This window comes from Panicum virgatum, chromosome 4N (assembly GCF_016808335.1).
Source record: "Panicum virgatum strain AP13 chromosome 4N, P.virgatum_v5, whole genome shotgun sequence".
In the NCBI taxonomy this organism is placed as follows: domain Eukaryota; kingdom Viridiplantae; phylum Streptophyta; class Magnoliopsida; order Poales; family Poaceae; genus Panicum; species Panicum virgatum.
In genome coordinates, this window is record NC_053148.1 from 43490229 (window position 1) to 43560317 (window position 70089).

General features: G+C 49.5%; 4 protein-coding genes across 6 annotated transcripts; 3 read left to right on the forward strand and 1 right to left on the reverse strand.

Moving 5' to 3' along the window:
- Positions 1 to 5039: 5039 nt before the first annotated feature.
- Positions 5040 to 6838, reverse strand: LOC120671358 (WRKY transcription factor WRKY28-like). 2 transcript variants are annotated; one of them, XM_039951654.1, is made up of 3 exons: positions 6532 to 6838; positions 6046 to 6438; positions 5040 to 5899 (listed from the first exon to the last, which is right to left on the reverse strand). In XM_039951654.1, exons 1-3 carry the CDS (start codon positions 6664 to 6666, stop codon positions 5456 to 5458), a joined length of 972 nt encoding a protein of 323 aa, XP_039807588.1. In that variant the 5' UTR covers positions 6667 to 6838; the 3' UTR covers positions 5040 to 5455. The 2 variants fall into 2 exon arrangements, with proteins under 2 accessions (XP_039807588.1, XP_039807587.1); XM_039951653.1 differs by having other exon boundaries at positions 6046 to 6441; positions 6532 to 6828.
- Positions 6839 to 14012: 7174 nt separating this feature from the next.
- On the forward strand, positions 14013 to 15039 carry LOC120669433 (zinc finger MYM-type protein 1-like). Its single transcript, XM_039949188.1, has 3 exons — positions 14013 to 14785; positions 14873 to 14963; positions 15016 to 15039. Exons 1-3 carry the CDS (start codon positions 14013 to 14015, stop codon positions 15037 to 15039), a joined length of 888 nt encoding a protein of 295 aa, XP_039805122.1.
- Positions 15040 to 39586: 24547 nt separating this feature from the next.
- LOC120671362 lies at positions 39587 to 48863 on the forward strand. Of its 2 annotated transcripts, none has more exons than XM_039951657.1 (4): positions 39587 to 39808; positions 46700 to 46901; positions 46972 to 47775; positions 48532 to 48863. In XM_039951657.1, exons 1-3 carry the CDS (start codon positions 39675 to 39677, stop codon positions 47734 to 47736), a joined length of 1101 nt encoding a protein of 366 aa, XP_039807591.1. In that variant the 5' UTR covers positions 39587 to 39674; the 3' UTR covers positions 47737 to 47775; positions 48532 to 48863. The 2 variants fall into 2 exon arrangements, with proteins under 2 accessions (XP_039807591.1, XP_039807590.1); XM_039951656.1 differs by having other exon boundaries at positions 39588 to 39808; positions 46972 to 47737.
- A 1166-nt stretch (positions 48864 to 50029) lies between these two features.
- On the forward strand, positions 50030 to 56310 carry LOC120669434 (tol-Pal system protein TolA-like). Its single transcript, XM_039949190.1, has 4 exons — positions 50030 to 50082; positions 52535 to 52616; positions 55320 to 55677; positions 56297 to 56310. Exons 1-4 carry the CDS (start codon positions 50030 to 50032, stop codon positions 56308 to 56310), a joined length of 507 nt encoding a protein of 168 aa, XP_039805124.1.
- Positions 56311 to 70089: the final 13779 nt, after the last annotated feature.

The window sequence follows — 70089 nt, forward strand, 5'->3', positions numbered from 1 at the left end:
CCTGAAAGACATCAGATTTCTTGCGTAGGAGATATATCCAGGTATATTTGCTATAGTCATCTATGAATCTGACATAATAGGTATGTCGACCAATAGAAAGAGGGGCAAGTCCCCAAACATCAGAAAAGATTAACTCAAGAGGAGAATTTGATATACTATTGTACTTGGCATACGGAAGTTGATGGCTCTTGGCCAACTGACACGAATCACAAACAGACCCTGGATTTGAATCACTAACACAAGGCAAATTATTTGAACTAAGGACTCTTTCTACGATAGGGATGGCTGGATGGCCTAGCCGACTATGCCACTAGATATAGACGGCTTGTGGACTCCATAGACTTGCTTGCTCATGCCTCCTTCCAAAGAACTTGGCACTAGGGGATAAAGGCCGCCCTTGCATCTACCTCGATGAAGGGTTTTCTTCGTTTCCTGATCCTTGATAAGAAAGAAATTGGGATGAAATTCAAAGAAGGCATCATTATCACGGGCAAGTTTATGAACTGATACAAGATTCTTACTAGCACTAGGGACATGAAGAATATTTTTCAGATGCAAATCTTTAAGAGGGGCATGTAAAGTTGTATGCCCAATATTACTGATTTTCATACCTGCTCCACTTACTGTATGAACTTGGTCACGGCATGTGTATTTGTCATGAACCGAGAGCTTCTCTAGTTCACTAGTCACATGATCCGAAGCTCCACTGTCCGCATACCAGTTCGTATCATAGCCATGTCCTGCAGTAGCAGCTCCTGCTGTCCTGTTGTTTGGCTGATCGTCTTCATCATCATCATAACGGTACCAACAACTAGGAGCTTCATGGCCAACCTTCTTGCAGATTTGTCACTTGATTTTTGTGTTCTTCTTTGGTGGAGCAGTACTGTTGCTGGTGTTCAGACCTGCACGACCTCCACGTCCTCGACCGCGATTGCCACGGCCGCGATTTCCACTGCCACGTCCACGACCAGCGGCATTCACTACGGGAGGCTGGCTGTTTTCCGTGTGCCAAAAACACACGGCAAAGGCCTTTTTGCACACGGCAAAGCCTTTGCCGTGTGTTGCACACGGCAAACGGCACACGGCTATGGAAAAGACAGGATCACCTAAGACAATCAGACTCGTGTCCATTGTCGCATGGACCCAGAAAGTACAGACTGAAAGATTTGTTGGAAACGTGGTTGCTGAACTCAGCACACCACGTGTTGCATGTTAATATAGTAAGGAGCAGCAAGACTCCTTAGATTACAAGAGAGGTAGTTGTATTCGGTTTGGCCATGTAGGATACATCTTGAACGAAGCTAACTCTAACTTTAACCAACCGAAACAAACAACTTCAACTTACATACGACATAATATCTCTTGTTCTAACACAGACTGCAAACTTGTCACTAGTTTGACCCTACGAATTCCCCCAATTGGGATTTGCGGCTACAAAAACTCTAACTGCAGAACAGCCACCGTAATCCACCTTAGTTCTTTTCAGTCTGTCAATAGTTGTGACTTGCATCCAGTATTGCCACTACTAGTTAAACCAGGACTCGGCTTTCGGGACAAAAGACTGGAGGAGGCTTTAGACCTGGGTGGTAGAACCGGGACCAAATGTTCCTGATGCTAAAAAAAATTTGTTGCGCCCCACGGGATTCGATCCCAAGACCTCTTGCCTCAAGCATAGTTTCCTTACCAACTCATCACCTAAGCAGTACATGTGACTTAGTATAGGATAATTGAACTACCACGTGGAGAGGCCTTTAGTCCGGGTTGATAACACCAATCGAGACTTAAAGGGTCCTTTAGTCTGATTTGGTGCCACCAACCAGTACTAAATGGTCACCCTTTTAGTACGGGATGGTGTTACCAACCGGGACTATAAAGGGTTGGGCTCTTTAGTCCCGTTGGTGGCTCTAACCGGGACTAAAACTCCCTGCTGCCCCTAACCGTTGGACCCGCACTACTAAAAAAACCCTGTAGATATGCTTTAATTTTAGGATAGCTACGCTTTATTTCATCCCTAGTGGAGTGTAAATACGTTTTGCAAAACGTATCTGGAGCATCTCCGCATGGACCGTGTCAAGATTTGTAGAGATGATTTTCTAAACGTGTCTACGCATGGACCATGTCGAGATTTGTAGAGACGATTTTCTGAACGTGTCTATAAAATATAATAAAAAGGGGGAATGAGGATTCGAACCAGGAGTATAATGAAAAGGGGGATTGAAGCCAGCTAACTAGTGTGCACCAACCAATTCATTGGTACTATTACTGCTTTTAGTTTTTTTTATAGTCTACTTCTTGATCCAAGGGCCCGCCATGGACTCGATTTCAATGCATCCAACTCCTCGCTCCTGCCACTGTGCGTGGTCCTAATCTTAATTTCACACAGATGCTGCAAATACATTAAGGAATTGAGATAGGATCATGGGAGCAGACCTCCGCGCTCACGAGGGGAGCAGCATGAGTCACAATTCACGAATAAATCTGAGAGAGGAGGAAAATTCTATGCACAGATTTTCTTGGTACTTTGATGCACTGCACCATATATTTATCAAATATATAAATGAAGACACAACCGATGGTGCTTTTTAGTTGGTATGCCGGATTTTTATCTAGGGGTTGTAGGTTTGAAGTACAACCTTTTTTTTCTTTTTTTTAGATTTTTCAAAAATGCCACTCTAATTTCTTTCTAGAGACACATTACAAATTGTATCTAGAAGTGTATTTATAACACATCTACCTAGAATCCGATGTGTGCATCAGCAAAAGTTTTTGATGTGCTTTTTTAATACATGTTAACACTATTTAATAACATGTCTAGATACTAATTTTACAAGTGCTTTATTAAAACGTGTCAATACCGGTTTAAAAACATATCTAGCTTGTAAGTTTTGAAACACTTATTGAAACGTATCAACAATTGTGTCTAATAGCAGAACCACACAAAATTTAGACACACTTTCGATAGCATAGCAATGCAAGCGTAGCTACCATATGATTTTGTTGTAGTGCCGGGATTAAAGCCTTCATTGATCCCGGGTCCAATGGTGGCCGGGACTAATATGCAGAACTAAAGGCTATTTCTGTAGTAGCGTGTTATAATGCTATCCGCTGGGCAGGGCACAAAACACAAGCATAAAACTGATGAAAACGGCCAAACTGTCCATTATTCTTGCCGAAAACGTTAACTATGCTGCTGTGTTCTGATTCCCAATTTCCCATTCCGATCACCATGGCTGCTAGCCTGCTTTTCTGCATTGCGCTACCCCTACGTGGGCGGGATTGCGGTACACTTTAGGCCATGGGAGCGTTTATTAGAGGTAGAGCTGGCTGCACAAGCAGCTGCAGCTAAACAACGCCGCACGTCCAAAGTCCAGCACGTATACAGCACAAGCAGTTGCTGCAGACCGCGAAGGTCCATGTGCCTATGCATGCATGTAACAAGCCCGGCCGGTAATAATTAGTGGTCAAGTTCCGCAGGAGAAAAACAATGCGCGTTCCAGGCCGCCTCTACTAGCCCATCCCCAAGAAAGATATACGCCTGCCTCGCCTCGTTTCGGTACCCCAGATGTCCGCGGATTGCGACTCCCCGGCGGCGAGAGGCGGCTGACGACGATGGACAGCGACGGCGGCGGCTTCAGAAACTTCTCGCCGGCCGGAGACAAAGCGAGACCGTACGCCGGCGACCTCTCCTCGCTGCATCGCCCATTCGCTGGCCGGGGCTTCCCATGCGAATTGTAAATTGCCAGCTATGTTTTTACCGCTCGCGAATCGACATGAGACATGAGAGCTATCGCAGTATCGCTCGCTCTCTCAGTTTAGAGAAGCTGGGAAGGGCGGGCGGGGGCAGCCGCTGTGGACTTTGGTGGCGGGACGCGAGTACGAGCTGCCGAGCTGGCGCGGACGTGTTGACCGTTGACGGGACCCGCCACCACTCACGTGCATGACTAATCGGCATCGCCCGCGTCCAGAGGAGCAGCGGAGTGACTAATCGGCATCGCCCGCGTCCAGAGCAGCAGCGGAGTGACCCGCCGCGGGGCCCGCCTCCTCCGTCCGCAGCAGGCACGCGCGCGCGCGCGCGCGCTCGGCTCCCGATTCGGCTTTCCGCTCGGCTTCCTGGGCGGGCCGTGGGCCCGGGACTGAGGCGCCACGCTACAAGCCCACGGCTACCTGGTCAAGCGCACGCGGACCACGACCGTGGCTGCCTCCCGGGCCCCACCGCGTCGGCGAACCTTTTCCACGGCCTGCTTCTCGCCGTCTTCCGGAGCTCGTCGTCATCTCGGACGTGGCCATTTGGAGGCAAAGGGTATAACCAATTGACCATGTGGCTGACTGCTAGTAGTAGAACACTCTCACGTCGCAGCATGAATGCCTCCAATCACTTAACTGTTTACTTCGCGTATAACTCATCATGTGTGTGCAGAATTTCTTTCCCTTTTTTTCCCAGGATTGATAAGTGGGTGCTTAGGACATGTTTGTTTTAGCTAAGGAATTTCCTAGGATGTTTTCCCAGGACTGAACATCCTAAATTGTGAGAGGTGGACCTTGAGGGTCCAAACGCTTACGGTAAAATATATATGTCATCTTTTTCTCGCACTTGTATATATGTTGGCGCGATAACACGATGGTAAAATATGTAGCCACAATATATAGCAAACGCTGAAGGAGAGAAAAATATGAGTTTGCGACAGTCTAGGGTGATAGATTGTGAAAGCAGTGAAAAAAAAATTCGTTTCGTTTTCAACTTTAATAGCTTATTACAAAAGACCGTTTTGACCGTCTCTAGGGAAAAAAATAGACCCGTACGTACAACGTAAAGCCCTAGTTTTGTCCGATGGCTGTATAGTACTTTATACTTTTGATAAATTCTCTATGTAAAAAAAAGGCTTTTGAGTCAAACAAAGAGCGAGGTAGTACTCTATGCATTTTAGCAAATAATTCAAAAAAACAAGGTAGTACTTCTGCAAAAAAAAAAAGCCCTATCAGATGAAAACGCTATATAACAAGGATCTCTGGGTACCCCGGCTGGATTTTGCTCAAAGGGATTTGCACGGGCTTCAATCCTTGGTCGATTACACAGCAGCATGCAAGTATTCGACATACCACGCCGTACAAGCACGAACATGGTCTCTTCATCAAGAACTTGATCACGAACTGTATAATATTGCTCTTTGCATTAGCAAATTTGCATCAAAATCCGAGCGCCGGGCGACATGCTTAGACAGCTACTCCACGCTTCGTCCCCAGAGCTTAGCTTGAATGGAGCACTAACTTGAATTAGCAACACCGCAATGGTGACCGGCGCACCGCTCATGGATGCATTCCTATGCAATCAACAGCCACTCGAATTTACTTTGGATCGTGAAACTTTTTTTGAGTTATCGCGGCTAATCGTCTGAATCTGAATCATCAATTCGCTATCTACGGACCAATCGTTCGTGGTTCAGGTCCTAATATATAATCAATCCCTGGTCGGCGAGAGCTCGAGGATCCGGCCGGAGAGCGCGCTGGCGAGCGCCGCCTTGAATCCGGGGTCCCTCGTCAGCGTGGCCGCCATGTGCTCCGCCAGGTTCTTCCTCACGACCTCCGATGGTCCCGCCGCCGCGGCCTCGTGCCTCTGTTGCTGCTGCTGCTTCTGCTGCTGCAGAGGCAGTGGCGCCGGCCGGACCGCCTCGCTCGCCGCGGCCGGCTTCGCGCCCTTGCCGTCGTGCTGCGGCGGCTGCCCGTGGTTGTGCTCGCCCTCGTACGTGGCCACCAGGATGGTCTTGTCCTCCGCGCTGCGCTGCACCTTCTTCTTCACCGGGCACGCCGGCGCGAAGGAGCACCGGAAGTAGGCGCGCGGGCACGGGTTGTCCTTGGTCACCTTCTGTCCGTACTTCCGCCATTGGTACCCATCTTTCACCACCTGCAAGTTCAACGCGACCGTGAGTTAATTAATCGATCAGGTGGGATGATGATGATCCCGAGGGAGAAGAAGAAGAAGCTTGTTGGTGCAATTTATTAAAAAAAAAGAAGCTTGTTGGTGACTTGGTGGCCGTGCTCGTCACTTACGAGGCTGAGGTCGGCGGGGTCGGCGTGGACGTATCGGCGGGACACCTTGGGCTTGCACTCCTCCCGGATGCGCCTGCCGGGCTCGTGGAAGACGGCCACGGCGGCCGACGTGCACTCCATCTGGTCGTGGACCGGGATGGCGAACGGCGGCGACGGCTTGCGGTGGTGGCCGCCGCCGGCGGTGTCGAGGCTGTCGCTCCGGATGCGCTTCCTGGGCGGCGAGGCGGCCGAGCCGCCCTCCGACGTGGAGGACTGGCGGTTGTTTCCCGCGGCCACCATGTCGTTGACCTGGCCCTGCAGCTCGGTGTACTTGGCCACCAGCGCCCGCAGCATCTCGCTGAGCCGCTTGTTCTCCTCGCCCACTCGCCGGAGCTCCGCCTCCAGCGCCTCCACCTGCTGCCGTGATCAACCAACCGCCAATTAGCAAACCGTACGTTCTCGCGATTCGAACGAGCTGCTGCGTGCACAGTGCACACACGCGCTTACCTCCCGCTCCTTCTTGACGGCCAAGAAGTTCTCCTCGACGAGGACCTTGGCCGCCGGTGCCACCGGGCGCGCCGTGGGCAGGCCGACGTTGAGGTCCAGGCTCAGGGAAGGCTGCCCGCCGATCCACGGGTCCATGGCCGCCGCCGCAAGAGTCGCTACCCCGTCAATCGTTCAGAACCACTGCTAGTCGTACTCGCGGCGGAGGCGACCGACTACTGGAAGCTGGATGAGAAGCGGCCGGGGGAGGATCTTGTTGACGAGTAGGAGGCGCGCTTGTGCATGAGGGGGCCATGGCTCCGAGGGGCGGCAATATATAGGCAGCGGGAGGGGGAGGCGACATGCGTGCTGGCTGCTGGCCCGGACTGGGTGGAGACGGGAGAGGGACGGCGGGCTGGCTCCGGGGGACGGGAGACGAAGCATCACGGGGCCGGGGGGCCCTGCCGCCCGTCGTCGTCTCGGTCGTGGCAGAATACATCAAAGCCGGAACGGCGATCGCGAATGGCATCTGCGCCCCGCATGCCGGTGACGGTCGAGCCCGGACCAGATTAAATAAATAAATTAATTAATTTGTCCGGCGTCGATGTGATTTATGCGCGCGTGGCGCCAGTTTGTTTACTACCAGTTAATTAACTGTTCCTCCCTGGACTGGAGTGCGGTGGAGCTCGTCGGGTGGGGACGTGGGGTCGGAACTTGGAAAGGCGGGGGAAATGGTCGCCGGGGTAAGGATAAACACCGCAAGATCACAGGTGGGGAGCTTGGAATTTTGGGAATCGACGGAGAGGAAGGGGGCAACGGATTTAGCTTGCGTTCTTGGGGGATTTGTTGACTCCCATTCGTTTCACCCTCGTGGGGGCTCGTCTGTCTCTGTCTGGCTGCGTGTCCCTCCCATTAGCTGGAGATCCACCTCAGATTGATTGATGAGCTCCAGAAAGGTTTTATGTTTCACTTGTTTGGGAGTACTCCACACTGTAACTCTGTTTAGTTGTTGGTACTGAATTGAAAAACGCACCTAACACCTGTCTTTTTTTTGGGTCAGTTGGATCCATGCCACTACAATTTCATAATTTTTGATTTCATGTTGAAATCGATGCCATTGAGTGGCATGATTTTCAACGTGAAACCCAATTTCACGAAGTTGTGGTGGCATGAATCGAATTTTCCCTTTTTTTCAGTTTTCTGAGACGTTCTTGTGAAGCTCGTGTAGCGAAAATGGCCTCTCATGCCATATTCCAATATATTATTTTGGCGATTGATGACACACACAACACTTGGACTAATATGATTATTAAGATGATCATTCTCAGGCTTTTAGGTTCAAATGATGATAAAGAGAAGATAAGCAAAGTTAGCCCCGAAGGGCCGCGCTACCCGGTTAGCGGACGGGGGTCGAGGGGGAGCCGCCCCTCACGGGTCTCAGGGCAGCGCCCAGAAAGCTCTTCGAAAGGTAGCACCGGAAGAACCGATGCATGAGCATCGGTGCATCCGATGGTTGTCGGAAGAACCGACGCCATGGTATTTTGGTGAAGAAGGAAATCGAAGCCAAGTCAGCTTATAGGCACCGGTTAAACCGATGGTTCAAAATGGGGCATCGGTGCATTGGGCGTACTGTGTTCCAGAGACGATGCAAGTCGCGCAAGAACCAAGTCTTCAGCACCGGTTGAACCGGTGAAGCATCGGTGCATGCCATCGGTGTAATGACGTCAGCAGTCAGGAGTTCAACGCCTACTTCGGGTTATGAGTGACTGGATGAACCGACGCTACCCCAGCCAGAGGCATCGGTTCATCCGATGATACGCAGATTTTCTGCTGACCGTTGGAGCAACGGCTACAAGACTTGGTGGCCTATATATATAAGTCTCACCCCGGCCATTTGAAGCTTGCTGGAGTTGCTGAACATCCCACACACACTAAAGAACATCTCCAAGCCATACAAGAGCATCAAGATCATATCCTTAGCTTTTAGCACTAGCTTGTAAAGTGTGAGTGCTAGAATAGCTCTTAGTGAGTGAGATTGCAAGGCCTTGAGCCTTTGTGCTGTGGTTCTCTAGTGAACCAAACAAGAGCTTGGTGCGCCGGCCTCCTTGGAGCTGCGAAGCTCGCCGGCAACGTCATCGACCCTCCGACTTGGTGTAGAGTGGCGACGACATCTTTGTGCGGGGGACGTGGAGACCCACATCCTTTGTGGAGAAGTTTCTTAGTGGAACCCGGGGCCAAGGTGACCGTGATTGTGTTCACGGAAAATACTTGGTGGCCGAGTAGCAATACTCTTAGTGAGTGCTACAACAACGTGAATGTAGGTGTGCCTTTGTGGCTAACCGAACCACGGGATAAACACCCGCGTCAAGAGTTTGCTATCTCCTATCCCGCTTTTTAAGTTTCTGCATTTAATACTTGCAACCTTTATGCCTTTACTTTCATAGAATAGTTTCTTGTTAGGAAAGGCTATAGGGTGTATAACTCTTTTGGATAGGGGTTTCACACTAGAACAACCTAGTTGCACATCTAGATAGCTTGTTTAGTTTAAGTTTTGTGCAAACTAGTTGGAGCCATAGGTCAAGTTTTTTATTAGAACCTAATTCACCCCCTCCCCCTCTTAGGTTAGAGCACCCGATCCTTTCAGCTCGGTCAATTGGTCATGGCGTAGCCGGGTACGCAGGTTCTGTATAAAAAAGAACACGACTCCGGCAGTCCAATGACGCCTGTCCAAATGAGCATTTCCCAACACGGAGTCTCCCCAAACGTAAAACCCAGGAGGGCTTGATCAGATCAGGTGGTCACGACCTAGCAGGAGATTGCTGACGATAGCTGTCCGGTTTCTTGATTTGGGTTGGAAAAAAAAACCTGGCGCCGTGACGCTGGCCTGAATCGCCTGCTCGAAGCGTCCATCGGACCTGGCACCCGGCACGCGCGGGGACAGCCCCAGACTTGCGGTTGACGAGAAGGAAACTCCCGGGACTCGGACCATGGTTACCAAGAACGAGTTGGCTTGATCTCTTCCCGCGGCGGCAGCTACCTCGCCGGCGATCGAGTAGGAGAGAGGGAACCACAGAGACCAGGTCGGATTTGTTGATCTTTTCTGAAGAAAGGGGGCGGATTTCTGGAAGATCGATGCAGATGCAGGCCAGTTTCGTGCACCAGATCCACGCTGTCAACGGCAGGTCTTGAAATTATCCACAGCAAAAGGTTTTAGTATCAGAGTATGGATCCCCATGCTGTTGGGAAGAGGGGACCGGATTGGCTGGATCAATTCCCCTTTTTGACAAGAGCAAGACCGGATCCAAATGGTGTCCCAGGCAGTGGAGGAAACCTAGCTCGCACATTCGCTTATGAAAAAATAATAATTTCAAGCCAAATTAAGATGCATGCTCCTCTTGACCAGAGTCATTATTATAGGCTCAGGTCAACAGGATCGGGTGCTACTTAATAGCCGCAGTTTGAAGCAAGAAAAGTTACACCAGACTACTCCTGCTGCTGTGCTGCCCATCAAGGAATGCCCATTTTTTGCTCACATGTGAACTGGAGCAGAGCCGCCACATACGGCGGCGACCTTATTCTGAACCCTTTTTTGGGTTAACAAGGTGGTGCATGAACCGAACGAATCTAGGCAACACCGTCCTCACATTTCCCACATTTGGTACACCAAAAGTGTCAGCAGGAATCTGAATGAGACCTGTTTTTGACACGATGCTACCTGATCATGGACTTCCTATATCGGGCTCTCTGTTCACGAGTGGAAAACGAGCCGCACTACACGTACCGGAGCTGGACAAAAAGACCCGAAGCTACGTGGAGAAATTTTGCAACCCCTCAATCAGTGGCACGGCTTTTTCAATCAGTAGCTGCTATGGATACCCTCGGGGAGAGGTTATCACAGACATCACGAAAACGACTCGCGTTCACGTTCATGAATGTGCATTAGTTGCCCTGGTACAAAGGCACGGAACTTACCTGGGTCAAGTACTGGTGCTTTTCAAGCACACAGGTATCACAAAACCACGTGGAGACCAAAAGAGAGTGAGAGAGAGAGAAAGGGACTTGTGTTGTTAGCTATTTTAGAGTACAAGGGTAATAGTCTTCCGCAACGATTTATATTTTGATGGCAAGCAATTTTTAGTTTTTTACTACACATTACAATTCAGATACTCACCCTTATAAACACCTTATAAACACATGTACTCAAACCTTACCTCTATGAACATCTTCGAATATAGGTATGTAAATTCTACCATTATGAGTATCTTCGAAAATTGAACCGGCAAATCCTCAAGATTGACGAAGTCACCACAAGCGTTTCGTTGTCGACGAGAACATCGGCTACCACTAAAAGCACAATACCGTTAAATTCTAAAATATTCACTCCCATGGAAACTAAAACCCAGAATCTGAGACGCTACCGAGTCTCTTGTAACCACTAGGCTACATTCATTTTCGCAATAATTTCTAATCTTGTGTTAGGAATCTATAATAACTATTCGAAATTATGTTATTGGCTATTGTTTTTTTAATAAAGGCAGGAGCACTGCTACATCATATAAAAAGAAGAAGCATTAGTACATAACGCGCCAAAGCGAACACCACTACCACACAAACAACGCACACAACAAAACACTACACCACTACAATCTGGGAGAGGAACCAAAAGAAACCATCCGCGAACTGCGCCGTCGACACCGATGTTGCGCCACGCCAAATATAGCGGCCCGCTGCAGTCCTGAGCGGCAGCTCGAACTCCTCCACCAAAGGACTATCACCCTCAAGCCGCACACATGATCATCGATCCCCCTGCTCCAGTGGTGCCTCAACAGAACACTCCCATCGCAGCGCCGATGGAAAACACTGATCCTGACCACTCTGCGTGGGGGCCTCGCCCCACACTCCTCTGCCAAGGACTCAGATATCTGAAACCGCTCTGAAAACAACAACCTCCGCCCAGCCGTCACCGGGATCACCACATGCACCATGTGCGGCAGCTCAAGACCTCTAGCACCCAAGGGTCCTCTGCACATCCCTGCCAACACGGACCATGCGCACCTCCTCTGCTGCTGGGCGCAGGCAACACCACCAACCAACCACCACCATAGCCTAGCCAAGGCGGGATTCCAGATGCGGCGCCTCCAACGAGGGCACGACGCCAATGGCGCCGCCGTCGCACGGCCAAAGATGGACAAGGTTGTCACCCTAAAGATCCCCGTGCAGTATAAACATGATGCCTCACAATGGTGCCCCCAACAGGAAGAACGACGCCACAATGGCACCGGCACCATCGCCACTGACAAAAGCGTCAGTGAAGACTTTCGCCCGACTCAGCACCATGCCTGCCGCACGTACTTGGCCATGCCCGTAGTTCGCTCCCTCTCGCCTCCGCAATGCCTCCACCGGAAGAAGCCTACCACAGCCTAAAGCACCACCTCGGCGCCACCAACATGCACCAGCCAGCCCCCCAGCCCCACCACCATAGCGGCACCAGACCAGCATCGCCGTCGAGGAGGAGAAGGGGAGGACCAGCCACCTCCACCACACTGCAGATCCCATCGCCTAAGCGCCGGCCCCAGCCAGCCACAGCCACGGCCGACCATGGCCAGCCACGGCCACCACTGTCAGCCACGGCCGGGCCACGGCCCGCAGCCACGAACTGCAGCCACAACCAGACCCCCCTGCGCCCAAACACACCGACCGCCGCAACCGCCGACGACCTGCGTCGGAAGCCGATGCCGCCAGTGCCGTCCGTGCCGGCCGCCGCAACTCAACGCCGGCCGCCCCCCCCCACGCACACCCACGCGCCCCCTGTCACACGGCCATCGGATCCGGCCGGGGTAACGCCGGATTCATGGCCAGCCGCAGTCGCGGAGGGCCGCCGTGCCGCCGGCGAGCAAGCTCACCTCCGCCACCGGCCGAGAGCCCCCGCGGCTCCAGACGCACCCTGCGGCCGCACAGGCACCGGATCCGACAGGCGCCATGCCGGATCCGCAGCCGCCAGGCCACACCGCCGCGGGCCGGTGCCCCTGCCGGTGAGGATCTCCAAGCGGCTCGACGCGGCCGCGCCTGCCTAGATCTGCAGGAAGGAGGAGAAAAGAGCCCCGCCGCCACCGTCATCGCGGGTCGCACGAGCTTCCCGGCGGCCTACTCGAGCAGCGGCAAGGCGGAGGGAGGCGGCGGAAGCTGGGCGGCTACTGGGTTGCCAGCTACCCGAGTCGCCCTGCGCGGTGGCGACGCGATCAGGCATCTTCTTTTTCAAGCTAGTAGTTTAGTAGTAGTACTGAAGTCCATGTTGGCTATTGTCAAAATTGCTGGGAAAGATAAAAAGATGTATTTTAAAAAAATCGACCACTCAAGGAAATACGGAAAAAATGTATTTTTTTAAAAAAAATCGACCACTCAAGGGAAATACGGAAAACTACTAAAATTGAGCCATAGGACTTGAAACAACGGGTCATTGTTCTCGTTTGCCATCAGTGGCGGATCCAAAGGGGGGGGGGGCTAGAGGGGCTCGACCCCCCTACTGCTTGCAAGTTCATGGATCCCCCCCCCACAGCCCCCCCTCTAATTTTTAGACTCCATGGATGAACTATGGGGGGCTGGAGAGCTGCTGCCTGCTGGAGGTAGAATAAACCTCTGTTCACGTCTTGGGCCAAGCAAACAACAAATTGAATGGCCCAAATAACCCCCGCAGCCCTGCTGGCCCATTTAGCCCACAATCCAAAAGAGCCCAAATCGGTGACCCCAATCCTCCGATCCCCATCTGGCCAATCCAAACCCTTGCATGCTCGGCTCTGCTCTGCTCGCGAGAACGGCGGCGGCGCCCCGGCGGGCGGCGGTCGATGAGCGGACTGCGGACGGGCGGACAGCGGTGGTGGCCGGGGAGTGGGAGATCTACGGCCGGTGCATCTGCGCCCTGCCATCCGCGCAAGCCGGCAGGCGCACGGTGCATCTGCGCCCTGCCCCCCTGGCCGCGCGGCCGCGCCGCCGCCCGGACCTGCGGCCGTGGTCCACGGAGGAGGCGGCGTGTCGGCGAGGCCGCGTGCGGCCGAGCGCGCCGGAATCCGCCCTGCGCCCCTGCTCGCGCTGCCGCGGCGCCGCCCGGACCCCCGGTCGGCAGGCCCGATCCACAGAGGAGGCGCCCAAGCCCAAAGCGGCGTGCCGGCGAGGCCGTGCGCAGTCCTGGCCACGCGTGCAGCCAGCCAGCATGGCCGCAGGCGGCCGAGCGCACCGGAGTTCGAACAAATGCACTGGAGTTCGCACAGGTGCACAGCCCGAGTGACAATTTTGATTTCAATTTCATCTATCTTGTAATGAATTTGAATAGTTGAAGAATTAAATTTCCAATGTTTTTCAATAATTGGTAGAGTTGCAAGATGTCGAAGAGAACATTGCTCACCTATTTTTCAAGTAGCAGCAGTAGTACTCCTCCTGTAGAGGATGCAAGGCAACCAAAAACCCCCAGAGTAGAGTTTTGTGCCTCAGATATTATTAGTGATCCCGGAATGCGTAAATCAATTGATGAGTATCCATATGAAATTAGATATCAAGTAAAGAGGGCATATGCTTTGAGGGGCCCAACTCGACAGTCAGTTGGTTTTTCATTTCCTCGCACATGGCAAAGTGGTGAATGGAGATCTTTTCAGCGGCATTGGTTTGATACTTATGATTGGTTGGAGTACAACGAGTCGAAGGATGCAGCATTTTGTTTTTATTGCTATCTTTTCTTCGAGCCAAGAAAGCCCGACAAATGGGGGAGTAATGTCTTCGCTAAGGTCGGTATAGAGAAATGGAAGAAGACCTTGGAAAAATTTGATAAACATGGTTCTTCGTATTCTCATTGTAATGCAAGGTTGAAGTGTGAGGACTTTATGAATCAAAGAACAAGTGTCACTCAGAAATTTGAAAAGCATACTAAGGAGGAAGAAAGTCGATACAAGATTCGCTTATCTTCTTCTTTAAATGTTGCAAGATTTCTCATAATGCAAGGTGATGCTTTCCGTGGTCATGATGAATCCTCTTCTTCTTTGAACAAGGGTACATTTAGAGAGATGATTGATTGGTACAAAGACAAGGTTGAAACAGTTAAGGATGCATATGATAAGGGCTATAAAAATTGTCAGATGTTATCTCCTAATATTCAGAAGGATCTTACTAAAGCTTGTGCAGAGGAAGTCACGGCAGTGATTATGGATGAGATTCGTGGTAGGAGGTTCTCGGTGCTTATTGATGAGTCTCAAGATGTATCTATAAAGGAGCAAATGGCTATGGTTCTAAGGTTAGTCTGGCCGTGGTTGAGATTTTGCATTGGTTCAGTTCATTGTATAATAATATGAGATACTAACATATTTCCTTTCATGTGCAGGTTTGTGAATGATGAAGGGAAGGTGATTGAGAGATTTCTTGGGCTTAAGCATATTGAGAAGTGCACATCTGTGGCATTGAAAGAAGCTTTGGTCGGTATGATTTCTTGCCACAAGTTAAGCATCAATATGATTCGCGGTCAAGGTTATGATGGGGCTTCCAATATGAGAGGTGAATTTAATGGGGTGCAAAAATTGATTCGTGATGAAAATCCTTATGCCTTCTATGTGCATTGTTTTGCCCATCAATTGAAATTAGTGGTTGTTGCCATTTCAACTTGTACTCCAACTATTGCAGATTTTTTAACTATGTTCCTTTAATAGTCAATACAGTGGGTGCATCTTGCATGAGAAAAGATGTCTTGCTTGCAAAGCACCATGACAACTTGTTAGAAAAGGTAGAGAATTGTGAGATTACCACCGGAAGAGGTTTGAATCAAGAAAGTAGCCTTGCTAGGCCTGGAGATACTAGATGGGGCTCACATCTTAAAACATTGCTTCGTATTTTGGTAACGTGGGAGGCTATCTTAGATGTGCTTGAAATTGTGAAGAAAGATTCCATTAAACCAACCTGTAATGGTGGTGCCTATGGTTTAATTGGTAAAATGGAAAGCTTTGATTTTGTGTTCATCCTACATTTGATGATAGAATTACTGAGCACTACAGATTTTTTGTCACGTGCTTAGCAAAGAAAAGATCAAGGTATTGTTGAAGCAATGCATTTGATCATGTCTGTGAAAGAAAGCTTGCAGGATATGAGGGAAAATGGATTGGAACCATTATTGAAAAGAGTAAAGTTATTCTGTGATAAAAATGAGACTGAAGTGCCAGATATGGATAAGGAAGTCAATGCTAGAGGGACATCTGCACGTAGAAGGCAAAAGATGACAAATATGCATTTCTACCATGTTGAGATTTTTCTTGCTGCTATTGATGCCATTTTGTGTGAGATGAATCATCGATTTAGTGAAGTTAGTTCAGAATTGTTAGTATGTATGGCTTCACTCAATCCAAGAAACTCCTTTTCTAATTTTGATGTGGATAAGCTTGTGAGACTTGCTGAGATATATGCTCAAGATTTTGATGTCGGTCATATTTTGGTGTTACCAAGTCAGCTTAGAGAATTTCACATCCGTATTAAAAGAAATAAAGAGTTCCTTGGATTACTGAACTTTCAAAGGTTGCTGAAATTATGGTGAAGACGAAAATGAATACATCTTACCCATTGGTTTATCGGCTTGTTGAGCTCACATTGATACTTCCAGTGGCAACTGCTTCTGTGGAGAGAGTGTTTTCAGCTATGTCTTATAAAGACAGATTTGCGTAGCAAAATGAGGGATGAATGGCTCAATGATTTGATGATATGCTATGTTGAGAAAGAGATATTTAGAAGCATCAGTGATGATAAAATCATACATGGTTTTGAAGAGATGAAAAAGCGTCGCATGCTGTCTCAAAACAGAACACCGGTATGATTAAATCTCACTGAATTTTAAAGTTTTTTTTTTACTTTTAAGCTATTATTTGCCTTGTCACTAATTTAATATCCGTTGTGTAGATCGCTCGTCGTGAAGAACATGACTGACTAATGGAAATAGGGCTGCGTTATCCTTAAGTCTTGGTATGGATCGAAATTCACGGTCATTTTTATTTCTAATGTACTTTTTTCATGTTATCATATGAAACTATTGTAGACTATTATGTTGACATAGTTTGGGAACATGACATGTTGATGAGTTAGTGTATTGTGGTCACCCCCCCCCCCCCCCCCCCATATTTTTATCCTGGATACGCCCCTGTTTGCCATCCAACATACTAGCCTCTGTTCTCTACGCCGCCAACTGGAGGTCCTCAGTCGCGCTATGTCTAGCAGCCTCAGAAGCTATCCTTGTGACAATGTGCGGCCAGGAAGCCCTCATGCGAAGCTAGTTCGGAAAACATCACCAATCTCAGTTCAACTTGGTGTCGTCCAAAAATCAGCTCTAATTTAAATTGATTGGATGGGAAACAAGCGACCCAAGAGCTTGCCATACACGAGAGGTCTAGACATTCGCATGTTTTAGAAGTCGCAACAATTTAACATTGCCAGGCTGCCAGTAGTGATTTGGTGAGACACATGCATTTGGTAGCACAAAAAATGATGTGAAAAATTCCATTACAAATTAGGCACACAAATATCGTGCTCCATTAACCCACATGTTTCATCAAAAGTGCTTCGAAGTTTGCTTTCAGAAAAAAAAAGGTGCTCCTAAGCGAGCAGTGTCTGCACTGATTGGAAAGAAAACAAGGCACGTGGAACATGTGACCGCGATCTATACCCCTCCTGCCAACCGGAGCGCTCCACGCGTCGCCAGTAAAACTGATCTCGCCCCCACCAAAAGGAAACAAATACTAAGCCCAGCCCAGCAAAGAAACGAAAAAGAAAAAAGAAAACCCCGCTAGACGAAGTCGCCGCAGGCCCCTCCGGGGTCCGGGCAGGCGGCGACGACGGTGCCGTCACCCCGGATGCGATCGCCGTCGCGGGGACCCCGTCGAAGATGCGAGCGGCGGCCGCAGTCGCCCCGCGCGCGTCGTCGCGTGGAGCCGCGGGAGCGGAAGGATCGGCCCGGGGGGCCCCCGGTTGGCAGGTGGGACTTGGCCGCTCGCTCGGCCCCGGGCCCGGCACCACCGGCGGCAAGTGGCCGACCGGCGACTTGTCCGTCCTGGACCTTGACCGGCTCGCTTGCTGGCCGTGCATGCGGAGTCATGCGGTGCGGATGCGGATGCGGATGCTGACGGGGGATGGGGATCTAGCGGGGCGAGTCTATCCCCGGTTGGTGGTGGTCGGAGGTCTCGTCAAAATTCTATTGCTGCCACTAGCGCCAGTGACTGGTGAGTTGTCTGCCCATCGCTCACGTGCGCAACAGTGTGGCGCGGGCCGGTTGGAATTTGCAAGCCGGGTGGGGACTGCGTGGGAAAGTTAAGTCTGGACCAAGGCGCGCTCTTGTATCATTTTTTTTTAATGAACCAGGCATGTATGGCGACATGTGTTCCGAAAGTGGCCTCGGTGCTTGGTGTGAGTAGGGGAGACAAACAGGAAAGGAAAGACATCTGGTGGTGGAATGACGAGGTGCAAAGAGCTATTAAAGAGAAGAAGAAATATTTTAAACGCCTCCACATTGACAAGAGTGCAGCCAACATCGAGAGCTATAAATTAGCGAAAAGAGCTGCAAAGCGAGCTGTGAGTGTAGCAAAGGATAAGACGTATGATGACCTGTATCAACGACTAGGCACGAAGGAAGGGAGAAAGGACATTTATAGGATGGTTAGGATCCGCGAGCGGAAGACACGGGACATCAACCAAATCAAATGCATCAAGGATGGGACAGATCGACTTTTAGTGAAGGATGACGAGATTAAGGGCAGATGGTGAGAGTACTTCGACAAGCTGTTTAATGGGGAGAATGAGCACACTACCTTTGAGCTAGATGACTCTTTTAATGATACCAACAGATGTTTTGTGAGGAGATTTCAGGAGGCAGAGATCGGGGAGGCTTTGAAGATGATGAATGGCAGTAAAGTGATGGGCCCTAATGGTATCCTCATTGAAGTGTGGAGATGCCTAAGTGACAGAGCGGTAGTATGGTTAACTAAGCTTTTTAACCTTATTTTTGGTCAAACAAGATGCCTGAAGAATGGAGAAGAAGTATATTATTACCGATCTTCAAAAACAAGAGAGATGTTTAGAGTTGTACTAACTACTGTAGGATTAAGCTGATGAGCCATACGATGAAGCTCTAGGAGAGGGTTATCGAGCACCGCCTAAGAAGAGTGAAAAGTGTGACCCAAAACCAGTTTGGGTTCATGCTTGGAAGGTCGACAATGGAGGCGATTTTCCTAATACGACAATTGATGGAGAGATATAGGGAGCAGAAAAAAGACTTGCACATGGTCTTTATTGACCTCGAGAAGGCGTATGACAAAGTAACGAGAAATGTCATGTGGTGAGCCTTAGAGAAGCACAAAGTCCCAACTAAGTACAGTACCCTCATCAAGGATATGTACAAGAATGCAATGATGTTTGTACGGACATGTGGTGGCGACACCACAGACTTTCCTATTAACATAGGCCTACATCAGGAGTCGGCATTGAGCCCTTATTTATTTGCTTTGGTGATGGATGAGGTCACGAGGGACATACAAGGTGATATCCCTTGATGTATGCTCTTTGCTGATGATGTGGTGCTAGTTGATGAGACACTACACCACAACACCATATTAATGACGGGAGTCAGTCGGTAAAAGTACAATAATACCAATGGACAGTCCGTAAGTAAAAATTACCGATGAACAACCCGTCGGTAATTCCTGTTTTAACGATGAACGGTTCGTCGGCAAAGATATATCCTTTTACCCATGAATGGTCCGTCGGTAAATCCTTATATTACAACGGGTAGTCAGTCGGTAAAACTAATTCTGTATATTTTAGCACCACTTATTTTCCAATTATTTGGATTTCGCGCGCTGCAAAAATTTCATTAAAGCAGAGGTCGTGCGACCACACGGGAACTAATTTATTTTTGGAGTCAGGAAGGCGCGCAAGGCAAAACCCTAACTCCTACTGGCCGCCGCCGCCCCATCAGAAAAAAAGAGCACCGCCACCCCCACCGGTTTCTCCCACAAGGCCGCAACCCAAGCAGCGCCGCCGCCCGCCCAGTTCCCCCGCGCACCCCCGTCCTCCCTCGCGACCGCTCGCGCGCGGCCCCCTTCAGCTCCAGCGCCGCCACCTTCCACTCTCGCGCGCCGCCACAGCCCGCCCTCGCATGCGCGCCCCCCAGCCAGCCCTCGCGTGCGCGCCCCCCGGTCTGCCTCGGCCCCCGTCCGCTCCTTGCCGTGCGCCGCCTCCGTGAGCCAGGATGTCGTGAAGGAGTCCCCCGTCCGCTACCCAAGCTGAGCCAGGACGTCGTGAAGGAGCAGCTCTTTCCTTCATCCTGTACATGGAGCACCAGATCCCCTTGTAATCCCCGGTATCTCTCTCTATTTCTCTTGTTCAGTGCTAGGATTGGTAGGATCTTTGGCGGGTATAGTAGGTTCCCATGTAAATTCTTTGGTCTGGGTCTAATCGAGTGATTGTCGTAGTTTAGATTGCTTTTCGGTTGCATATCTGGTCGAACGGGGCTTTGAATTTGGTTGATTTGGATTGGACAGAACCTACCCATATGGCTGCATAGAGCAACCTTCGTGCTTGTGATGTAATTTTGATTTTAAATTAGTTTGCTATTGTAATGGATCTGTCCACACACTATTGTTTATGCTATGAAGCAATTTTTCAGTGTGCTTATGGATCTATGCATTGCTTCCTACTTTCAGTTTTTGAACCTTTTTATGGATCTATCCTCCCTAATGGTTTTAGAGATTCCATTCCTGAGTATGAGCAGCAAAGAATTGCAAACATGGCAGAAATTAAGAAAAGGCTAGAATCTCTAAAAATTCCTAATATGAACACCTTGGTGTCCCCTAGGCAACCTAGCAAAAGAACAAAGGTTAGCCTATTCACTTAATCTTCAACCTATGATCATCCTGTTTTTTCTAGACAACTAATTCACACTTATATTTTTTTCTTGCAGAAAATTCACCACATAAGTGATGCAGCAACTGAAGGTCATAATTTGCGATCAAGGTCACGAAAAAATAATATTGAGACTGTAAACAAGCAAATTTCTCATGATCTAGACCATGAAACAAATGGAGATTTCTTATGTGACAATGAAGGTCTTGTAACTTCTATTGTTTCATCTTATGTCATCTTAAATAGCAACCTATGATATTATGTTTCCATTTGTTTAAAACTTATATTTACAGATTTGGAACCACAAAAGAAGAAAGGCAGGGGTATCAGGAGATTGGATGATATATTTTCCAGAAAACCTGACATTACTAAAATCAAAATAATGCTCAATGAATATGGGCAGACGGTTGGGGGAAATTCTAGGAGGCTTGCTGGTGCCATTGGGATTCAGGCGAGAAGGACACTACCACTTGGGTGTGATGACTGGAGGCTTGTTGATGCAAAAAAGAAGTTGGAAGTATGGGAAAATATAAAGGTAGCAGCAATATATGGCTCTGAATTTGTCCCATATTGTCTTATTGCACTCCTTTCTTTCATGATGATTTGCTGATTTTTTTCATCACAAATTAGGAAGTCTATGATATTGGTGATGCTGCTTTCAAGTGGTTTATGACTACATGTGGATTAAAATGGAAGGGGTTTAAGGCAGAATTAAAAGAGAAGTATTTTGATGAGACATTAACAGATAAGGAGCTGATGGCAAGAAATGGTGCAAGAGTAAATCCTAATGATTGGAAGTATCTTATTAACTTTTGGAGGTCTGATGAATCTAAAGTAAGTAACATGTGAATAATCTTTGTCTCATAACTTGCAAATGGATCTTGTATTCTTCAAAATGTATTTAAATTTTTACAATTCCTATCATAGGCTCGCACAGAACGGGCAAAATCATGCCGTGTAAAGTTGCAGCTCCTTCATACATCTGGCAGCATTAGCCATGCTTCTACTAGGCATAAATTGGTAATGTAACATAATACTCACATTAATTATTCATTATAGTATTTTTGGGCATTGTGATTGCTGCTAAGTAGTAAAATTATTCTAGGGTGAGGAACTTGGGCGTCCGGCTAGAAGAGATGAAGTCTTTGTCAAAACACATACAAGAAAAAATAGGGTTCCTTCAAGGCAGGCAGCACCAAAAATTGTAAGTTTTGTACATGAAAAAAGTCAGCCTCCAATATGACATTGCTTCATCCACAAATGAGATATTGCTTTCGTGTGTATAGGATGAAATTAAAGAAATTCTTGAAGTCTATCCTAAGGTGGTTGACAGAACAATTCAGCAAGGCGATGCATGCGCTATTGTTTGTGGACTAAAGGTGCCAAAAGGACGTGTTCGTGTATTGGGCATAGGACAAACTCCCCAAGATATTGGTACGCCGGAGTTGAAGTCGTACGTGCCAACAAGGATTCAAATGGAAGTTCTTGCTCATGAAAAAGCTGAAAGTGAGAAAGCAGCTCTACAACAACGAGTCAAGGAATTAGAGGAGCAAATGGTTGAGGAAAGGCTGACACGAGAGAGGCAAAATCATGAATCCAACTCGCAACATGGTTCTAATTCACGACACCAAGTGGTAAGGGTCTTCAATTTTAGCAAGCAATCTGAATTCAGCATGTGTTTGGAGCAATTGCTATAAGTTGACTTGTGTTGTAACATATTCCTCCATTTTGTTAAACTATCTCATTGTAGAGTCCGAGGCCTGAAGAAGCTGCAGATGAGTCACATCAAAATAATTCTAGAGCTGAAGGAGGTAATTGCACAGACAATTAATTGGGCTTTATTTTTTCTTTGTTTCTTTGATTTGTGAGGAGTAACCAGCATTTCCTAATTGATTTTGCATGTGACAGCTAAAGGTTTGTGACGATAGGGCATCAAAACCTTCTCATGGTGCTGTAGGATTGTAGGTACATTTTTTGAAATTTACAGTTTCATCGAACTGTGAGCCTCAAGTTGGCTGCCCATATATCTTAAATGTTGATTATTTCTTGTAGTTGATAGAACATGTTGATTATTTCTGTTGGCTGCTGCAAGTAATTCATCTAAATTTTCATTTGCTACTACTTAATATATTGATCTACTCTATTGTTGGATCTTGATTATTTCTTCATGTTCACTCGTTAATTAGAATCGGGCTGATTATTATTCCGTATTGATCTTTATTTGCAGGAATATTCCGTATTGATCTTTATTTGCAGGAATCACAAGGCACTGCTAATTAACTAGTATGTTATGCTGAATTAGTTGACATGGTGAAAGTAGCAAAATTACCAACATCAAACCAGTAATTGTGCCAGATCATTTTTTGGAGGCTGAGGTGATTTCAGTGGATCTTTTGGGGCTGTGATGACACCACTGAGGAATCACATTAACTTGTCTCGTGTGTGATTTTGATGGAAGGTTAAACCTCTGAATATGATGTCTTTTGTACAATAAATGCTAATGGCTATGCAGCTGAACCATAGATATATGAACTGTTAGCTGTTATCTTGACTCTTGGCTTGTATGGATGATGTCCTATATATTCACCTATTAAGAACTAGTCTGATTATGTATATGATCATATGTTGTATGGACCACTGAATGAATTAAATATTTGTCTGGAATTATGTTGAAACCTAATGAATGAATATTCTCACTGTACCATTTAAATTGCAATTAAATGAGCTTTTTTTTTGAAATTGAAATTATCACGTTGGACGGTCAGTCGGTGAATAAACTTTTAACATCAAACCGTCTGTCGGTATAACTAGTTACGCACAGTCCGTCGGTAAATGCTATTCTAACGGATGGTCTGTCGGTATAAGTAGAGTCCATTGGTAAAAACTTTTACCGACGGGACTAGCACCGACGGGAGTTGTCTGTCGGTAAAAGTTTATACCGACGGACTGTCCGTCGGTATAACGGCTTATAACGACGGTCCATCCGTTGCTGTTGCGGTGTTGTGGTGTAGTGAGAGTAGAGCAGGGGTTAATAGAAAGTTAGAGCTGTGGAGACGCACGTTAGAGTCAAAAGGGTTTAGACTTAGTAGGACCAAGACCGAGTACATAATGTGCGATTTCAGCGCATCTACGCATGAGGGTGGCGACGTTAGTCTCGATGGGCAAGTGGTGGCCTAGAAGAACACTTTTCGGTATTTAAGATCGATGCTACAAAAGGATGGCGACATAGATGAAGATGTTAGGCATAGAATCTCAGCTGCCTGGTTGAAATAGCATCAAGCTTCTGGTGTCCTCTGTGACAGGAGGATGCCACAAAAGCTAAAAGGTAAGTTCTATAGGACAGCGATCTGCCCGACGATATTATACGGTGTTGAATGTTGGCCTACAAAAAGGCGACATGTCTAGCAACTGAGTGTAGCAGAGATGCGGATGTTGCGGTGGTTTTGCGGGCACACAAGGAGGGATAGAGTCCGGAACAAAGCTATTCAGGAAAGAGTAGGGGTGACACCAATTGAGGAGAAACTTACCCAACATCGGTTGAGATGGTTTGGACATGTCCAACGGAGGCCTCCGGAGGCGCCGGTGCGTAGTGGGGTGCTAAAGCGTGTCGATAAGGTAAAGAAGAGTATAGGTAGACCTAAACTGACTTGGGACAAGTCGGTTAAGAGAGACCTTAAAGATTGAGATATTTCTGAGGAGATAGTTTTGGATAGGAGCGCTTAGAGACTAGCTATTAACGTGCTTGAACCATGACCTTTGTGTCTTTTGGGTTTCATCTCTAGCCTAGCCTAATTCGCTTGGGACAAAAAGCTATGTTGTTGTTGAAATGAACCAGGCAGGAGAGTTAAACATGTTGTATATGAATTATTTTAGACTTTTTTCTTTTTCTGCAAACAGTGGGTGGATAAATTAATCCAACCAGTTGTACCTTTTTTTCTTTTGTCTATGACAGGTTAGTTAGCTTGAGAATAGGATTCTTTGAAATTATGACCAATGCTATTTGTTGTGAAATTTCTGCGTTTGCGTTGTACGGAGGGCTATGATGCTACCTCCAGCCAATAATATATGACGTTTGTAATGGCTTCTTTGTCAAAATGTCATAGTTGTCCGCCGTGAGGTAGTACTTGTTTGAAAAAGTTGCTTCTATGGATATGTTTTCAACCGAGGTACCATGAATATGGTGCATGCTTTGGTTAGCCTTTTCTAAAAGGTTTTAGGATTAAATAGGCTAGTTCGGCAAATCATGCTCCGCTACATATATGCATCTAGAAGCTGCATAAATGAACATTGGAAGTTTGGCATGGACCGGGGACTGCTGGGAAAGTCACGACTGGACCAAGTTGCTTTTTCTATACTTTTACATGTCAAAGATGAAATAATCTCACACCAAATCCATACATCAGAGAACATATTGTGAAACAAACATTTTTATATCTGATGACCATGAGATAAACATATACTATACTAGGCAACTACTGAGAGATAAGATAATCACGGTTTACCAATGGGGGAACATGTATAATTAATCTTGAAGCGCACGTCAGCCGTTAGCTCGACGATATATAGAATAAAGCCAGCGCCGATGAAGCACGTGCGGGTAGTCGTAGTAGTATAGTGGAAGCACGCTAGCATATTATTCCTGACCCATGTCTCGGCTACTGCTTTTGTTAGTCCTGATCCACAAGCTTGGTCAATCGACCAACCATTTTTGTCAGTTTCGAGTGTTTGACTGCGCGGCAGCAAGGTCAGACCCGGACGGTCCAAGGCAGCTAGCGAACCACCGGCGAGTCCAAACTCCCATCGGCCGTCACCTAGCACAAGCAAAATAATCGTAGTAATTGACGGTCTCGATCGATCGTGCTGTAATGGCGAGGACGAGACTAATCCACCCACGACAACGCACGCTGATGAGGGTTTAGCAGCTCCATCTCCATGACCGGCCGGCGAATCGGAGAGACTCCAGCTGATGACCAACGGTGCGTGTGTGGTCTGGATGACTGGATGGAAAGGTCAGATGCATGGTGGCGTCGTGCCGTGGCTGAGGGAAAAGTAGAGTACTCTAGGTCTAGAGTGGAAGAACGAACGGAGACGAAGCTCTCCAGTTTCCTCACGCAGCCGCCTGGACTATCGTTTTCGGGGTTGGGACGAAGAGTTCGTGGGCGGGCAGGTGCGGCTCACCTCCGCGACCATCAAATCAAATCACGCGAACTTGGTGGCGCGGGCGCGCGCATGGAAGTGAATCCGTGGGCGTCAAGACCACTCAGCGGCCAGAAGGGGTCGCTGCGTAGTCTGCGTCGCAGCTTTGCCTGTCTCTCACGTTCTTGACAGCGAAGAACAACTGGCGGTAATAAAGCACTAGGGGAGAAATTAAAGCCGGGACACAGCGGCAACGAACGCTCGAAGCTGCCAAACACGACCCCGGCCAGCACGTGGCGTGGTGAGATGATTATCGCACTCGATTACTAGACGATTAGTCAAGTGCGTACGTTCATGGAGTACGTGACCTTGTCGGACCAGCTAGCCTTTTGACAAGTAGTAGTAGTAGTCCTAGTCGCCTGGTCATGCTGCACGGTGTCATGGTTTTACTAAAACTCTGCGTTAGGATTACTGGCTTCACTATACAACTATACAAGAACCGCACGACCTACTTTCTCCGTCCACGAAAGAATACAATTCTCACTTTCGTTAAATCAAACACTTTAAACTTTGACTAAAATTATATAAAAAGATAAATTCATAATACAAAATAAGTACCACTAGACTAGTTATAAAATAACCATATATTATTATTATAAATTTATTTAGGGACATAAGCGCTAATATTTTTCACTATAAAATTTGATCAAACATGAACTAATTTGATCGGTATCTCATAATTACATTCTCTCGTGGACGGAGGAAGTACGTGATACTACACTGACCGTTTTGTTTCCAAGGTAACAGTCAGACGAGGAAGATCATCGAGCGAATGAAGCCATCCGTGCAGGGCGAGATGACCGCGACGTGCGATGCGAGTCGATCGCCACGGAATCAGAGGCCGGAGCGTGTGCACCTAACTAGCTGCGGCCATCGATCAGCGGAATCACATGTGCCATGCATGATTCAGCGATGACTTTGCGAGCGGCCGCCTAACGTAATCCGTCTTCGTCCCCGATCCATCTAGAGTCTGGACTGTGGACTCTGTAGTCTATGCTATCTTCTTCACTTGCTAGCTAGCAAGGTGGAGGAGCGAAAGCGACGGCTGCCCTGCTGGAGCCGTGGGCGCTCCGTCCGCCGCCGCCGGGCGCGAGCGGGCGCCGACGACGGGGCCCGGCGGGGGAGAGGCGTGCGTTCACACGGCGGCGGCTCCTCGATCGGTTCCCCTTTTTCCTCCGCGGGCGCGCGCCGGTCAGGCCCGCGTCAATTCCCGCCATACTTTTCCTCCCCGGCGGCGGCTGCCACCTTGGATTTGATTTGGATCCCCCCGCCCTCTTCTTCGTCGTCGTAGTATTCTTTAATTGTTCGCTTGCTCGGGTTCTCCCGCTCGTGCGCGCGTCGGTCGCCGGCGTCGAGGCTAGCTTAGCTGGCCACAGCAGCTGCCGGGCTGCCTCTGGCTGACCGGACGAAATTTACTGAATCCGAGGGACCATGCAGCTGGACTCGCCCCGCTCCCCGACGGCGACGTCCAGCTACTGTGCTCTGGAACTCTCGACCCATGTTGGAAGTTTCAGGCAGCTCGCGTCCGTATGTTCACTGTAAAAAAAAATTTGATCCGTGGGGATGGACCGCCCTTACGGCCGTTGCATGAATAAACTGAACTATAACTATGCTTTGAAAATGAGACGTATGAAGGGAATTTTTTGTGCAAAACGGGAGTCGAACTTTCGAGCCGTGGGTTTCAACCAACCATTTCACAACCGGGCGAAAACCCCTTTGTGTCCGTTCACTACAAAGATCCCGTTTAGATACCGGGATTAAAAGTTAGGAGTATTAAATATAGAGTAATAGAAAAACTAATTGCATAAATAGAGACTAATTCATTAGATGAATTCATTAAACCTAATTAAACCATAGTTTGTTAATGTTATGCTGCCGTAAACATATGCTAATCATAAATTAATTAAATTTAATAGTGCATCTCAACAATTAGCCGTGATTTATGCAATTAGTTTTTCAATTAGGTTTTATTTAGTCTATCTAATTTCGGTGTTAAAGGATAAGTTGGTCCCTGTGATCTAAACGCCCGGAGAGTAGGAAAAATGAGAGCTGCATGTGGGTCGACCGGTCGAGAAAAGTGCCTGCGGAGAGTCTGGATCGGATCTTTGACTCTTGCGTTTTCCAGCCGAGAGAGTTTACTGACAAGAACAAACTGACAGTTTCTGTTGTTTCTCTGGCTCGCGACGTTGACGCTCAACTACAAGTCCTGATCCGGATCCAGAACTGTCCGACCAAACTGCGCTGCCGGTAGCACGTGCTCATGTAAACACAAACCTTTTTCTAGACTTTGATACTTCGGTTTAGCATTATAGCATAACGTAATGGACTTTCATACTAATTTTTTTTTAAAAAAACATGGTTTAAGAAGACGGGAGCACTGGGGAGGATGCTTTTTGTTGAAGTAATACGTGACGTACAGGATGCTCGCTCCTGCCTTCCTGGACTCCAACCGCGGATGGATCGGAGAACGTGCACCTCATCAAAACAACAATGCCGACCGGGGAATTATTTATGCGGGAACCAGAGGAAAAAAACCTACGAGCGTGAAATATCACGTGCTCGAGATTAATTTTATGCGCGCCTCATCACCTTTAATCTTTCTGGTTAAGTTGGTGTCGGAAACCATAAACAAGTGCGCACTTGCAGTTGCCGGAGGACGCTCATCAGGGGAAGAAGAAAACCTGCCGGCCGGTACGGTGGACTCCACGTACAACGTGCTGTTTCCCGTGCCATGTCCGGGCCTCCGGAAGACCGGAACACGTGAGACCTGTGCTCCACAGAAGCGGCCCCTTTTTTTCCCCAGCTAACCAGCTCGTCTGCTCGTGCATTAAGCCATTCACCATATGTTTGGCGTTGCTCCAGTTCATGCTAGTATTAGTTCATACTACTTCGGGTCAATAAATAAAGAAAAGAAAAGAAGGAATCGTACATGAACATTTGTCATTTGGTTTGGGGTACGCAGGCGGATTCAAATGCTGACCTCCGCGCGGTGTGTTCGTCGGAGCAGTTCCAGCGTCGGAGTCCGAGTCAATTAATAATTTTTGTAGATCTAGACCTGTAATAGAAATTTCTTGCGGAATAAGTCCACCCTACTCTATAAATATAAAGTGTCACGGTCGATTGAGGAGATCCAATCGAATAAAATCAATACAAACTCTACTTTTTATCCTTTTTTCCAAACCCTAGCTTTTTCCAACCCCATCTGCTGTTTTTCCTTCGTCTCCGCGACGTCTGAAGGCATTCTAGGTGGCATGCCGATCCTAGAACAACCCTATGTGCGCCTGCCCTGACGGGGTCCCTCCCGGGCTAGTGTTCTTAGGCCGTCGCCAATTCACCCCGGCGACCGGTCTGACCGGTCCCTTAGACCGGTCTGACCGCTCCACGCAAGAAGGGCTGCATCAAGCTCTTCCTCGCGCCGCACGATCCAGTGCGTTCGTGTGTTGATCCGTAAAAGGCGTCAACATACTTTTTGGCGACTCCGCTGGGGAAGAAGATCTTGGTTAGCAAAACCGATCTATCTACCCTGAAAAAGATGGGCTCCAACGCAGAAATTGACAAGGAGAACATCATACCTTCGACATACGAGCATTTTCCGGAGGACGTCCGTCTGCTGTTGGAGGAGCGCAAGAAGAAGCGCGATGAAGAAGATCTACTAGCGGCGCTTGCAAGCATCAAGGTCGATCGACGCGGCAAGGTCACCAAGATCAAGGAGATCGACTTCGCTTCTACCTCCACAGATGCATCTATTGAGGTAACACCTGTTGCAACTGCTGCACCTTCTGGTGTTACTATGGAACAAGTTCAGAAATTGCTAGCTGAGCGTTATGTTTATTGGGTTAATTGGCTTAGCTCTAAGAAAAGGGAATCGGCTGGTAAGAAACCAGAATCAGCCGATGAACCTCCATCTGTTTCTACTTCTGAATTTTATGTTCCTCAACCATCGGCAGCATCTCCTACGAGTCAACCTCAATATGGGATGCCGATGAATTATTTCAGTGGTCAAACTGTTACACCCACTTACACTGACCCTATTATGAGTATTTTTGGTTCGTCCAACATTAGCCGAACAAATGAGATTGTTCAGTACACACCACTAGAAATCTCCAGGAACTCAGTGCCACACATTAGTCCTATCTCCGATGAGATGTTCGACCGATATGTGCAGTGTTGGCAAAACCGGCAGAGACCAGTCAGACCGGTATACCAGTCCAGTCAGACCGGTTCCCCCCACCGGTCCGACCGGTCGGGTCCATCCGGTCAGTTTGTTTCAAACCAGCGAGAGATATCTACATCCACACAGTCAAATTCTTCGAGTAATTTTGATAAAATTCTTACTGATTATAAGAATGATTTGGCTAATCTGCTTAGAGAAAATTTTGGAGTGGATGCTAGAAGCAAAACCCGCACATACCAAAAGCCGTATCCTACTTCGTTTGATTCGGTTGCATACCCTGCTGGTTTAGGTTGCTTGAGTTTGTTAAATTCAGTGGGGAAGATACTAGGAGCACTTTTGAGCATATTAGTCAGTATCTTGTCCAATTAGGAGAAGCTGGTTCAATAAACGAGTTGAAAGTGCGTTTATTTTCTTTATCTTTAACTGGAACCGCTTTCTCATGATTTTCATCTTTGGCACCTAATTCTATTGGCTCATGGGAACAATTAGAGCAGAAGTTCCATGAGCACTTTTTCTGTGGGCATGATGAGCTTAAATTGTCTCACTTGACATCGGTTAGACAATCTCATGATGAATCTGTCAATGATTACACAAGACGATTCCGCAAGACAAAAAACCGATGCTTTAGTGTGAATATTGCAGAAAAAGATTTAGCTGATTTGGCTTTTAATGGCTTGCGCTCTCATATTAAAGAAAAATTAGAGGGCTATGATTTCTTTACAGTTACTCAGGTACATCAAAGAGCTTTAGCTGTAGAAAGCCAAAGCAAAGAGTCTCAAGAATTCCATAGGCATCATAGTTCCAGTGTGCATGCTTTAGAGTGTAATTCAGATTGTTCGGACGATATGTCTAATGATGTGTATGCTACTGAGTTTATTTGGCCATTTCAAGCTAAAGCGCTTACTTATTCTGCTCTTAAGTCGATTCACAAAAATAGGCAAGACGAAAGATTTACTTTTGATGTATCCAAGTGCGAAAGAATATTTGACGAGTTATATAGACTTGGATACATTAAGATGTCACATACTTTACCGCCGCTTGAAGAGTTGAAGCGGCGAGCATATTGCAAGCTTCATAATACTTTTTCACATGCTACTAATGATTGCAATATGTTGCGTAGACAGATTCAATCGGCCATTAATGAAGGACGATTGTTTATTCCTAATATGTAGGTTGATCAGAATCCTTTCCCAATGCATATGTTGAAATTGAATAATCCTAAAGTGCTAGTTCGGCCGAGTCAAGCCGAATCAACTAAAGGAAAAAAATGTAGTCATTAGTGATGAAAGACCTGAAAAGAAGTTGATATTGAAGACCCCTGAAGGCATCAAAGCACTCGGGGGGCAAGACAAGAAGAAAAAGGCCGACAACAAGTCGACTGGTCTGACCGGCCACAGGGGCGGTCTGACCGGTTCGACCGGTGCGCCCAGTGAATCTGGGAACTCCTCCAAGATCAAGACAAGGCTGAGTTTTAAGGAACTCTTGGCCAAATATGAGAAGGAAGAGAGTGCTCAGAAACAGAAGGGGCAACCAAGTAAAGTCAAGGATACGGGATCATCGTCAAGACATCAAGAGCAATCGAGTCAAGGTAACTATACTTCATCTAGTGGACCGATTGCTCCATGATATTGTTGGTATTCTTACTTTTATACACCTATAAATTATAGTAGGATGCATATGCAATCATATTATATTCAGTATCCTTCTATGTATCCAAATCATGTAAGAAGATCGATTGTTGCTAGTAATAATCTGGTCCAACAAGATGTTGATTGCAGTAAGGGGAATGAGAAGAGCAATGAGCAGGATTCAAAGTATTTACAGTCGAGGTGGTGTCCCTTAGACTTATCTAATACTCAGAAGCGAAGGCTGCAACGTATGCGCAAGAAGGTCGCAATGGAGCGATAAGTGGAGGCTGTGCCAAAGACGTCAGCAATCATGAAAAAGGTATGGCGGCCGAAACAAGTGGCTTCAACATCGACTTGAGCAAGACATGACCGATAATTGTTTATCGTCCTTAGCACAAAAAATGGTCGATGTAATGGTAACCATCGTGCTTAGACAATTTTGGCTCAGAAGGATGTTTTTTGGCAAGTAAGCTTTACCAAAAAACAGGGAGGCATATGTTCACAGCCAAAATTAGCACTAACCGGTCTGACCGGTCGAGGCACTGTGGCCTGTCCGGCAGAGACCGACCGGTAGGTCCAACCGATTTGACCGGTCTAAGGAGGAGTCTGAGTCAAATAAGGATTTTTGTAGATCTAGATCTGTAATAGGGATTCCTTACGGGATTAGTTCACCCCACCCTATAAATATAAAGGGTCACGGCCGATTGAGGAGATCCAATCGAACAAAATCAATACAAACTCTACTTTTTATCTTCTTTTTCAAACTCTAGCTTTTCCAACCTCATCTGCTGTTCTTTCTTCGTCTCCGCGACGTCTGAAGGCATTCTAGGTGGCCTGCCGATCCTAAAACAACCCTACGTGCATCTGCCCTGACGGCGTCCCTCCCGGGCTAGCGTTCTTAGGCCGTCGCCGATTCACCTCGGCGACCGGTCTGACCGGTCCCTTAGACCGGTCTGACCGCTCCACGCAGTAGGGGCTGCATCAAGCTCTTCCTCGCACGAAACAGTGCGTTCGTGTGTTGATCCGTAAAAGGCATTAACAGTATCAAAGAAGTTTGAAATTTTCGTCGCATACGCAAGGTTTGTTTAAATCCCAAAATTTTACACCCAAAAACATCACATCGAACATTTGGACACATGCATTAGCTATTAAATAAAATCTATTTATAAAACTTTCTGTATGATGGGTTGTAAATCGCGAGACGAACCTAATAAGCCTACTTAATCCATAATTTGCAACAGTGATGCTACAGTAACTATCTGCTAATTATAAATTAATGATGGGTTAATTAGGCTAATTAGATTCGTCTCTCGATTTACAATTCATCCATGCAAAAAAATTTATAAATAGATTTTATTTAATAATCCAAATTAGTAAGATTCTCTTTCAAAAATTTTTGCCAAAATGATCTAAACACACCCGGGAGATTAGATACCAAGGTATTTGTATCGATGCTGTGTTCTGATTTTGTTCACTGACTTGTGAGACTTTAGGCCCTGTTTAATTCCAAAAGTTTCCCTACAGTATTCATCACATCGAATCTTCAGACACATGTATAGAGCATTAAATGCAATTGAAAAAATAACTAACTACACAGTTCAACTAGAAATGACGAGATGAATCTTTTAAGTCTAATTAATCCATAATTTGATATTAACGTGGTACTATATAGTATCCAAACCCAAAAAATTTCATAAACTAAACACAGCCTCAGTTTGTCTCCTAGTGGCAAAAGAACAGGTGGTGGTCAATGGAAAGTGTAAGGGGACATGGGATGGGACACTGCAAAAGAGTCTATAACGTGGTGGTTACAAAAGCCTCAGTAGCATCTTAGATTCTGGTTTTAACTCTTCGTTGAGATGAATATTTCAAGATTTAACGGAGTTGTGTTTTCAGTGCTATGCGATATTTTCATCCTTAGTGAGGCGTTCGAAATGACCTCATCAATCTCAAGTATTTGCGGGTTCAATCTTCGAAAATACTCTTATAGGTACAATTTGCGTCCGCACGTTACGTGCATTGTGAGTGTATTAATTGTACCATGTAATGTAATGACAAAAAAGACAGGGGACACTGCACCCGGCTGCTTCCTGCACTCGAACCGGGTGGGGATGAGATGACGTGTGCCATCAAAAAATTACAAGGTAGCGTACGGTAGAAACCTAGCCAGCGTGAAACGTCACGTGCTCGAGATTAATTATATTTGCACGCGCGTGCGTGCGTGCGTCACCCCTTACACTTTTCTGAGGCCTGATCAGTTGGTGCCGGTGCCGGGCCCGGGAGACCATAAACAAGCGCGCAACTTGTACGTAGCAGTAACATGGCGCGACGATCGCGATCGGGATCGGATACATGGCGACGATCCTCGCAACGTGCTCCACTCCACCAAACCAACAGAACCAGCATCAGCACGCACGTAGCCCAGCAGCTCCCCTCCTGGCGGCGGCGGCGGCGGTTGGGATCCCGGCCGGCGCTGCGCGGCACCCACGGGTTCAGGCCATCTCCCCTCCCGAGCACGTGGAACCTGTGCTTCATGTGGCACCCCATCTTCCACGAACACGCACCGCGTGCTGAACAATACTCCTGTTTGCTGGTTGGTTAAGGCCTTGTTTAGATTACAAAATGTAAAATACAAAATTTTTGTAAATCGCTTGCATGATGTACTAAATGTAGTCAAAAAAAATAAATCGCATTACACAAATGGACTATAAATCGCGAGACAAATCTAATGAGCCTAATTAGGATGTGATCAGACACTAAATTACTACAGTAATGCTCAGTGGCGGAGGACGCCAAAAAATCTAGGTGTGGCAGTGTCAGTCGCGCGGCTCCACCAATGCCAGTTTAACCAAGGCTCTTCCATGCCAAAGTTCAGATAAGAACAGACATTAACCTCTCGAAACTGAAACTACTGGTCTAAGTCTAACATTTTTTAATAGATCAAATTGACCACCCGAGTTGTTCTATGTCCGTTGTCCTCACCTCACTAATCACTAATCAGCATCCACATGCTGTTGCACAAAAGTATTTCTACTTTAGCATTCTCTCTACCTTCTCAGATAAAATAGTAAGCTCTGAACTTTGTATATGACAGCCGTAATAACACCATTAGCACTGAGCACTGGCTCGAAAGTAATAACAAAACTGAAACCCTATGACAATTGACAGCAAAGAAACATTAACAAGGCAATCCATGCACTGTGTGCGCCATCCACACAAATAAACGACTATGCAAATTTAGAGGGATGGGATCCACAATTTCACAGCTCACGCAAAATTAGGGAGGAAGCGAGGAGCGGGGCGTACAGGTTGGCGGAAGGTCCGTCGTTGCAGCAGAGGAGCGTGGAGAGGGAGGCAGCGATGTCGGCGCGGGAAGCAGCCGCGGCGACTTGCCGCCTGCGGCCTGTGCCTGCTGCCCTGCTCCACTGAGGCCCACTGCTCGGTGCGCGCGGGGGCGCCGAGCGCTGGGGGCGCAAGGCGGCTGCGGGCTGCGGCCCTGCGCGGCTGCGGCTGTGCGCCTCAGCGCGACATCGCCTGTGCCTGCTCGGGGGCCTGACCGCTTGGGGGTGCAAGGCGGAGGCGGCTGCGACCTGGCCTGGAAGGAGCCACGTCCGGCGAGCGGGGCCGAGCGCTGGGGCCGCCGGCCGCTGGCAGCTGGGGGCGCAAGCGGCTACCGGTGGGATTGCGGGACTCGGGAGCACGGCCGGCGGGCGGCGGCTAGGGTTCGGTTTCGGGGACTCGGGTCGGGAGCACGCACGGGCGCCTGCTTCTTGCGTTGCTGGGCTGCTGGGCTGAAATTTTTTTTGCGTTTTAGGTATGGCGGGCGCCACAGTAAGCCATAACAGGCCCTCCGCCCCTGGTAATGCTACAGTAAATAATCTCTAATGATGGATTAATTAGGCTCATTAGATTCGTCTTGTAGTTTACAGACGAGATCTGTAATTAGTTTTATGATTAGTCTACATTTAATACTTCAAATATTGAAAATTCTCTTCCAAAAACACAAAAATACAAAATACAAAGTGAACTAAACACACCATAATTAACACGCCGCGCACCCGTCACGGGCGTTTAGTTGGGTCTTGGCCTCTTAGGTGTCGCGCGCGCGGCCAGCATGCTACGAAATTGTTCGTCTGGAGTCTGGACGAGTATACAACAACAACAAAATGAAAAAGAAAGATGGAGAGATCCTTCCACGAGTTCATCTGGCTTCAAGCGAGCCGATTCAAAAGTTGTTGAGTTAATTCCCTGTGTGCCATCACAAAATTAGACCAATCCCTTACGTGCCATTGAAAATATAGTCATCCCTTCAATGCCATTGTTTCTAATTTTTCATCCCCTCTGTGCCATTCCGTCAGCTTCAGCCGTTAGTTGTGCCTGACGCTGCTCCTCCTCTTCTGCGGCGCGCCCCTGCCGAAGGCCCACCAGTCCACGCCGTTGCCGTGGCCGCTCCCGCTCACGAGCTCCGGCGCGAGGTACTCGTGCGTGCCCACGCAGTCCTTGGAGCTCGCCGTCGCCCCGAAGCAGGACGTTCTCCGGCTTGAGGCCGCTCCTCCTCGCCGCCGCCGGCCACGGGCCGCTCCTCCTCGCCGCTGGCCACGACCTCCGCGCGCTGCTCCTGCACGCCACCCCGCGGTCGTGCTCGTGCGCCCGTGCCTGCTGTGGCGGCCGCGCGACGCCTCGTCCCCCGACGCCGCTGGATCCGCCGCCGACCCGTGGGGAGGAGGGACGAGGCGCCACCGGAGCCCCGCTTGGCCACTCAAGCGCCGCCGGCCGGGGAGCTGACGGGGCGGCAATGCTGGAAGGAGGCGACAGGAAAGTGGAGGAGGCGCGCCCCCGTGCGCCGGCCCCGCCGCGGCCTCCGCCCGCCCGGCCGCGCGACAGGTCCTCCTCCCGCGGCGGCGGACCGGCGAGCTCCAGGCGGCGGCGGACCGCAGCGTCGGGGAGGAGGACGGAGGCTCGGGCCCCAGCTCGACGGAGAGCCGCCTCCGCCGCCGAAAGCCCGCCACGCCACGCGCAGCATTGCCGTGACTCGCCGGGGCACCGCCCGCTCGCCGCTCCACCGCCCGCTCGCCTGCTGCCGGGAGGGAGCAGGCCGCCGTCCAGCAGGCCGCGCCGGGGAGAGCCGCCGCCCAGCAGGCCGCGCCGAGCAGAGCCGCCTCGCGCTCCGCCGCGCTTGGCCCGGCCGGTCCCTGCTCGCTGGCCCGCACGAGGAGCTGCGGCAAGCCGGGCCGCGGAGGGAGGCAGCGCGTGCGTGGGGCGGGCACGGCGAGCTAGCGAGCCGGCGGCGCGGCGAGCGGGCGGTGGCGCGGAGGGCGCAGCGGCACGGCGAGCGGGCGGTGGCGCGGAGGCTCACGTCCGGGCCCTCGTGCACCTGCGCGACGACGACGGGGAGGCCTGCGGGCGGCGGCGGCCATGGCAGCGGCAGGCGGAGCGCGGCTGCAGGCGGCGGAGTCGAGCGGGGCCTCCCTCTCCGCGCCGGGCCCCCTGCTCCCTCCCTCCCCTGCGCGCGGCGGTCGGGGCTTGGCACGGCGGCGTCCGGTGGCCTGGGTGACGGCGAGCCGCACCGCCCCATCTCTCCTGGCGCGCGGAGGCCGGCCGCGGCGAGGCCCTGTTCTACCGCGCGCTGTCGCCGCGGCCGGGGCGCAGCTCGCCCGCGCGATCCCCTCCCTGCTCCCTTCGTCCGGCGCCGGCGCGAGGAGGGAAGTCCATGAAGAGGAGACGGCGGCGAGATGGAGACGGCAGCAAACGACCCAACTAACGACGTTAGTAACGGAATGACACACAAGGGATGAAAAATTAAAACTAGTGGCATAGAAGGGATGAGCTATTTTTCAATGGCACATAAGGGATGAGTTATATTTCTCGGTGGCATAGAAGGAATTTACTCAAAGTTGTTCTGGTGCGCGGTCAAATGCGTGCTGAATTCTTTTTCTTTTTTTTTGCGGGAAAAATGCGTGCTGAATTCTAGAAGCTTTTTCCCCCTTTTTGTCGCTTCTTGTTGGCCTTGACATGGCTAAACTTCTACGGAGGTCCCCATCAGACATCAGCCTTCAGCTTCTGCGAAATTGTCAGACATAAGTCAAAAGCAGAACAACCGTGGCAGAGGAGAGCGGAACGAAGAAGACCTACGGAGGGAATTGTCAGAAGTCAGCATCAGTCTGAAGCCTTCTTCTTCTTGTGCATGTTTTTGCGCTTACATTTGCTTGCAAGGGTAATAACGGGAGACCCGATTGGTAAACGCTAATGCAAGAATAGAACGAGGGCATTTCAACATTTTTTTAGAGAGAGAGCATTTCAACTTTTCGTCTCCTATCTTGACGCTTTACATTTGCAGGCAGAATTCAAAGAGAGAACGCCAACTGGTGAACAGGCGAAGTACGAAAAGCGTGGCTACAAATGTCCGTTTCCATTTTAGCTCACGTTTGAAGCATCATTTTGAGTATCGCGCACGTTCCGGTTCCGGCATTCCGGTTGACTTTCGTCGCGAGCCGAGGGGTGTCGCCGGTGGCCCGGTGCCATCCCGCTCGGCTGGGTTCTGGGCTGACTTCCTCCATGGCCACCAACGTTTCCCATGTCATCCGCAGGGACAGGGTCAACTTCAACGCCTCGTCCTCCCTGCAAGCTCATGCCTCCCGGCCCTTGGAAATTACCGCCGGTAATAAATGTACCCTCTTCCGACCGGCTTGGCGTGTGCAGGTCAACAAATGAACCCGGTGTCCGGTGTTTGACCTCCGAAAGGTCTGGCGGTGCCTGCCTGGCGCTGACAGCCGCAAGGCAACTGGCCGGTGACCGGCGACCGAACGTCCAGCTACCTATCTGGCGGTACAGGTCGGAGCAGGACTTTTTCGGAGTCAAACACCGGGGTCCCTTTTCCCCGGCGTGCAGGTCAAACCGATAGAGCACCGGCCGGAGGACGATCTGGCAGTCAACGTGCGCGCTCCGACGCCGACGTGGCCGGTCTCCTCCTCCTCGCCTCCCCCTGCGGGTGGGGACAGGGGCGCGTCGTGGCCACGTGGGGTTCGTTCGGGCCGACCGCCGACCGGTGTTGCGGGTCCAAGAGCGCTCGTCGTGGAAAGGCGGGCGCCGCCGCTTTGGCAGCCGCACCCACTCGACCGACGGGCCGCAACGGGACGGGGCGGGACGCCGGGGGTCGGTCCGATTGGGCCGTGCGCACCACGCGCACTGACGCACGATTGCTGCCGTGGAGCGGCGGCGCTCGCTTTGACGTCGGCCCTGACGTGCGCCGCGGTGCCCATCCAGCCGCCGGCGGCCTTCGAGCTTGCCGCCGTCTTTGGTCCTCCGTCCGCCGCGCACGATCGTGCCTGTGTGTTGGTCGTCCGCCCGTTCTTCGCCGTTTCTTTGATCCAGCAGGATTCCCCTTTCTGTTTTTTTTCTGGGACTCATTTTCTTTTCAACACCCTCGCTTTCCTTTGCTTTTGACACGATTTTTTTTTGCAATCAACGACCGCAAGCCATTTTTTAACCCGAGAACGGGCCCGTTGTTATTTTTTTGAGGGAAAAGCCACCTTTTATTGAATGTTTATGGATACAGAAGCACAAATGCCTACAGGCGGCGAAAGAAACCATACTTGTCTACCTAACTCACAATAAATAGATGCGTTACAAGCTCTGCCTTCATGAACAAACTCCGACGAGACAAAAGATCCCGCTCTGGCCTTGATCTCCGGGACGACATGCCCGTAGATGCCTTTGTCGTCGTCACCTCTGATGCTCTTCACAACGCTGATGTTGTCACTAGCAATCCTGACCTTCCTGAATGTGAGGTCGCTGGCAAGGGCAAGCCCCTCTCTGCAAGCGATCGCTTCCATCGATTCTGGGTCAGTAATCCCTTGAATGACAAGAACTGAAGCTCCCTGGAAAGCTCCCGAGAACGGGCCTGTTGTTGGGCGGGTGTTGGCAATCATTTGAGCGACGGAGCCCGAGAACGGCCCAACACTGGTCCAGCCAGATTTGTGAGGCCCACGAGAACAGAGGCCTCCAACAATACCGACAAACCTATTCCCTAACTAAACACTGGCCCATTGAACGCGGCCTATCACACAGAGCGAGAAGCCCATCAAGTATACGACGGTCAGCAGCCCAGAACAACGTCAAGTCCAAACCACCCCCCTCTCCCCATTCCTTGTCCTCGGGCCTCGCCGTCCTCCTGCCCGGCGTCCCCCCCGGTCCCGTCGCTCGCCGGATCCGAGCCTTAAACCCTAGAGCCTGCAGGCTGGGCTCCCCCCGCGGCGGCAATGGAGGACGAGCAGATGGACAAGAAGGTGCAGGAGTACCTGCAGCGCAAGGGCCTGCGCGTCGCCGAGCTCCCGCCACCCGGGGACCGCGCCCGCCTCCCTGCCTCCGTGCACCCCAACGTCGCGCTCGCCAGGTAGTTTTCAACGCTTTCCCCAGAAATCGTGGCGTGCTGCCTCCGTCGCGGTCGTTCCTCCGCCGGCGCCAAGTGCCATGTATTCTGTTGTTATTTCGCCATGGATGATTTGTTTTTTCATGGTATTTCCCCCTCACGCCTCTAGGATTTGTTTCTTGGAGACAAAGCAGTAAGAAATGGGCTATGCTTAGGAGTTGGGATTATGTTTTTTGTTGGGAGGAAACCGGCACGGGGAGCAACCTACCTTTATTTTTATATATTATTATTTAAAAGGATGAATATGTACAATGAGGCTCACAAGGGGTTTATTATGTTTTTATAGAGGGGAGAACTGATAAGAGGCAGCATTTTTCTTATTCAAACCTGCACCCAAAAATTCTGGCGACCTCCAGTTGATAAAGGCTGCAGTCTGCTTTCTGCTGGGAAATAAATTATATGCTCGAAAGATACAAGCAGTATTCAGCTTGTATGATCCTTCTTTGAATTTGTATCCTGTAAGGATCAAGCGTTGTCGTGCGTGTTAAGGGTATAAGAGTAAATGTGTCAAGGGTAGTTTAGTCTTTTCCTATTGTCTAGGGTTTGGGTGCTCATGTACTATATAAACCCCATTTGGGGCTATCCAATACATTGATTTGTTTAGCCTCTATCTCATTTGTAACATGGTATCACAGCCACGGTTGAAATCCCCGATCCGGTAGTCCCCCGTCGATCTCCGCTGCGCCGTCCCTGGGAGGGTCAATCCTCCAAGGGGCGGCAACTCCTCCGTCCACACCCCCCCCCCCCAAACCCATTTTTTTTAGGTAGTGTCGCAACAGCAACAGCAGTTCTGGCGCCTCTGTCCAGCCTGTCGCCGCTCGCCTCCTCCGCCGGCATCGTCTCCGCCGTCCGTCCACTTGTGCCACCTCGATCCGGCGCTGTCTGGCCCCGTCTCCGCCCGTCTGTGCCGGATCTGCCCGTCGCAAATCCGGCTGTCCACGCCTCTTCCGCCTGTCGTCTTCGTCCTCGCGGTCGGCGCCCGTCGCTGCCGCCGTCCACTCGGCCTGTCGCGGATCCGGCTGCTGGAGGCAGCCGCCTGTCCGCGCTGTCTGCGTCCGGCGTGCGCTGTCCGCACGCCCGTCGCACCTCCCTCCGCCGTCGGCTGTCCACCCGTCGTCACGTCTTCTTCCGCAGCAGCAGCACGTCTTCCCATGGATCCGTCCGCTCCCCCTGCTCTGCATCGTCCGTCCGCCCGCGTGCTGATGAGTAAGTCTTAGCTTAAGGCACTCTCCAAAGCTAGCAGCATTGTATAAGCTGCACATATAATCCTGTGATGTCACCCATGACCTATATTAGTATATGAGGTCAGCAGTGACATGTAGTTTCCTTAACTAGCAAGTAGATCTGCTGTACACAGCAGCAGTAGCAGTAGTCAACTTAGATTTTACCACTTCAGGCAAGTAGTAAGTCTACCGACTTGTACCAGTATAAATATGGCTCTTTGGGATAGCAATGAAGTAAGCATTCTACTTCTATACTATCATTTGGTATCAGAGCAAAAAAAATTCTGAGAGACCTGTGCTTCTTGCCGTGTTGCTTTCTTCCCTGTCTTGCTGCTAAGAGAGTGAGGCGCCATGACTTCAGCTCTAGGCGATGTCCGGTTCCGCACCTATCGCCGCCGTTCCCCTTCTCCACCACACCGGCGTGGCAGAACGCAGAGACAGACCAGAGAGGTGGTTGTCCAGCGCATCGTGAAGGAAGCCAGCAGCACCCCTTACCCGCAGCTCACTCGCACAAACTATGAGGACTGGAGCCTCCTGATGCGGGTGAAGCTGGAAGCCAGGGGACTATGGGACGCAATAGAGCATGGCGATGCTGACCGGCAGGAAGACCGGATGGCTGTAGATGCCATCCTCTCTGCTGTGCCGGCGGAGATGATTCGGCCGCTGGCCAGCAAGCGCACATCGAAGGAAGCTTGGGAGGCGATCAAGTCAATCCATGTTGGCTCTGACCGTGCAAGGAAGATGACCTTGCAGCGCCTCCGCCGTGACTGGGAGCTGCTCTCCTTCCGCGATGGCAAGCAGGTTGACGACTTCGCCCTACGCCTCTCCGAGATGATGAGCTCGCTCTCCATTTATGGTGAGCAAGTCTCGGAGCAGAACGCCATCGAGAAGCTGCTTCGAGTGGTTCCAGACAAGTATGCGCAGATAGCCCTGTCTATCATTACGCTACTTGACACCGACACACTCACCATTGAGGAGGTGACCGGGCGCTTGAAGATGGTGGATGAGCGCCCTGCAGCAACCTCTTCCTCGGTGGAACAACCTCAAGCGGGAGGCAAGCTGTACCTCACTGAGGAGCAGTGGGAGGCACACTGGAAGGAACGCAACTCCGGCGAGGGGTCTTCTGCTGGAGGCTGCAGGACCACCCACACCGCCCATCACCGACCGCCACGCAAGCAAAAGAAGCAAGGTGGCTCAGGAGGATACAGGGCGCCCCGCCGCGATTCCTCTCGCGATCCACCTCGCGATCAGAGGCAGTTCTATCGGTGCCTCAACTGCGGCAAATACGGCCATTGGGCCAAGGATTGCCGCAAGCCTCGCAGGGAACGGGCCAATCTTGCCGAAGAGGAAGACGATGGCCCAGCGCTGGTCATGGCGGAGGTCTGCGCACCGCTGGAACAGAGCACTTTGCTCTGCTATTCCAAAACAGAGGAGGTGGACGCTGCTTCACCAAAACAGAGCACCCCTGCTCTGTTCAAAATCCATCTGGAGGAACCACGCGCCCAACTCCACCTCAACTCTGATGGCAATCGAGCACGCAGATCAGTTCTGCGACACTTGCGTCCTCACCAAGTAGAAGCGGACGCCATTCCCTACTCAGACGAAGTTCCGCGCTGAGCACGCCCTCGACTTGGTTCATGGCGACATCTGTGGCCCTATCACGCCTGCAACCCCCGGCGGCAAGAAGTATTTCTTGCTGCTGGTCGACGATTATAGCCGTTTCATGTGGCTGCTTCTACTAGAAGCGAAGAGCGATGCACCAGCAGCCATAAAAAGGTTCCAGGCTGCAGCAGAACTTGAAAGTGGGAGGAAATTGTAGATCCTACGCACTGACTATGGTGGGGAGTTCACCTCCCTCGAGTTTGGTGACTACTGCGCGGCGAAGGGGGTGCAGCGCCATCACTCGGCACCATACTCGCCGCTGCAGAATGGCATTGTGGAGCGGCACAATCAGACCGTCATGGCAACGGCGCGCAGCCTGCTCAAGCAACACAGCATGCCCGCCAAGTTTTGGGGAGAAGCCGTGTCAACAGCCGTGTTCCTCCTGAACCGGGCGCCAACCAAGGCGCTCAATGGCATAACACCATATGAGGCCTGGTATGGCAAGAAGCCGGCCGTAAGCTTTCTCCGCACCTTCGGGTGCTTGGCGTTCATGAAGAAGACGCGGCCTCATCAGTCCAAGCTGGAAGATCGCAGCACTGGTGTTGTCTTCATCGGCTACGAAGTTGGAACCAAGGCATACAGGGTGTTTGACCCTGTGTCCCAGCGCGTCCACATCACGAGAGACGTGGTGTTCGACGAGAAGAGGGGCTGGGACTGGAGCAAGGTGGAAGAATCAGCAGATGGCGAGTGGCGGACCCAGGAGTTCACTGTCGAGTCAACCACCATGCTGTATAATGCTCCAGCACCTGCTGCTCCAACACCAATAGTAGCAGCATCACCGACTCCAACTGATGGGGGTGCAGAGCAAACAGCTCATACACCACCACCAGCGCCATCTGCAGCACCTACTGCAGAACAAGCTCCGGTGGAATTCGCCACACCACTACCTGATGTTGAAGACCAGCTTGATGCAGAGCACAGCGACACGCCTGTGCGCTTCCGCCGCCTGGACAATGTCCTCGGCGATGACGCACCACTGCTCGGCATGGCGGAGCGTGAACTGGCTGAAGGTGAGCTGCACATGGTTTCATCACTGGAACCTGCATCCTTTGCTGAAGCAAAGAAGAAGTTGGAGTGGCAGCAAGCAATGAATGAAGAAATCAGGGCAGTCGAGGAGAACAAGACATGGCGGCTTGTTGAACTCCCACCAGGACATCGGCCAATTGGGCTCCGGTGGGTTTACAAGGTGAAGAAGGACGCTGCTGGCAACATTGTTCGCCACAAGGCCCGGCTCATCGCCATGGGATATGTGCAGCACGCCGGCATTGACTTCGATGAAGTGTTTGCGCCGGTAGCCTGACTTGAGTCTGTTCGGCTCTTGGTCGCTACAGCTGCACACGCTGGCTGGTCACTCCACCACCTCGACATCAAGTCGGCTTTCCTCAATGGCGAGCTCTGAGAAGAGGTCTATGTCGAGCAGCCACCGGGCTTCACCATCAAAGGCAAGGAACACCTTGTCTATCGGCTGGACAAGGCCTTGTATGGCCTACACCAAGCACCACGCGCATGGAATATCAAACTTGATGCCAGCCTGCTGGAACTCGGTTTCAAGCAGTGTGCCACTGAACATGGCATATACACACGTGGCTGCAGAGATCAAAGGCTCCTAATTGGGGTCTGTGTGGATGATCTCATCATTACCGGCAGCAATCCAAAGGAGATTGAAAGATTTAAGGCAGAGATGAAGGCAAAATTCAAGATGAGTGACTTGGGACTGCTCTCCTTCTACCTTGGCATTGAAGTGAAACAGGAGAAAGACAAGATCACCCTATCTCAGTCTGCCTATGCTGCCAAGATCCTCACTACTGGTGGAATGCAAGGCTGCAATCCCTGCATAGTGCCCATAGAGCCACGGTTCAAGCTGAGCAAGGTTAGCTCAGCACCTGCAGCAGATGCAACCTTGTATAGAAGCATTGTGGGGAGCCTGCGCTACCTCACACACACTCGACCTGACATCAGCTTTGCTGTGGGCTATGTCAGTCGCTTCATGGAAGCCCCAACAGCAGAGCACCTTGCTGCTGTAAAGCGCATTCTGCGCTACCTAGCAGGAACTCTGTCCTATGGATTCCAGTACAAGAAGGAAGAAGAAAAGAAGAACATGAAGCTGGTCGGCTACACTGATAGTGATATGGCTGGTGACATTGACACTCGCAAGAGCACGAGTGGCTGCATCTTCTTCCTCGGCAGCTGTCCTATCAGCTGGTACTCGCTGAAACAGCGAGTTGTGGCACTCTCCTCATGTGAGGCAGAGTACACTGCAGCCACATCTGCTGCCTGCCAAGGCATTTGGCTGTCAAGGCTGCTCGGGGAGCTCCAAGATGAAGAACCTGCTCCCTTTGAGCTAAGGATGGACAACAAAGCAGCAATCAAGCTGTGCAAGAATCCTGTCTTCCATGAGCACAGCAAACACATCGACACAAGATACCACTTCATCAGGGACTGTGTTGATCAAGGGAAGACAAGGGTGAGCTACATCAACACTAAAGATCAGCTAGCTGACATCCTAACCAAGGCATTGGGAAGGATCCAATTTGAAGAGCTGCGCAGCAAAATTGGCATGATCAAGATTGCAAAACTAGAAGAAGCCAAGACTTAGGGGGTGATTGATGAGTAAGTCTTAGCTTAAGGCACTTTCCAAAGCTAGCAGCATTGTATAAGCTGCACATATAATCCTGTGATGTCACCCATGACCTATATTAGTATATGAGGTCAGCAGTGACATGTAGTTTCCTTAACTAGCAAGTATATCTGCTGTACACAGCAGAAGTAGCAGTAGTCAACTTAGATTTTACCACTTCAGGCAAGTAGTAAGTCTACCGACTTGTACCAGTATAAATATGCCTCTTTGGGCTAGCAATGAAGTAAGCATTCTGCTTCTATACTATCACGTGCGAGCTTCGGCCGAGCTGTTGGCCCTCGATCTGCTGCAGCCATGAGCCTCTTCCCAGCGGTGATATTTTCCCTCTCTGCTCATCTCTTCTCTTCCAATCAGTCACATCCTTTGCTATAGCTTCATGCTGCTTATTTGGGAGAGAATAGAGGAAGGGATTATCTGTCATCTTTGCTACTGCTTTCCCATGAGCCATTTTCTTTTTTGGGTTTGCCATGATTTGTGGCAACCCATCTTCGTCGTCGTGGTTGATGCATCTTTGCCATTTGGCCTTTTCGTGGCCTTCTTGCTACATTTCATCACCAAGTGGCCTTCTTAGTCATCAACACGATAGTACCACAGCATGCCGTCTTGCAGATGTGGTTTATCTCTATTCTCATTTGGCTCGATTTGGCACATCACTAATCTCATCGGGTTCAAAATCTCCAAAACAGCTGTCTTGTGGAGGAGACCATTTGCTACATCGACAAGTTCAAGAGTTGCACGCTTTGATGTCATCTTTGATTTTAGACTTTGGATGTATCATTTTCTTTTTTTTGTTGAGTCTAGTGCTTAGTATCAACTCTACAAATGCAACGACATTGCATCCATGTTGCATTTGAGAGGGGGTGTTAAGGGTATAAGAGTAAATGAGTCAAGGGTAGTTTAGTCTTTTCCTATTGTCTAGGGTTTGGGTGCTCATGTACTATATAAACCCCATTTGGGGCTATCCAATACATCGATCTGTTTAGCCTCTATCTCATTTGTAACAGTGCGTGCATATGCTTCTGTGTTCTTTCAACATTGAGTTAATCAGAGGTTACGCATGCCTAAATGGTTGCCAAGGATTAACTGTTAACCTCACTGCTCATATTGAAAGATGAAATGATAATTCGGCCAAAATTCCAGAACTATGTAAAAGTAAGGAAGATGTTTTATTGAATTTACTTTTTGTTTGATAATGCCCCTTATGCATAGGGTTAGAACAGTGAATCGTTCTCCCTCTTGTTTGAGCGAAATCAGATTCTGAATGTATGTACCAGTTGTGTCATGCTAATATATGGTATTAATTGCTTTATTTTACTATGTTATGGATCACAGTATGCCTGGCGGTTTTCTAAGCTTTCCCCCAAATGGTCATGCTTATTTTGCGCCACCATGGCCACCACAACCACTTCCTGTTCCAATGGCTCAACATGCTGCGTTTGGTTCAAAAAGTAAACCTGCCATCAACATTGATGATGGCGATGATGTTAGGACTGAGAAGCGCCTGTCATGGAAACCAGATGAAGACTTGAGATTGGTAAGTAAAATCATTAAATTGCCCTTCACCAAGAATTGAGCTGTCTCTGACCTTTTAAGCTAAATTGTAGGTGCGCGCTTGGTTAAACTGTTCCAGTGACCCTCTCAGCAGTAATGGCAAGAAAAATGAGCAATACTGGGGAGATGTACTTGCATTCTACAATAGCACCACATCTACAAAACGGAAAAGGAAAGTGAAGCATCTTAAAGATCGATTTCAAAAGATTAAGAGATGGGTTGGGTTTTTCTGCTGGTCATTGAAGAAGGCTGCATCAATTGAAGAAAACAGTCAATCGGATGACCAATTGATGGAAAAGGCTCTGCAATTTTATTTGGACGACTATAAAGAAGGCCCATTCGTAGTTCTGCATTGCTGGAAGGCTCTCCGTGACGAACCCAAGTGGCATGCAGTCTTGGAGGACCTTGAGAAATCAAACAAAAGGAAACTGGGTGATGAGGGAGAGGTAGGGAACAGCACACCCACATCTGAAGATACCAGAGAAAAGGAACATCCAACAGTGGAGAAAGAAGCTAAGAAACAATGCAATGGCAAAGGCAAGGTCAAGGCTATTGACAAGGGTTTGGATGAAGATATAAAGAGGTGCATTGATATTCATGCTGCAACTAAAAAACGCCATGAAGAATTCATAAAGGTCCAGCTGCGGGTTTCTGACGCAAAGGTTGAGGCGGCGAGGCTCAAGAGGGAGGCTGCTATGCTGAAAACATACACGTCTTTTATGGGCATGGATACTAGGGAGATGACTGATGAGCTGAAATCTGAGCATGCAATAGGCTTGAAGCTTCTGCGAGAGAAATTGTTTGGCAACAATAATTGAGGTACTTGCCCAATTTGCACTCCCCATCTGATCTGATAGGTATTTAGGTAGTGTGGGGTCTGGTAGCCTTTTTCTTAGTAGCCTAATCATTCCTGTTCGCTATCTGATATCTGTTTGTGACCATGATGCATCGCAAGTAATCGTGCAGTGTAAATGCAATCCAAATAATAAGCATGCAGTGCCAGAACACAATTAGTCCCAAGCATTCACGCTTTATATGTCATAATTTAGTTCATCTTCCAGCACAGTTGTAGAGCCATGACCCATGAGGCTATTGGCGGAATCGTGCAAGCTCATGTTATTCTTGGTAACATGATAGTTATAGATGAGGGAGATACAGCTTAGTATTCTATAAACTTTGGATGCAGATTGTTCTTCCACGTGAAGTGTATTAAGGCAATAACACTTACACATGCTTACATACCAAGTGATAGGGACTTAGTTTAGCATATTTTGCAATAGGACGAACAGTTAGTACTTGATCATGATCTTTTCATGTGAAACTCTTTCATCTGTTTGGTTGGACATTTATGTCATAATTTAGATACCTTTCTATTGAGCAAATCATATTTATATATGGTGAATTCTAATTTCTATCCTGAGCTGCTAGATTCATGCTTACTGATAGTAAAGTTGTCTTCCATCTGTGAAGCATTTTGATTAGAATCAGAATTCGGGGATCACCTGTGAGGCGGTCTTTGTGAATTTTTTTTTTGGAAAGTTTATTGTAGTGAGCTTACTGTTTGTGTATATTGTAAATGAAATTTATTTCAATGAGATTTGTTGTCTGTGCAGGTATGGAAACAGCTTCTGGGGAGGTGTTGCATGGGCATGGTTTTCATGGTTGTCTCTGGAAATGCATGTGCAAGCTGTTTTTTCTGTTTAAATGTGTTCTAACCCTGGAACACGTTCTGTCCTGTGTACAAGATGTAAAGGTGCTAACATGGTAGTGGACTAGTGGTACTCGTTTTAGAGGACATGCCGACATGGTAGTGATACTACTAGCGGTGGTTGATTTGGGTGCCTCTTCTGAAGCTGATGCCTCTTTGTGGCTCTGTGTTTTTTTTTTTGAACTCTGTGGCTCTGTGTTGGGGCTCAATGTGAGAAAGTTCTAACCTTGTCCAGTACCATTGGTGGGTCGACAAGCTCATCCCGAACGGCCCATAGCAACACGAGCTCCGAATCATTTACGATCTTCTGTACACACGACACCTAAATCCTCCTCCAACAGCGTTCGTTCTCCAGTTCGTGTTCTTGTGGAGATGGTGGTCGGCAAGAAATAAAGTGAATGATGGTGGGAAGTTGCAATACGCTGCTGAAATTCAGGGTTCAATAATTTTTCTTGCTTCAATTTAAAAAAACTGGAGGTTTTAATGGGAGGAAAATCCAGGCCCCTGCCAATCAATTGTGGAGTCCCCCACCTGAAAACTTCTACAAGATCATTAGATCAATACTGATGGTGCATATGATCAAAATAAAGAACTGGAGGCTGGGGTTTTGTAGCGAGGAACAGTAAAGGCGAGGTGCTGCTGATCGGGGCTGGTAAGATTTCTCGAGCAACTTCGGCTATACAAACTGAATTAGTTGTGGCGCTCAAGGCTATTTAGCAGGCTGCGCAACTTGGAATGACTCGTATCATTTTGGAGACACATGCTTTTGTCCTGGCATCAGCTCTACGCTCCATAGATATAGATAGAAGTGCGGATGGATGCTTAGTGTGTCGGATTCAAGAACTTATGCGAATGGATTTCTCATGTTGTTCTTTGTCGCTTTGTAATAGATCTGTAATAAGGTAGCTGACCTTTTAGCAACCTATGGAGCTAGCATGTTGACTTCTGATTCTGAGATGTATATGAGTCTGGTCCCTGAATTTATACAAAAAAAATCGTATCTGACGATTTGCCAGGGTGTGATGTTTAATACATCTGCTTCTTTTCTTTCCAGAAAAAAAAACAGTGTTCGTTCCCATCTAAAAGAAACCAACGCATCTAGCAGGGACGGCCCAGGCCGGGGCCCAACAACTCGACGCGACCGCCCCATTGGGCCATCCCGGCAGTGCGCCGCCGTGTCCGCTCGTCGCGCCGTCGTACCGCTCGCTGTCAGGTCCGCTCGCTACGAGCCTACGACCTCGGTCGCCTCACTAGCCGGGCGACCTCGCCGCCACAGTGCAGCCGCTCTTCACCCTCAGTCGCCCTCTACCAGTCGCGCGCTTGGGAGATCCGGGCCCCTAAACCCTAGAGCTCGCCGGTGCTCGATTCGCTGCGCACCCCACCCCACCCAGGTGGCAGCGGCAATGGAGGACGAGGAGATGGAGAAGAAGGTCCAGCAGTACCTGCAACGCAAGGGGTTCCGGGCTTCCGGCTCACCGAGCTGACGCTGCAGGAGGAGCGCAATCGCCTCTCCACCTCAGCCATTTCCGATGTTGCGCTTGAAAGGTAGGTTCGCCTCTAGCTAGGCTGTGGGTCCTATCCTATGACGTCTCCGCCTGTGCGGTAGCTTCCGGTACGATGGAAGCTAGTGGACTTGTGTAATTTGTTCGGATGAATTCGAAATGGTGCATTTTTTCCTGGGTGCCCGGAGTTTATGATTTGACTAGTTTGCTTGCTTGGATGTGAACTTTCATCTAGTTTTCTCGTCCCTTGAAAATAATTAGCTGAGAGAGTCTAGGAGGAATCGGCACTCACATTATGGAGTTAAGGGGTGTCAAAATTGTTTTTTTTTTCTCGAATATGCAGAAGAGCTGCATATCATTACATTAATAGAAGGAGAGTTTTGGCCAAAATAGCCATACACCACACTCACTCACACAACACACACAAACTGACACAGACACTTACACACGCTCCAAAAAACAACGAGACCAACCAAGCTCACAACCAACAGCTAGTTGGGAAGCCTAGTAGCGACCATGGCACTAAGATTTTTAGCACCTGCAAGCATCCAAAATTCAGCTTCCTCCAGTGCAAGGAGAAGAGCTCTATTAATTCTAGGAGCAGCCCCATTGAACACCACATCATTCCTAGTCTTCCAAATACACCATGTTCCAAGCACAACCAAGGTGATGAACCCTTCTGTAAACTTGTGTGCAATCGGTCTCTACTCTGCTGCCACCAATCATAGAAGTCCACATTGACAGCTTGTGGGGTGAGTTCTTGCAGACCAAAACCAGAAAACCACTCATTCCAAAACTGGCGGGCAAACACACAAGCTGAGAGGAGATGATTGATCGTCTCATCCTCCTGCTCACAGAGGGGGCAGTGCTCCGGGTGAGGTAGTCCCATGCGAGCAAGTTTATCCGCCGTCCAGCAGCGATTGTGGGCAACTAGCCATAAGAAAAACTTGCACTTCCTTGGCGCCCATGATCCCCAGATCAGTTTGCAAAGCTGAAAGCAAACTGACCCATTGAAAAAGGCCTCATATGCTGATTTAGTAGAGAACTGCCCTGAAGCCTCAAAACGCCATTTGTGAGTGTCTTCCACATCAGTTTGTAATACCACCTCCTGAACTAGTGCCCAAATATCAAGATATTCAGATAAAACCGCCACTGAATAGTGGCCTTGGATGTCCTCCAGCCACTTGTCGTTTGTCAAAGCTTCCTGTACAGTTCGTTTGTGGACTCTCCTCCTTGGAACATAAGCAAATAAATTGGGAGCCAACATCTCAATGGAACATCCATCCAGCCACTTGTCTGTCCAGAACTTTGTGTTTGCTCCATTGCCAACTTCTGAAAGTACAGCAGTAGCAAACAGAGACTTGGCGCAGTTGTGCACTGGAATTAGGAAGGCGCTCCATGGCCTCTCCGGCTCAATTTTGCCAAGCCACAACCAACGCACTCTGAGAGCCCAACCAAATCGCTACAGGTCTAAAATGCCCAGTCCTCCAAGCTCTTTGGGCCTAGCGACTTTAGGCCAAGCTATTAAACAATGCCCTCCATTAGCCTCCTTCCTGCCCCGCCATAGAAAATTCCGACGAATCTTGTCAATGGCCTTTAAGCACCAAGGAGGCAGGTCCAAAGCAGAGGCCACATAGATTAGCATTGCCGTGAGAACATGTTGAACCAATATAGCTCTTCCTGCCCGATTTAACAGGTCAGCTTTCCATCCTGGGAGCTTATCCGCAACTCTGTCAATAATTGGTTGGAGCTGAGACCGGGTCAATTTCTTGATAGAAAGAGGAAGGCCAAGGTATTTGCACGGAAAGTTCTGGATCTCACGAGGGAGGTGAGCTTGTACTACCAATAGATCATCTCCAGAGCACTGAATGGGCAAGACACTGCTCTTCTGTATGTTTGTTTTAAGACCAGTAGCCGACCCAAATAGCCGCAATATGTCCTCAACCATGTGCAAGTCAGTAGCAACCGGTCGGAGAAAAAGAACCACATCGTCAGCATACAAAGAAACCCGATGGTGTATATTTCTTGCTGCCAACGGTTGCAGTAATCCTTCATCATTAGTCTTCTTCACAATACTGTTGAAAACATCCATGACTAGAATAAATAACATGGGTGATAAAGGATCACCTTGCCTCAGTCCACGCCGGTGAAATAGTCTCCCCAGGAATTCCATTCAGAAGGACACGAGTAGAAGAAGAGGCCAGTAACCCACTAATAAAGTTTTTTACACACACACGCACACAAACTGACACAGACACTTACACACACGCCAGTTTTTTATGGTATCTGTCCATAGATATTTTTCTAATCCATTAATATACGCAGATTCTTGAAGGGCTTATATTTTCTCTTATGATATTACCATATACCATCTTTTGTCTGCTTATGTTCTTCAATTACTTACAGGTCTGACAATGATCCGGCAAGATACCATGATGGATATAGTAAACTAAGAACATGGGCATATAGTTCTCTTGATCAATACAAGGTACATCACTAGTAAATGTGATTGCTTTTGATACCTTGTATCCAAGTTGATTCGTTTCTGTTAGCCTCAAGCAACACATTCACTACTCCAGCACCCCTCATCACCACCGGTTCGTAAGGAGTATCACCAACGGTTCGGGAGGCGTTGGATTTATATCGTTGGTGATAGCGGGGCCATCACCGCCGGTTCCAGAACCGTTGGTGATGTGCACACATCACCGCCGGTTCGTATCTGGAACCGTTGGTGATGGAGACATCAACACCGCCGGTTGAATACACGAACCGGCGGTGAAGACCTTTTTCCCATCAAAAAAATATTTTCATATAATAATATTGCATCATTTGTACAATAGATATGTTTAAGATATTATTACAACCCCTGTATCAGATCCCATAAAACATTTTATTTCATCAATAGCACTAATTGATACTATTCCATAATAAATTGCTGCAAATTATCAAGACAGATGAATTCATCTACCTCGAAGGGATTACAATCTTGAACCCTGTCAGGGGTCAGAATCTTTGCCACAACTTCTGCATAGGGTATGTCACCATTGACAATTTCACGAATACCAGGAAGAAACGGTTCACCATTGACAATTTTTGTCAAGTTCCTTATCATCAAAACTAAGAAATGCCATCTAAATTAATTAAGAAAAAAAATTTACATCTCGATCATCACAATTAATAAATATCCTATAAACTAATTAAGAAAGACCCCTTACATCCCAATCATCGCAATTATGACAACAATCTAACCATAAAGAGCTAGTTCTTACCTTGAATCAAATATGTGAAGTCCAGTCCTCAAAATTTAATGAGCCTCCATGATGACTTCATGAAGAGTGTTCATGAGAATTTATCCTAAAGTGAAGAAAAAGAGACTCTCCTTGATCAATTCATCACAAAATGAATGACTAATCCTACGATAAAGGCTATGAATCAAATGGATTGCTAGCTACAAACCTATCACAAGTTGGTTCACTCAAACAACAAAAAAAGAAGCTCCAATGATGAGAAATGATCCAAAAATGGAGAAAAAAACCCTCCTTGATCAATTCATCACGAAATGCATCATTAATCCCAAGAAAATGGGTACAAAGCCAATGAATTGATGGCTACTAACCTTAGAATAAGTTGGTGGAGCCAATACATCAAAAATGGTGAGGTTTCATGAGAATTTCGGCAAAATCCGGCAGCAACAATGGAGGAGAGAGGTGTGGCCGTCGGGTTGGAGAAGAAAGGTGGTAGGAGGAAGGAGGGGTTGGGGTTTTGTACTGTACAGGCTTATCACCGCCGGTTTGTAACACGAACCGTTGGTGATGCTTATTATCACCGCCGGTTCGTGTTACAAACCGGCGGTGATATGCCCGCAGGACATCACCAACGGTTCGTAACAAGAACCGGCGGTGATAATCAGCATCACCGCCGGTTCCAACGGCCACTACGGCCACCCACTCGGGACCCGGCGGTGATACCTCATCACCGCCGGTTCATGTTAAACCGGCGGTGATAGCCCGTTGGCAATGGCCAATTCTGTAGTAGTGATTACACGTCTGGCCTCCTTTTATGATAAAAAAATCCGTTCATTTAAGCGTGGTTTTGCACCTGACTACTTATGCGATTCTAATTTGTCAAAAGGGTATTTGCTTGCGGTGCACAAACCATTTATGATCATAATTTGATTTCTTTTTCTTAAGGTGCACCTTTCTGTTCTTAAATCTGGCAATATAATTCATGTTTCTTAATTCTGATCTCTTTGCGTAGCACGAATTACTTCGCGTCCTTTACCCAGTTTTTATCCATTGCTTCATGGATCTAGTGGCAGAGGGACATATGCAGGAAGGTATTTCTCGTTCTTGCATACTTTCATAGAACTGTTTTTGTTTTTCACCTTAGTTTATTCAGAGCATTTTTTTCTTTTTTTGTCCTGCAGCACGGTCATTTTTCCATACATTTCGGGAAGATCATGAAGTGATGCACAAAAGGGATCTTCAGAAGCTGGAGGGTGTCCTCTCTCCTTCACATTTGGAGGTTATTTAGCTTTCCATTACATTGTGTAATTACCATTTGAATGAATAATTATTTATTATAATCGATTGTACCCTCTTAAGATTCCAGGACTGCGCATTTACTTTGTGCATGTCATAATTTTCAGGAAATGGAACTGGCCCGATCGTTAAGGCATAATAAATTTAAAATTAAGTTGTGTGAGGTAACACCATTACTGTTTCCTTCTCATTTGTAACATATACATATGAATTATGCTTGTTAATTCACCCATGCTTTTTTACTTAAATTGGTCACTTTATGGCGATACAATATTTCACATCATAATATAAATTAGGTTAATGCTTTATCATGACTTAGTTTTTCAAGTTCACACCTGTTAGAATTGTATATGTGTGTGTGCGTGATAGGGCCCAGGTGTGCTGTGCGCCAGGGCCAGGGCCGGCTCATGTGCCGAACCCAGCTGATTAGGTCGGGCAGGACATCCCCTGCCTATAAATGTAACCCTTGTGTTAAATCCTAATCAAGCAATTATTCCACGCAATCCTCTTTACTTTCATGGTATCACGAGTCTGAGATCCCCACGATCCCGCTTCCGCACCCTAGCGCGCGCCCCCTACGCCGCTAGACCCGCCGCACCTCCTGCGGTGCCGCCCATTACGCACCGATCTACGGATCGTCGCTGCCGAAGGCCGGACTCTTTGCCTCCGAGTCCGCCGCCGCGGATGTCGCCGCCAAGGCCCAGGCGGACGCCGCCGCTGCCAAGGCTGCTGCGGACGCCGCCGCGTCGAAGGCCAACGCGCTCGCTGCTCGTCAGGCCGCGCAGGAGGCCGCCGCGGCCGCCCACCCGCGCGAAGCCCTAGATCGCGCCACGCGAGAGCGCCAAGCCGCTGCCACCGCCCTGGACGACAAGGACGACGCCCACTCCATCGCCACGGATGCTTCCCTTCCCGACGGCGAGGGTGATCTGAACGACGCTCTGCTTCTTCATGAGGCCGCCGCCGTCCTCAACCTGCACGCCCAGGGGGTCGCCGTGCAGAGCATCCAGAGTCGTCCCCGTCGTCCTCGACACCAGCTCCGGCAACTACTCCAGATGGAGGGAGCAGTTCCTCCTCACCCTGGGGAAGTACTAGCTGCAGTGAAGCATCCCCTCATAAGAGAAGACTTAAATGTGATACAAACATCAGTCCCAGGAGGCTGATGACACATTTATTACATCAGATGGTTCATCGCCGTACAACTCTACGCGGTAATGGGCAGAGAAGCGCACCTATCGCGAGGATTATAACCCACACACACACACAACGATATTAATTATAAAAAGACGGTCATCAGAGTCTTGCGCCATGCGGTATATCCTGCGGGTGACCCTAATCCACAGGCAAGACTGGGTGCAGGACGGTACCCTACTCGACGTCGTCGGGAACGAAGTCTGGGTCTTCCTCTGTAAAAATAAAGGATGGGGTGAGTACAAACGTACTCAGCAAGTCCAACCACACCCACGGAGGGGGTATAAACAATATATAATGCACAGGGTAAAACAAGGATAAGGCTACGGTTTAATTTGCGGGAAAAAACAATATCTTATTCATGGGTTCATTTGAAAGAAAGGATTTTCAAAGCGAGCTTTTCTTTGTACCGACTAACACATAATGTTGGCCTACACAGGACCCAAATCTTAGGCTGCTACCGGACTCCTCATCCGCCGTATCACACGGCACAACTGCCGGACACATTTCCGAAACAACTCACGCCAACCCATCCCAAAGTAAATACTAGTTATGTGAACACACCATAACTCGCCCAGTACCGTGGGCACGGCTATTCGAATAGGTTTTAACTCTGCAGAGGTGTGCAACTTTACCCACAAGCGGGGTACCGCAACTCGATCACCTTAGTGTCGGTGCAGATCCCAACAAAGCCATTACTCACCTTAGCTAGCCCTGACTAGCCATCACAGGATGCACCAAGGGGGTCATTGACCTATAACAGAGGTTGTAACCGGGGCATAAGTCACACAGAGCTAATCCCTTCTCCTTGATCACCCGTTGCTCTCAGCTCTCCTGATGGCTATCAGACTAACTAGTGGGGTTTATGCTAAGCCGTTGCCCATTCAACGGTCGAGTGGTTTGCACGATAGTGGAGTTAGGTGAGATGACACACCAACTCGGTCCTTAGTGGTGACAAGATGGATATCTCCCTTCCTTGCTCTGCCACACAGGCACGAGCACACCAATCGGCAAATCACACAGAATTGCCATCCATCCCGTCTAAACTCATCTTTCGAAATTCCACATTTCTCCCTTCCCACATAAGCACACATTTTCTTTATAAAATAAGTTGTATTGTGTATAAGGTCCTAAGCGTTCTAGCAGCGATTAACGTCCAAACAAAACACATTCAGACATTAATCTAGGTGGTCAAGGAATGGTTATAACAAATCAAGGGGTGGCTATCCAACCATGTTTTCAGCAGACAAAATATATGCAATTTTATAAAACAGGCCAATAGGTTGTGTTTATAAAAACTAGGACAAAACATGCATCAAAGGGCGGGATTTAACTTGCCGTCTTCGAAGCCTTTCGGGAAGTCCTGCTCGAGGTACTGTCCTTCGGGTTCGGGGTCGCGGAACTGGTCCTCGTTCGCTTGCTCGCAGAGCTGTTCGTCGGCGGGCTCTCCTTCGTTCACACCGTGATCTACGTCGTATACAAACAAGCACACAATCAAGAAAAAGAAATAAAAGCTTTATCGTTGAGCTCGAATCGGAAATAATTAAGATATGGAGAAAGGAGTAATATTTTAGGGCGGTTTCCTAATGGCCTGGCCAAAACTATGTTATGAGAGGCGTGGTAGAGTTTTAGGTCGATCCGAGGTTGTTTGGCATGAAATGATAGGTTAACGGGGTGTTTAGGGTCTAAACAAGGGCCCAGGGACTCATTTGTAATTAGTGAAAGGACTTGATTAGAATTTCGGGGAAGGTTTGGGTTATTCTGGAAAAGGATAGGGTTTTATTTATAAATAAGTTTATATAGTGGAGGATTTGGTTGTAAATATAATAAAGGATAGGGCTTTATCTGCAAAAGGCCAAAGGGTGGAAGGATTCTTAATTGAATAGAATAGAGAGGAAGGTTTATTTTGCAAATAGTCTAGAGAGTGGGGGACACTTTAAGAAATATTGCAAAGGGCAGGGGGTTCTGGGCACATTTGCCCTCCTTCCTCCCCCCTCTCGCGACCAAAATAGGGGAGGGGTCAGAGGCGTCGGCGGCGGCCGATTCCGGCAGCCCGGGGCGATGGCGGCGGCCGGGAGGAGAGGGGAAAGGAAGAGGAGGAGGTGGTGGCTTGATTCCCGGCCTCACCTAGGGCCGGGGCGGCATGAGGAGGCGGGACGACGGGAGCGGGCGGCGGCGGCCTCTGGAGCTCGGTGTGGCGACGCTGAAGAGCTAGGAAGGGAAGCTTGGCTAGGCGAGCGCAGATGTGGAGGCAGCAGGGTGCTCCTCGGCCCCTTTAATAGGCGGCCGAGGCGGTGGAGATGGGGGTGCGGCGGTGGCGACCCAGCGGGCGATGCGGAGCGCCTTCAGTGGCGATGGGGCCGGTCGCGGTGCTGTGGAGGCGATGGCACGTAGCGGCTGCGAGGACGGGCATGCAGAGGGCGGTGGCATGGGCGTCGAGGACGTCGTCGAGCACGTGGAGCGGGCCGGCGTCAAGCGGAGCGACGCGAGCGGTGAGGCGGGGCGAGCAGTGCACGTGCGTGCGTGGCCGGCGGCGAGGGCGGCACAGGGAGGTGGCAGCGGCGGGTCTTGGGGCACGTGGAACACGTGCACGTGGGCGATGCGCAGGAAGACGGGGCGTGCAGCGCGTACGCGGGCAGGCGGGCATCGCGGCGTGTGTGCGCGTGGGCGACGGTGAGCTGTGCAGCGCTGTGCGGCCGCGACGAGCGGCGTGGTGGGTGCACGTGGGAGCAAGGGCGGCGTGCGTGGGCGAGGTCGGGAGCAGTGGCGAGCGGGACCGGGACGGCCGGCGTCGAGCCGCGAATGGCGGGTTACACGGCGGGCGACGCGCGTCGCGTGGCGCATGCGCGGGGTGCGCGCGTTGGCAGCAGCGGGCGGCGCGGCGGTGTTGGCGGCCGCGTGGATGCGTGCGGCGCGCGGCGGGAGCAGGCGTGCGCGTGGGCAGGGCAGGGGAGGCGGGCCGGCTTGCGTGGGTGAGGAAGGAAGGAGGGAGAGGAGGAAGGGAGGAGGAGGAGGAAAGAAGAAAATGGAGAAAGGAAAATGGAAAAATGGGAAAGGAAAAGAAAAAGAAAAAAGAAAAGGAGAGAGAGAGGGAAAGAGAGAGATTCGCGGCGAACCTTTCGGCGGCGACCACGACGCCGGTCGGGCACGCGGCGGTCGCTGGCGCGTGCCGCGGCTTTGGCGGGAAGCGGCGTGCGCGGAACGAGGGGAACAGAGGGATGGAATGGAGACTGGATTCGGGTGTCGGGACAGGGGAAAAGATCTCAGGAGTTAGGGTTCATGTTTTAGGAGGATTTGTGCTCAATGACGGAAATAATTTTAAAAGAATATTTTAGCGAGTGATTTATTCTTGATAGATTTTTGGGATGTCACAAACCTACCCCACTTAAAAGGAATCTCGTCCTCGAGATTCGGCTGGGTCCTAAATAGGTGGGGAAACTCCTTCTTCAGAGCGTCTTCGCGTTCCCACGTAGCTTCTTCTATCCCGTGTCTGCTCCACTGAAGTCTGCAAATCCGTACATCGGAGTTTCTTGTCCTCCTAGTGACTGTGTCCAGGATCTTAACCGGTATTTCCTGGTATTGCAGGTCTGGCTGCAGATCTATTGCTTCTATTGGCACGTGTTCTGCCTCGGGTATTCTCAAACACCTTCTTAATTGCGAGACATGAAACACTGGGTGTATGTCCGACATTCCTTCTGGTAGCTCCAGTCGGTACGCTACGGCTCCGACTTTCCTCAGAACTCGGTACGGTCCAATGTACCGAGGGGCCAACTTTCCTTGTATCTGAAATCTTCGAGTTCCTCGGATGGGTGAAACCTTGAGATACACGAAATCTCCTGGGTTGAAACTTATTTCCCGTTTTTTCTTGTCCGCGTAGCTCTTCTGTCGAGACTGGGCTGCTTTCATCTTTTCTCTAATCTCGGCAACTCTTTCTTCTGCTTCCTTTATGAGTGCGGGTCCGACTAGGGCACGTTCTCCAACCTCTGACCACATTAGGGGAGTCCTGCATTTTCTCCCGTAGAGAGCTTCGAACGGTGACATGCCCAAGCTTGCTTGGTAACTGTTGTTGTATGAAAATTCCGCATAGGGTAAACTTTGTTCCCAATCCTTGCCATAGGTAAGGACACATGCCCTCAACATATCCTCCATGATCTGATTCACCCTTTCTGTCTGGCCATCCGTTTGCGGGTGATAAGCAGAGCTGAAATCCAACTTGGTGCCCATGGCTTTATGTAGACTTTTCCAAAACCTAGAGGTGAACGGGGTCCCTCTATCTGAAACAATTCTGCTAGGTACACCATGCAACTTTACTATGTTTTCCACATAAAGCTTTGCTAGCTTTTCTCCACCGTAATTTGTCCGTACGGGTATGAAATGTGCTGATTTAGTAAGTCGGTACACTATTACCCATATGGAGTCGTGTCCTTTCTGTGTTTTGGGCAACCCCACCACGAAATCCATTCCTATCTCATCCCATTTCCAAACCGGGATTGGTAGGGGTTGCACAGCCCTGCTGGCTTCTGGTGTTCGGCCTTGATCCTTTGACAAGTGTCACAACGGGCGACAAACCGTGCGATATCCGCCTTCATTCCATTCCACCAATATTTTTGTCTTAAGTCCATATACATCTTGGTGGATCCTGGGTGAATGGAATATGCCGAGTTATGAGCCTCGTCCATAATTATTTGTCGGAAGTCTCCTTTCCGGGGCACACAAATTCTATCATTATACCATAAGGTTCCCTCATTATCCACTCTAAAATCCGGTGCCTTGTTTTCTCCAGTATGTTTGCGGATCTCCATTAAATCTTTATCCGAAACTTGGGCCTTCCTGATCCTGTCCTCTAGTGTGGATTGGACGTTCAGGACGTGGCTGGAGCTTTGAGGGACAATGTGCACATTCAATCGTGCCATTTCCTCTCGCAGATGCTCATCCTTGGGTCCATAGGATTTCCGGCTTAGGGCATCGGCTACCACGTTAGCCTTGCCAGGGTGGTAATGAATTTCCACATTATAATCCTTAACTAGTTCTAACCACCTTCTTCGCCTCAAATTCAAATCTGGCTGGGTGAAAATATACTTCAAACTCTTGTGGTCGGTGTAAATCTCACACTTATTCCCAATCAAATAATGTCTCCAAATCTTAAGGGCATGTACTACGGCTGCAAGTTCCAAATCATGGGTTGGATAATTCTGCTCATGAGGCCTGAGTTAGCGGGAAGCATATGCAACTACTTTCCCGTCTTGCATGAGTACACAACCCAATCCTTATCGGGATGCATGACAATAGATAACAAAATCCCGATGAATGTCTGGTAGGGTCAGCACTGGGGCGGTCGTTAACTTATTCTTCAATTCTTGAAAACTCCTCTCACATGACTCTGTCCAGGTGAATTTCTTCTCTTTCTTGAGCAGCTCTGTCATGGGCCGGGCTATCTTGGAAAATCCCTCAATGAATCTCCGATGATATCCAGCTAGTCCAAGAAAACTTCTGATTTCACTAACATTGGTCGGTTGCTGCCAATTGGAAACTGCTTCGACCTTCTCGGGGTCTACTGCTACTCCTTCTGCGGTCAGAATATGATCAAGGAAAGCTACTTTTTCTAGCCAGAATTCACATTTGCTGAATTTGGCATATAGCCTATGTACTCTCAATTTTTCCAAAACTACTATCAGATGTTGCTCATGCTCCTGAACACTCTTCAAGTAAATAAGTATGTCGTCAATGAAGACTATGACAAACTTATCTAACTCGTCCATAAACACCTTGTTCATGAGGTTCATGAAGTATGCAGGTGCATTGGTGAGTCCAAAAGACATTACGGTAAACTCAAACTGTCCGTAGCGGGTGACAAAAGCTGTCTTTGGAATATCACTTTCTCTGATCTTAAGTTGAAAATATCCTGACCTTAGATCAATCTTGGAGAAGTACTTGACTCCTTTTAATTGATCGAAAAGGTCATCAATCCTAGGAAGGGGTACTTATTCTTGATGGTAACTTCGTTCAGTGCCCGGTAGTCCACACACAACCTCATACTCCCATCCTTCTTCTTGATAAATAGGACTGGGGCTCCCCAAGGCGATGAGCTTGGTCTGATGAAGCCAATTCGTTGCAATTCTTCCAGTTGCCTCTTTAATTCTGCCAATTCAGAGGATGCCATCCTATAGGGTCTCTTGGCTATAGGGGCGGTTCCAGGGACAAGGTCGATGACAAACTCTATATCCCTATCTGGTGGCATTCCAGGGAGTTCCTCCGGGAAAACATCTGGGTACTCATTTACTACTGGGACTTCTTCTAAGGACTTGGCTTCCATGCTAAACACCATTGGGTCTGATCCCCTTACCCGGGTATGGCAGGTCACTCGTACTCCTTCCGGGTTCGTTAGGTGTACCACCTTGTCAGTACAACCTATGAGACCATTGTGTCGGCTTAACCAGTCCATTCCAAGGATCACGTCTATTCCCTTAGACTTAAGTAATACTAAGTCTGCTAAAAATTCTACCCCACTTAAATTGATCCTTACCCGTAGACAACCTAGTTGACATTTGATGTCACCTCCAGGCGTCCGGGTTATTAGGGGTGTTTTTAGTAGTACTGTAGGTATGTTGTGCTTTTCCACAAAACTCGAGGATAGGAACGAGTGTGATGCTCCAGAATCAAATAATACTGTTGCAAGAGCTGAGCTGACTAGGTACTCACCGAGCACTACACCCTGAGCTCCTTGAGCCTCTTGTGCATTGATGTGGTTGATGCAGGCTCATCCAAATGACTGCTGGGGCTGCCTCATCTGCTGACTGTTGTTGTTGGTGTTGTTGTTGTTGCGGATGGGCACTCAGTTGGCACCTGACAGAACTGGCCTTGGTCCATTCACTGTGTTGAAGAAGGCTGATGTAGCAGGCTTGTTCTTGGCATATGGGCAGTTGGCAATGAAATGTCCTATCTCACGGCAGTTGAAACATGCCCTAACATTGCTGTTGTTGGTGGTGACCTGGCTTGCATTACTCTGCGGGACCTTCATGGTGTTCTGGCTCCTGAGCTGTGTATTAGGGGCCTGTGGGCCTGTCACCTGAGATTGAGTCCTATACAGCATAGGGGTCTGGGATCTTGGTGCAATGTTGCTGAAGCTTCTGGGTTTCTGGAAGCGATCCTGCTGGCGGGACTTGTTTTCCAGAAACTTGCGCTTGTTATCCTTCCTCTCTTCAATTTTGGCCCTTTCTGTAAGTATCGCCTTGTTCATCAGGGTGTTGAAGTCCGGGTAGATTTGTGGGGTAAGTAAGGTCCGGAGTTCTGGGTTTAGTCCTTTCTTGAACATGTCCTACTTCTTCTCATCATCATTCACTTCTTCTAGTGCATATCGGGCCAACTCCATGAACTGATGAGTGTACTCTTCCACCGACATGCTTCCTTGCTGTAGTGTGCGGAACTCATCTGCCTTGCGCTTCATGGTAGCTGAGGGAATATGATATCGGCGGAACTCTTTCACAAATTCTTTCCATGTGATGGTGGAGGCGTCTTCGGTAGCGGCACAGTAATTTTCCCACCAGGCTAAGGCAGTCCCGGTGAGTTGGTGTGCTGCCAGAAGAACTTTGTCCCGATCTTGGCATTCAAACGGCTCGAGTTTCCTCTGGATCACACGAAGCCAGTCGTCTGCATCCAAGGGGTTGCTGGATCTGGCAAAAGTGGGCGGCTTGGTCCTTAGAAAAGCCGTCAGCTTGTCGTTCATGGTTTGCTCTCGTGGCCGCTTGTTGACAAGGGCATTGGCCAGTGTTTCTAGGATGAGGGTCTGGTTGTGGATTATCTGTGCCAGGCCCCCGAGGGGTGGTGGTGGTGGCAGTGGCCCTTCTACTTGATTTTCTCCTCTGTCCTGGCTCACTTCCTGTTCTTCCCGAGGAGGGTTCTGCCCATTTGGTTGTGCTCCTGCATTAGCGGCTGCAGGGTTCCGGATGCGGGAGGCCCTCGTAACGCTTCGGGAAGCCATCTGTAGATTGGGTAAAGTTTTTGTGAGATTAGGATTAAATGATGTTTAAGTTATTTAATTCGTATTTTTGAAAAGGCAGAATCTTCTTTCTGCCGATAAGCACACAACTAACAAGCACACAAACATAAACAACAAGCACACACAACTTTATTATCGCAAGGGAGGGTACAACACGGGGACAAGACTAAAACGCGTACTACACGTTTGGATACTGGTTCACACTTAAGGGTACAACTTAAGCCAGTGGGGCTGGGAGGTACAACACTAGGGTGGCGTCGGGCACTCTACTAGCGGGGCGATCCTTCTTTTGGGGCGGAACGTGATTCCAGGGGAACAGACAACTCGCCATCCTCTAGGTTTCCGTTTTCCCTGGGTTGCGTAGCAGCTTCTCCTTCATCGGCGGCAGTAGACCTTTCAGGGTTCTCGGGTGGGGCTTGTGGGGTTATCACGAGTGGTCCCCATCCTATGACGGGTGTCCCGAGTAGAACATGGTCTTCCCCAATTGCCGAGACTGGGGTTCCACTTCTGGTCCATTCTTGCATACGTCGTTCTCGGACTTGCCTGAGGCTCTCCTGAGCGACTGCTTCACTGCTGACCGCGGCTGCGGCTCTCGCCTCGGCTTGTGCTGCTCGTATCTGTTGCAGTCTCACCGCGAGCTCTGCTTGCTCGGCTCGATGGGTCTGCTCCCTCAGAATGTTGGCTTGCTTGTCAAAGAGCTGATCCAAGGAGGCTAAGTAGGTAGCCACTTGGTACAGAGGGTCCTCTTCATGGCGGCGCCGTTCCAGACTTCTCATGCGCGCTTCCCAAACTGGGGTTCTGATGGCCGGCGGGAAGAACCTCATTGGTGTGGAGGCGAGGTGTCTTTCAAAAATCCGGAACAAGTAACGGAGCACCTTTCTGACGGCCAAGGGATAGGTGTCTTGGTGGCTAAACCCTGTAGCAGTCACTCGCCATGGCTGGATGTCGGGGTAGCGATCAATTCTGGCGATGACTAGGTTCACCCTGCAGCGGAGAGTGCCATGATGCTCGTACTCTCTGCTGTAGTACCTTGGGCGTTCCGTGACGCCAAGGCTTTCCAGGGCGTTGATCAAGAGGCTGGGGAAGCCAGGTGCAGCTTGGCAATTGCCCTGGGTCCATCCTTCTTCAGCCATCTGAAAACAAAGATAGGGTGAATAAACTTGCACAATTATTCAGGGTACACAAAGGGAGTAGATGATATTTATTATTGCAACATGGTGGGATACATACTTCATGGATACACGATTATTAGGGCAAAGGGTGCTACTCCTATCATGGGGACTCTTCCTCGATCCTGATAGGGTGCTTCTTCAGTGGAAGACACTGACCCATCACATCATCTTCAGTCTGAGTACCCTTATCCCAATGGGTTTCTTCAGGTTCTTCCTCTTCAGTCTGAGTGCCTATGTCCCAATGGGTTTCTTCGGGTTCTTCTTCTTCGGTCTGAGTGCCTACATCCCATTGGGCTTCTTCGGGTTCTTCTTCTTATTCCTCTATCCACCCACCTTTTCCTCTGCGAGCCTTGTATTCTTGCATTCGGGCTTGGAGAGCGGCTAGGGAATTCTCGGCGCGTGCGGTTATTGTCTGTTGTTCTTCCAGTTCTGTCTCACATTCTTGCATTTGGGCTTGGAGAACAGCTAGGGAATACTCGGTGCGTGCGACTCTTGTCCGTTGTTCATCCAGCTCTTGGGTTGCCTTTTCTGCTCTGTGGACTTGTTGCTTCAGTTGTGCCGCTTGTTCGCGGTAGAGCTCATCTAGGCTGGTGAGATAGATGGACAGGTGGGAGACCGTATCTTCTAGGTCTTCTTCTTCTCTTCCAAGTCCTCTCATCCGTGCAATCCATGTGCGTCCTCTTCCTTTAGTAGGCGGGGAAAATCCCATGGGAGTCTGCTGAAGATAATGCTTGTAGATTACACGCAGACGTCGCAGGGCTTTACGGGCGGCTTTTCGATAGGTGTCAGGGAAACGAAATCCAGTGGTGGAGATGAACCAGGGATCCACATCAGGGTAGCGGGTGCTCTTTCCCACGAAAACCATTACGTCGCACCGAAGAGTGCCCCTGGAGTCGTACTCCCGGTAGACGTACTCTGGTGGGTCCACCACTCCAATACGTTCCAGGCTGAGTATCAATAACTTAGGAAGGCCGGGCTCTGCGTGACAGATTCTGCCAATCCATCCATTGTCAGCCATCTGGAACAGGGCAAGAACCAGTGGTGAGTGTTTGTGTGAAAGAAGGATTAAGGAAGGAAAAGTCCTAGTGTGAAAGGGCCGGAAAAAGGGTTTCGCCTCTAGGGTCGCGTCCTATGGCCAACCTACAGCTCTGATACCACCTGAAGCGTCCCCTCATAAGAGAAGACTTAAATGTGATACAAACATCAGTCCTAGGAGGCTGATGACACATTTATTACATCAGATGGTTCATCGCCGTACAACTCTACGCGGTAATGGGTAGAGAAGTGCCACTATCGCGAGGATTACAATCCACACCCACACAACGATATTAATTATAAAAAGAGGGTCATCAGAGTCTTGCGCCATGCGGTATCTCCTGCGGGTGACCCTAATCCACAGGCAAGGCTGGGTGCAGGACGGTACCCTACTCGACATCGTCGGGAACGAAGTCTGGGTCTTCCTCTGTAAAAATAAAGGATGGGGTGAGTACAAACGTACTCAGCAAGTCCAACCACACCCACGGAGGGGGTATAAACAGTATATAATGCACAGGGTAAAACAAGGATAAGGCTACGGTTTAATTTGCGGGAAAAAACAATATCTTATGCATGGGTTCATTTGAAAGAAAGGATTTTCAAAGCGAGCTTTTCTTTGTACCGACTAACACATAATGTTGGCCTACACAGGACCCAAATCTTAGGCTGCTACCAGACTCATCATCCGCCGTAGCACACGGCACAACTGCCGGACACATTTCCGAAACAACTCACGCCAACCCATCCCAAAGTAAACACTAGTTATGTGAACACACCGTAACTCGCCCAGTACCGTGGGCACGGCTATTCGAATAGGTTTTAACTCTGCAGAGGTGTGCAACTTTACCCACAAGCGGGGTACCGCAACTCGATCACCTTAGTGTCGGTGCAGATCCCAACAAAGCCATTACTCACCTTAGCTAGCCCTGACTAGCCATCACGGGATGCACCAAGGGGGTCATTGACCTATAACAGAGGTTGTAACCGGGGCATAAGTCACACAGAGCTAATCCCTTCTCCTTGATCACCCGTTGCTCTCAGCTCTCCTGATGGCTATCAGACTAACTAGTGGGGTTTATGCTAAGTCGTTGCCCATTCAACGGTCGAGTGGTTTGCACGATAGTGGAGTTAGGTGAGATGACACACCAACTCGGTCCTTAGTGGTGACAAGATGGATATCTCCCTTCCTTGCTCTGCCACACAGGCACGAGCACACCAATCGGCAAATCACACAGAAATGCCATCCATCCCGTCTAAACTCATCTTTCGAAATTCCACATTTCTCCCTTCCCACATACGCACACATTTTCTTTATAAAATAAGTTGTATTGTGTATAAGGTCCTAAGTGTTCTAGCAGCGATTAACGTCCAAACAAAACACATTCAGACATTAATTTAGGTGGTCAAGGAATGGTTATAACAAATCAAGGGGTGGCTACCCAACCATGTTTTCAGCAGGCAAAACATATGAATTTTATAAAACAGGCCAATAGGTTGTGTTTATAAAAACTAGGATAAAACATGCATCAAAGGGCGGGATTTAACTTGCCGTCTTCGAAGCCTTCCGGGAAGTCCTGCTCGAGGTACTGTCCTTCGGGTTCGGGGTCGCGGAACTGGTCCTCGTTCGCTTGCTCGCAGAGCTGTTCGTCGGCGGGCTCTCCTTCGTTCACACCGTGATCTATGTCGTATACAAACAAGCACACAATCAAGAAAAAGAAATAAAAGCTTTATCGTTGAGCTCGAATCGGAAATAATTAAGATATGGAGATAGGAGTAATATTTTAGGGTGGTTTCCTAATGGCATGGCCAAAACTATGTTATGAGAGGCATGGTAGAGTTTTAGGTCGATCCGAGGTTGTTTGGCATGAAATGATAGGTTAACGGTGTGTTTAGGGTCTAAACAAGGGCCCAAGGACTCGTTTGTAATTAGTGAAAGGACTTGATTAGAATTTTGGGGAAGGTTTGGGTTATTCTGGAAAAGGATAGGGTTTTATTTATAAATAAGTTTATATAGTGGAGGATTTGGTTGTAAATATAATAAAGGATAGGGCATTATCTGCAAAAGGCCAAAGGGTGGAAGGATTCTTAATTGAATAGAATAGAGAGGAAGGTTTATTTTGCAAATAGTCTAGAGAGTGGGGGACTCTTTAAGAAATATTGCAAAGGGCAGGGGGTTCTGGGCACATTTTCCCTCCTTCCTCCCCCCTCTCGCGACCAAAACAGGGGAGGGGTCAGAGGCGTCGGCGGCGGCCGATTCCGGCAGCCCGGGGCGATGGCGGCGGCCGGGAGGAGAGGGGAAAGGAAGAGGAGGAGGAGGAGGTGGCTTGATTCCCGGCCTCACCTAGGGCCGGGGCGGCGTGAGGAGGCGGGACGACGGGAGCGGGCGGCGGCGGCCTCTGGAGCTCGGTGTGGCGGCGTTGTAGAGCTAGGAAGGGAAGCTTGGGGAGGCGAGCGTGGATATGGATGCAGCAGGGTGCTCCTCGGCCCCTTTAATAGGCGGCCGAGGCGGTGGAGATGGGGGTACGGCAGTGGCGACCATGCGGGCGATGCGGAGCGCCTTTAATGGCGATGGGGCCGGTCGCGGTGCTGTGGAGGCGATGGCGCGTAGTGGCTGCGAGGACGGGCATGCAGAGGGCGGTGGCATGGGCATCGAGGACGTCGTCGAGCACATGGAGCGGGACGGCGTCAAGCGGAGCGATGCGAGCGGTGAGGCGGGGCGAGCAGTGCACGCGCGAGCGTGGCCGGCGGCGAGGGCGGCATAGGGAGGTGGCAGCGGTGGGTCTTGGGGCGCGTGGAACACGTGCACGTGGGCGATGCGCAGGAAGACGGGGCATGCGGCGCGTGCGCGGGCAGGCGGGCGTCGCGGCGTGTGTGTGCGTGGGCGGCGGCGAGCTGTGCAGCGCTGTGCGGCCGCGACGAGCGGCGCAGCGGGTGCACGTGGGAGCAAGGGCGGCGTGCGTGGGCGAGGTCGGGAGCAGTGGCGAGCGGGACCGGGACGGCGGGTTGCACGGCGGGCGACGCGCGTCGCGTGGCGCATGCGCGGGGAGCGTGCGTTGGCAGCAGCGGGCGGCGCGGCGGTGATGGCGGCCGCGTGGATGCGTGTGGCGCGCGGCGGGAGCAGGCGTGCGCGTGGGCAGGGCAGGGGAGGCGGGCCAGCTTGTGTGGGCCGATCGGCGCTCGGGGCGCGCAGCACGGGTGAGGAATGAAAGGGGGAGAGAGGAGGAAGGGAGGAGGAGGAGGAAAGAAGAAAATGGAGATAGGAAAATGGAAAAAGGGAAAAGAAAAGAAAAAGAAATAAAAAAGAAAAGGAGAGAGAGATTCGCGGTGAACCTTTCGGCGGCGACCACGACGCCAGTCAGGCACGCGGCGGTCGCTGGCGCGTGCCGCGGCTTTTGCGGGAAGCGGCGAGCGCGGAACGAGGGGAACAGAGGGATGGAATGGGGACTGGATTCGGGTGTCGGGACAGGGGAAAAGATCTCGGGAGTTAGGGTTCAGGTTTTAGGAGGATTTGAGCTCAACGACGGAAATAATTTTAAAAGAATATTTTAGCGGGTGATTTATTCTTGATAGATTTTTGGGATGTCACATGCAGGATCACGTCCCATGATCGCCCTGCGCATCCCTCCCCCGACTGGACGCGGATGGACTGCGTCGTACGATCTTGGCTCTACGGCACCCTCGCCAATGATCTCGTTGACATCGTCCTCTCCGGAGCACCCAGGGCGCCACCGCCCGCACCACCTGGCACGCCATCGAGGCTCAGTTCCTTGGGAACAAGGAAGCACGTGCAATCTCTCCATCACGGAATACTGCAAGCGCTTCAAACGTATGGCTGATGACCTCGCCGATCTTGGCGAGACCGTCACCGACCGTACGCTTGTCCTCAACGTCCTCCGCGGCCTCAACGTGAAGTACACCTCCATCGGGCGTCATCTTCGCCGGAGTCGTCCCTTCCCCTCCTTTCTGGAGGTCTGCGATGACCTCACCTTGGAGGAGCTCACCATGGCGGAACAGGCCATACTCCTGCAC

What these genes read in the sequence shown, in the direction of transcription:
- LOC120671362 (XM_039951657.1), top strand. Translation starts at nt 39,675, where the DNA reads ATGGAGGACGAGCAGATGGACAAGAAGGTGCAGGAGTACCTGCAGCGC. An exon ending in CCCAACGTCGCGCTCGCCAG is followed by an intron (nt 39,809 to 46,699) that starts GTAGTTTTCAAC and finishes TATGGATCACAG; the next exon opens with TATGCCTGGCGGTTTTCTAA. An exon ending in CAGATGAAGACTTGAGATTG is followed by an intron (nt 46,902 to 46,971) that starts GTAAGTAAAATC and finishes GCTAAATTGTAG; the next exon opens with GTGCGCGCTTGGTTAAACTG.
- LOC120671358 (XM_039951653.1), bottom strand. Translation starts at nt 6,666, where the DNA reads ATGGACCCGTGGATCGGCGGGCAGCCTTCCCTGAGCCTGGACCTCAAC. An exon ending in CCGTCAAGAAGGAGCGGGAG is followed by an intron (nt 6,442 to 6,531) that starts GTAAGCGCGTGT and finishes TGATCACGGCAG; the next exon opens with CAGGTGGAGGCGCTGGAGGC. An exon ending in ACCCCGCCGACCTCAGCCTC is followed by an intron (nt 5,900 to 6,045) that starts GTAAGTGACGAG and finishes TTGAACTTGCAG; the next exon opens with GTGGTGAAAGATGGGTACCA.
- LOC120669434 (XM_039949190.1), top strand. Translation starts at nt 50,030, where the DNA reads ATGGAGGACGAGGAGATGGAGAAGAAGGTCCAGCAGTACCTGCAACGC. An exon ending in CAGTACCTGCAACGCAAGGG is followed by an intron (nt 50,083 to 52,534) that starts GTTCCGGGCTTC and finishes AATTACTTACAG; the next exon opens with GTCTGACAATGATCCGGCAA. An exon ending in GTTCTCTTGATCAATACAAG is followed by an intron (nt 52,617 to 55,319) that starts GTACATCACTAG and finishes TCGCTGCCGAAG; the next exon opens with GCCGGACTCTTTGCCTCCGA.
- LOC120669433 (XM_039949188.1), top strand. Translation starts at nt 14,013, where the DNA reads ATGCGTAAATCAATTGATGAGTATCCATATGAAATTAGATATCAAGTA. An exon ending in CAAATGGCTATGGTTCTAAG is followed by an intron (nt 14,786 to 14,872) that starts GTTAGTCTGGCC and finishes TTTCATGTGCAG; the next exon opens with GTTTGTGAATGATGAAGGGA. An exon ending in TGGCATTGAAAGAAGCTTTG is followed by an intron (nt 14,964 to 15,015) that starts GTCGGTATGATT and finishes TTCGCGGTCAAG; the next exon opens with GTTATGATGGGGCTTCCAAT.